The sequence below is a fragment of the Synchiropus splendidus genome, chromosome 9 (genome assembly GCF_027744825.2).
Source record: "Synchiropus splendidus isolate RoL2022-P1 chromosome 9, RoL_Sspl_1.0, whole genome shotgun sequence".
Lineage (NCBI taxonomy): Eukaryota > Metazoa > Chordata > Actinopteri > Syngnathiformes > Callionymidae > Synchiropus > Synchiropus splendidus.
This window is the reverse complement of record NC_071342.1, coordinates 838,485-910,573: the sequence shown is the minus strand read 5'-3', so window position 1 is coordinate 910,573 and position 72,089 is coordinate 838,485. Positions and strand designations below refer to the sequence as shown.

At 47.2% G+C, this 72,089-nt stretch overlaps 1 protein-coding gene and 1 pseudogene across 1 annotated transcript; both read right to left on the bottom strand.

Moving 5' to 3' along the window:
• Nucleotides 1–37,808: 37,808 nt before the first annotated feature.
• Nucleotides 37,809–42,577, bottom strand: LOC128765169 (uncharacterized). Its single transcript, XM_053875650.1, has 4 exons — nt 42,550–42,577; nt 39,415–39,523; nt 39,189–39,328; nt 37,809–38,917 (listed from the first exon to the last, which is right to left on the bottom strand). The coding sequence occupies exons 1-4, from the start codon at nt 42,571–42,573 to the stop codon at nt 38,645–38,647; spliced, it is 546 nt and encodes a 181-aa protein (XP_053731625.1). The 5' UTR covers nt 42,574–42,577; the 3' UTR covers nt 37,809–38,644.
• A 12,234-nt stretch (nt 42,578–54,811) lies between these two features.
• LOC128765338 (uncharacterized) lies at nt 54,812–57,502 on the bottom strand (annotated as a pseudogene).
• Nucleotides 57,503–72,089: the final 14,587 nt, after the last annotated feature.

Sequence of the window (72,089 nt, the reverse complement as noted above, 5' to 3'; positions counted from 1 at the left end):
ATCCGTGCCGTGCAGCCAAAAGACGAAAAGAAAAACAAGAGGAAGAGTTCTTGAAAAAGGCTCTTCGAGATGTCAAAGAAGACATAAAGAAAAGGAAACAAGAAAAATGGAAAAAAGTCAATGGACAAAGGGTATAGCGAGGTTTGAATTAGGAACCCTGCTTGTGTCTTACGGATATAAGGATTAAGGTACTGGTTACAAAAGTACCTGAGGGGGAAGTGAATAAGGAAAATCTCAGGGTAAAAATCATGATTTTAACATGAGTGTTAGCCACCATTTTAATAATATTTGTATTACTTAACTTTAAAATTACCCAGTTCTCCTACGGAGAAGATTGGTGTCAGAAGACGAACATTACACTCTGTAAATCCATAGTTACTTAGAGTTCTCTTAAAACTCTCCTGGGGTGGAGAGAGAGGGGTCGAAACTACCACCGTAATAACAGAAAAATACATCTTAATCAGTACCAAAGCTTTGGTTTACGATATCACCTCGGGACTGACTAAATGACAAAATGATACAACCCTGCAGAGCAATGTATTACGCTCCATGGCTTATTACCCACGTTACATTAAACACCCAATAGTGTTTGAACACTGCACAGAGCAAGGAACTAGTTTGGTCTATCTTCTGGATGACACTGACATGGGCATATATTGGAACAGATGTACTGACGTTTCGTCTTCGTCAACAGGAGACTCAAGGTAATCCTGATGATATGGATTCTGTTTAAAAAATTAGCTCGAGGAGCTTCCTTGTATGTCTCTGTGTTTTATATAGGTTATCTGATGCGGACTTGTTACCCCATGAAGATATGGAAAACTTCGAACAGCATAAGATTGTATGAAATGGCGTCTACTGTTTGTAGACCTTCTCAAAATTAACATTTTGTAATGTTTCTACAGGGCTCAATTGTGGTTACGGACGGGAACGACAAAGCAGATCAATGGGATCCATGGCACACACAAAAAACGAGAGTCCTGTTAGCCCGAGATGTGATCATGGAGCCCCTTGATCCCGAAACCAAAGTCCGCCCTGTAGACAGAGGAAGACGTAGGATTTTTAGTTGGGGACCCTCAATTCTACCAAAATGGTTGAATACTGGAGGGATGAGCCCCGCATGAGATTTACAGCAAAGGTATCACCCGGTGTAGTTAGACAAGATCACAGAAAGAAGGTCCAAAAGCTATGGATACACATGAAATCAAAGCGAGGGAACAGGTCGTGTGGTCATTCGAAAAAGAGACCCCGTTCATCCTCCAGGCATCGCCACGTTTTGTGGTAATGTGCCAGGAGAATGAGCGATTGAACCATTGGCTCCCAGTTGTATGTGCTGAACACTGGGAGTTCACGTTCCCAGGGGATGATAAGCTGCCCCCATTGACCACGCACGCCTTTAGGGCGTACCATTGTAAAATAGGACCTCGGCAGACATCCTGGATTGAACATGGAGCATTCCATCCTCCATACATGTTGGAGGGAATAGTACTGAAAACCGAACAGGTGGGAGAAATATACAACAAAGACTTGGGAAATGTATGCCCTGCCAGACCTTGGGGGCCAGGAAAAATACAGCCAGGCTATCAACCTCCAGGGGATTTACCTCTATGACCCAAACTTACTGATGGTGACTCAATGGCAGAAAGACGTCGTGAGTGTGTATGAGGACCGGGAAGAGTGTGTTACTAGGGAACACGGTGACTTGTGGCATGGGGGGTTTGATATGCAACATTACCAAGGAGGATATTGTCCTTGTGGATACTATGAGTGGATCAAAAGGTTGTAGAAAGACAGACCAGTGGTGCCCACTACATTGGGTTGGCACATGCAAGGACCAGTCTCATGGGAAAATTTTGCCCGACTGGTGATGAGTGGAGATAAGGTAGAAGCAATGGCTGTGTTGGAGGGAGATCGCGACTGGAAGCGCCCTGCCATGCTCCAGCAGTACAAACGGCAACACTGGCGCAAATGGAGGCCCGCTCCCCGGAGACCAAACCAGGCGAGACGCTGGGTAAGGAGAGCTGCGACATCCAGTAGCACAGGGGTGACCTCTGGAAGGAGAACCAATTTTCCGCCCACTGAGGAAGCACCTGCTAACTCGGAGTCGGGAGCTACTCCAGCCCCAAGGGCACCCAAGTGTCGGAGGGCCTCCGTGATTGTAAACACGATGGCCATATCCTGGGAAATTGTCACCTGTGTGGGTTAAACATGAGAGGCACCAGATTTATCTTCCCAGATTCAGGACAGTTCGTAGAAGTCCCAGTTAACGTCACTCACATAGGGACAGACGACCCTGTGGGGATGAACACCTAGACATGCTAAACCCTGTACCCCCGAAACCACCGAGACGTCAGTCACCTACTCCGCTAGCTGAATACTCTGGTGGTCTAGGCCCCATAACTCCGAAATCTGGGAGCCACACGACTTCTGCTCCACGAGATGAACATTCACCCAGTACCCCCCAAGATGAGGTTCCAGGTCTCTCAGCGCCTGAGCACCGGAGCAGAGAAGATGGTGACCACACTGCCCCTTTGATGCCCGACCCTATAACGTCTGCCAGACCTAGATCGGCGTCAGCGCAGATGTGGATCAGCTACTACGTGAAAATGCTGAAGGAATTGGATGAGCTTGAGTCACAGCTGGGACAACAAGAAGACGAAGAAGGAGAATTCGAACCACTGAACCTTGGTGATTTAGACAAATGGTGAAGGAGGATATTTTCGGAGGGGGTTGTTGTATATACTGGAAAATCGAAAATATTATAATCAAAACTTGCTAACTGATATTTGATATTATTTGTGATTTTTATCATTGATTTTGATGTTTGAACTTTAGTGAACTTACATGCCTTTGAACGTGAACTTTTGAACTCATGAACAAGTGTGTGCTTTGAACTTAGATTGAACTTGTAAACAGGATGTGCTGACGTGTGCTGACGTGTGCTGACGCAGAAGAAACAGGATGTGCTGACCGGATGTGGTGAACCGCTAGGCACTGCTGACGCAAATGAAACTAGATGTGATTAACCGCCGGAACACGCGATCCATTTATGGGCATGTCATCAAAACCAGCTGTGTTGCTATAAAAACGCTCGGAAATGTGACACAGAGGTCCCTTTTTGCTTTTTGGCTTCATCCGTTTGCAGTATGGTCTTGTATCTTAACTTATGACGGTGCTCTTGCTATTGCTCTCAGACTATTTGATTTAATTAATTTTTATCGTTCTCTTATTATTTTTTTGATTTATTTCTTTTTATTGTATTTATTTTGATTATATGATTTTTGAAGTATATGTGTTAATACCAGCGTCTCGCGGTACTTTTGATGTTGGTGGGTATCAGCGTCTGGCAATACCCTTGAGTTTATGGAGTTTATTGTTCATTATTGATTTTATTGTTTTTATTATTCTTTTATCAATTTTTTGAAGAAATACTTTTGTAACAAAAACATAATAAAATTGAGTACGAATTATGTACTGAAAAGGCACAAGGGCGTTGATCCCTGACTGCTAAAGAATCAACTGGCTCCTGTACTACCATCAATTGGGTTGTAGGTGAGTTACTGTTTGATTTCCTCCTGTTGCACATGTAGTGAATGTCTCAAAAAGTAGCATTATTCCATCCTGAATTATTGTGTCAATGATAAGGTGGTAGTTTTAGACAGTTACGGGGAAATATGTTATTTAAAAGGAAAGGATTGAGGATCCCATCATGAGTCCCTAAACGAAGTTAAGTAAAGAGACTACGGTAAGAGGTGTAGCATTGTAAGGTCAAGAACCTGTTTCTTAACAGGTCGGGCTAATTAAATAACCCGCTCAGTGAAGCGCCGACACTACTCACTAATATAATAAGGTGAGGTTGATACCCTTATTATAGTCTTAGAACCGTGTCCGCAACAAGAGGCTGACTGAGTTGACCACCCGAGGGGCCCTTTCCCAGAGAGGCAAAGGGAGGTAGTGTGCTCGGAACTAGGGACGGCTTATGTTATAGCCAATCGCCTTGTACACAAAACCTTGAAAACCTAAACCCGGCGACAAACGCCAAATATAAAAATGTTGATAACTTTGGAAACACACTTCAGACAGGTTAGATATGAGGTGCAACTACGAGAAAGACCCTTGCTGCTATAGTGGGATATGAAAATTTCATGTTCTGAAGCTTCCCTGCCAAGTTATGGCACAATGCAGAAAAGACGTTTTCAGCCTGAGGTAAGGTCGATTCCCGAACGCCAAACATAAAAATGTTGATAACTTTGGATACACACTTCAGATAGCTTAGATTTGATGTGCAACTACTAGAATGACCCTTTCAGCTATAGTGGGAGGTGAAAATTTGATGTTCTGAAGCTTCCCTGCAAAGTTTTGGCACAATGCAGAAAACACGTTTTCAGCCGGAGATAAGGTGTGTTCCGGAACGCCAAACATAAAAATGTTGAAAACTTTGGAAAAACACTTCAGACAGCTTAGATTTGATGTGCAACTACTAGAAAGACCCTTTCTGCTATAGTTGGATTTGAAAATTTCATATTCTGAAGCTTCCCTGCAAAGTTATGGCACAATGCAGAAAACACGTTTTCAGCCCGAGGTAAGGTTGATTCCGGAACGCCAAAGATAAAAATGTTGATAACTTTGGAAAAACACTTCAGACAGCTTAGATTTGATGTGCAACTACTAGAAAGACCCTTTCTACTATAGTGGGGAGCGAAATTTTCATGTTCTGAAGATTCCTTGCAAAGTTATGGCACAATGCAGAAAAGGCGTTTTCAATAAGGTGCGATGCGGAACACCAAACATAAAAATGTTGATAACTTTCGAAAAACACTTCAGGCAGCTTAGATTTGATGAACAACTACTAGAAAGACCCTTTCTGCAAGAGTGGTAATTGAAAATTTAATGTTCTGAAGATTCCCTGAGAGGGTATCGCACAAAGCACAAAACGGGTTTTCAGCCTGAGATAAGGTGGGTTTCGGAACGCCAAACATAAAAATGTTGATAACTTTCGAAAACACTTCAGACAGCTTTGATTTAATGTGCAACTACTAGAAAGACCTTTTCTTCTATAGTGGGAGGTGAAAATGTCATGTTCTGAAGCTTCCCTGACAAGTTATGGCAAAGTGGGCGGTGCGTCACGCCACCAAATATGCTCATGAACAAAGTGGGCGGCACGTCACGGGCCCAAATATGGTAATGAGCAAAGTGGGCGGCGCGTTACGTGACCAAATATGGTAATGAGCAAAGATGGCGGCCCGTCACGCTACGAAATATGGCAATGTATAAAGTGGGCGACGGGTCACTTGTCCAAATATGGTGATGCGCAAAGTAGGCGACAAGGTGGTTCGCACGTCATGCGACCAAATATGGTAATGAGTAAAGTGGGCGGCAAAGTGGGCGGCAAAATGGGCGGCGCGTGACGCCACCAAATATAATGAGCAAAGTGGGCGGCCCGTCACGCGACGAAATATGGTAATGAACAAAGTGGGCGACGCGTCATGGGACTATATATGGTTATGAGAAAAGTGGCTGGCACGTTACACGCAAAAAAACGGTAAAAAAAAACGGGTGGGCGGAGCGTCACCTGAGCAAATATGGTAATGACCAAAGTGGGCGGCAGTCACGTGACCAAATATGGTAGTGAACAAAGTGGGCGTCGCCTCACGCAACCAGATATGGTTATGACCAAGTGAACGGTGCGTTGAACGACCAAATATGGTAATGGGCAAAGTGGGCGGCAAAGTGGGCGGCAAAGTGGCCGGCGCGTCACACAACCAAATGTGGCAATGAACAAAGTGGGTGGTGCGTCATGCGACCAAATATGGTAATGAGCAAAGTGGGCGGCACGTCACGAGACCGAATATGGTAATGAGCAAAGTGGGCGGCGTTTCACGCGACCAAATATCTTAATGAACAAAGTGGGACGTGCGTCATTTGACTAAATATGGATATGAGCAAAGTGGGCGGCAAAGTGGGCGATAAAGTGGGTGGCGCGTCACGCAACCAAAAACGGTAATGAGCAAAGTGGGCGGCACGTTGCATGACCAAATATGGTAATGAACAAAGTAGGCAGCGCATCACGCAACCAGATATGGTAATGAGCAAAGTGGGCCGCGCGTCACGCTATCAAATATTATAATGAGCAAAGTGGGCACCGTGTCACGCCACCAAATATGGCAATGAACAAAGTGAGCTTCGCCTCAAGCAACTAGATATGATTATGAACAAAGTGAACGGCGCGTTGAACGACCAAATATGGTAATGCACAAAGTGGGCGGCAAAGTGGGCGGCGCGTCACGTGACCAAATACGGTAATGAGGAAAGTGGGCAGCCCTTCACACGACCAAATATTGTAAGTAGCGAATTAGGCGGAGCGTCACACAACCAAATATGGTAATGAACAAAGGGGGCGGCGCGTCACACCAACAAATATGATGAAGATCAAAATCGGGCGGCGCCTCACGCAACCAGATATGGTTATGAACAAAGGGAACGGCGCGTAGAACGACCAAATATGGTCATGAACAACATGGGCAGCGCATGACGCCACCAAATATGGTAATGAGCAAAGTGGACGGCGTGTCACGCGACCACATATTGTAATGAGCAAAGTAGGAGGAACATTACACAACGAAATTTTGTAATGAACAACGAGGATGGCGCGTCACGCGACCAAATATGGTAATGAACAACATGGGCGACAGGTCACACGACCAAATATGGTAATGAGAAAAGTGGACGGCGCCTCATGCGACCAAATATGGTAATGAGCAAAGTGGGCGGCGCGTCACACAACCAAATATGGCAATGAACAAAGTGGGCGGCGCGTCACGGGGCCAATTATGGTAAAGAGCAAAGTGGGCGGTGAGTCAAGCGACCAATTATGGTAATGAACAACGCGGGCTGCCGTCACGTGACTAAATATGGTAAAGAACAAAGTGGGCGGTGCGTCACGTGATCAAATATGTCAATGAACAAAGTGGGCATCGCCTCACGCAATCAGATTTGGTTATGAGCAAAGTGAACGGTCCGTTGAACGACCAAATATGGTAATGCCCAAAGTTGGCGGCAAAGTGGGTCGCGTGTCACGTGACCAAATTTGGAAATGAACAAAGTGGGCGGCGCGTTACGGGACCAGATGTGACAATGAACAAAGTGGGCGGCCGTCACTTGACCAAATATGTTAATGAATAAAGTGGGCGGCGTGTCACGTGACCAAATATGGTAAAGAACAAAGCGGGCGTCGACTCACGCAACGAGATATGGTTATGACCAAGTGAACGGGGCGTTGAATGACCAAATATGGTAATGCACAAAGTGGGCGGCAAAGTGGGCGGCAAAGTGGGCGGCGCGTCACACAACCAAATATGGCAATGAACAAAGTGGGCGGTGCGTCATGCGACCAAATATGGTAATGACCAAAGTGGGCGGCACGTCACGTGACCGAATATGGTAATGAGCAAAGTGGGCGGCGTGTCACGCGACCAAATATCTTAATGAACAAAGTGGGTGGCGCGTCACTTGACTAAATATGGTAATTAGCAAAGTGGGCGGCAAAGTGGGCGGCAAAGTGGGTGGCGCGTCATGCGACCAAAAACGGTAATGAGCAAAGTGGACTACACGTTGCCTGACCAAATATGGTAATGAACAAAATAGGCGGCGCATCACGCAACCAGATATGGTAATGAGCAAAGTGGGCGGCGCTTCACGCTATAACATATTATAATGAGCAAAGTGGGCGGCGTGTCACGCGACCAAATATGGCAATGAACAAAGTGGGCGTCGCCTTAAGCAACCAGATATGATTATGAGCAAAGTGAACCGCCCGTTGAACGACCAAATATGGTATTACACAAAGTGGGCGGCAAAGTGGGCGGCAAAGTGGGCGGCGCGTCACGCGACCAAATATGGTAATGAGCAAAGTGTGCGGCGCGTCACGCGACCAAATATGGTAATGAGGAAAGTGTGGGGCGCGTTACGCAACCAAATATTGTAAGTAGCGAAGTAGTCGGAGCGTCACACAACCAAACATGGTAATGAACAAAGTGGGCGGCGCGTCACACGACCATATATGATGAAGATCAAAATCGGGTGGCGTGTCACCCAACCAGATATGGTTATGAGCAAAGGGAACGGCGCGTTGATCGACCAAATATTGTAATGCGCAAAGTGGGGGCCAAAGTGGTCGGCAAAGTGGCCGGCAAAGTGGGCGGCAAAGTGGGCGGCTCGTCACACAACCAAATATGGCAATGAACAAAGTGGGCGGTGAGTCATGCGACCAAATATGGTAATGAGCAAAGTGGGCGGCACGTCAAGCGACCGAAGATGATAATGAGGAAAGTGGGTGGCGCGTCACGTGACCAAATATGGTAAATAACAAAGTGGGCGTTGCCTCACGCAATCAGATATGGTTATGAGCAAAGTGAACGGCCCGTTGAACGACCAAATATGGTAATGCCCAGAGTGGGCGGCAAAGTGGGCGGCAAAGTGGTTCGCGCGTCACATGACCAAATTTGGTAATGAACAAAGAGGGCGGAAAATCACGCAACCAAATATAGTAATGATCAAAGTGGGTGGCGCATCACGCGACCAAATATGGTAATGACCAAAGTGGGCGGCCGTCACGTGACAAAATATGGTAATGAACAAAGTGGGCCGTGCGTCACGCGACCAAATATGGTAGTGAACAAAGTCGGCGGCCGTCACTTGTCCAAATATGATAATGAACAAAGTGGGCGTCGCCTCACGCAACCTGATATGGTTATGACCAAGTGAACGGTGTGCTGAATGACCAAATATGGTAATGGGCAAAGTGGGCGGCAGGTCACTTGACCAAAAATGGGAATGAGCAAATTGGACGGCAAAGTGGGGTGCGTGTCAAGCAACCAAATATTGTAATGAAAAAAGTGGGCGGCACATCACGCGACCAAATATGGTAATGAACAAAGTGTGCTGCCTGTCACGCGACCAAATATGGTCATGAACAAAGTGGGCGGCACGTCACGTGACCCAATATGGTCATGAACAACGTGGGCGGCTGCCACGTGACTAAATATGGCAATGAACAAAGTGGGTGGCACGTCACTTGACCAAATACGGTAAAGAACAAAGTGGTTAGCGCGTCCCGTTACCAAATATGTCAAAGAACAAAGTGGGCGTCTGCTGACGCAATCAGATATGGTTTTGAACAAAGTGAACGTCACGTTGATCGACCAAATATGGCAATGCGCAAAGTGTGCGGCAAAATGTGCGCCAAAATGTGCGGCAAAGTGGGCCGCGCGTCACGCAACCCAATATATTAATGACCAAAGTGGCCGGCGCGTCACTTGACTAAATATGGTAATGAGCAAAGTGGGCGGCGCATGACGCAACCAGATATGGTCATGGGCAAAGTGGGCGCCGCGTCACTCTATCAAAAATTATAATGAGCAAAGTGGGCGGCGTGTCACACGACCAAATATGGCAATGAACAAAGTGGGCGTCCCCTCAAGCAACCAGATAAGATGATGAGCAAAGTGTACGGCGCATTGAACGACCAAATATGGTAATGAGCAATGTGGGCGGCGGGTCACGCGACCAAATAACTTAATGAACAAAGTGGGCACCGAGTCACTTGACTAAATATGGTAATGAGCAAAGTGGGCGGCACATTGCGTGACCAAATATGGCAATGGACAAAGTAGGCAGCGCATGACGCAACCAGATATGATCATGGGCAAAGTGGGCGCCGCGTCACTCTATCAAAAATTATAATGAGCAAAGTGGGCGGCGTGTCACACGACCAAATATGGCAATGAACAAAGTGGGCGTCCCCTCAAGCAACCAGATAAGATGATGAGCAAAGTGTACGGCGCATTGAACGACCAAATATGGTCATGCACAAAGTGGGCGGCAAAGTGGGCGGCGCGTCACACGACAAAATATGGTAATGAGCAAAGTGGGCGGTGCGTCACGCGACCAAATATGGTAATATGGTAATGAGCAAAGTGGGTGGCGCGTCACGCGACCAAATACAGTAAGTAGCGAAGTAGGCGGAGCGTCACTCAACCAAATATGGTAATGATCAAAGTGGGCGGCGCGTCTCACGACCAAATATGATGAAGATCAAAATCGGGCGGCGGGTACCGTGGCCAAATATGGTAGCGAGAAAAGATGGCGGCAAAGTGGACGGAGCTTCACACAACCAAATATGGTAATGAGCAAAGTGGGCCGCGCGTCACGCCACCAAATATGATAATGAGAAAAGTGGGCGCCGCGTCAAGCGACCAAATATGGTAATGAACAACGTGGGTGGAGCGTCACGCGACCGCATATGGTGATAAACAAAGTGGGGGGCGCGTCACGCCTCCAAATATGGTTAAGAACAAAGTGGGCGGCGCATCACGCGACCAAATATGGTAATGAGCATAGTGGGCGGCGCGTCACGCGACCAAATATTGTGATGAGCAAAGTAGCCGGAGCGTCACACAACCAAATATGGTGATGGACAACGTGGGCGGCGTGTCAAACGAGCATATTTGGTAATGAACTTGGGCAGCGCGTCACACGACCAAATATGGTAATGAACAAAGAGGGCGGGGGGTCACTCGACCAAATATGGTAATGAGCAAAGTGGGCGGCGCATCACGTGACCACATATTGTAATGAGCAAAGTAAGCGTAGCGTCAAACAACCAAATATGGTAATGAACAAAGTGAGGGCCGCATCACGTGACCAAATATGGTCCTGAGAAAAGATGGTTGCAAAGTGGGCGGAGCTTCACACTACCAAATATGGCAATGAACAACGACGGTGGGGCGTCATGCGACCAAATATGGAAATGAGCAATGGGGGCGGAGCGTCACACAACCAAATATGGCAATGAACAAAGTGGGCGGCGCGTCACGCGACCAAATATGGTGATAAACAAAGTGGGCGGTGCGTCTCGCCACCAAATATGGTAAAGAACAAAGTGGACGGCGAGTCATGTGACCAAATATGGTTGTGAGAATAGATGGCGGCAAAGTGGGCGTCGCGTCATGCGACCAAAAATGGTTTTGAGCAAAGTGGGCAGCGTGTCACGTGGCCATATATTGTAATGAGCAAAGTAGGCGGAGCGTCACACAACCTAATATGGTAAGCAACAAAGTGGGCGGCGTGTCACGCGACCAAATATGGTCGTGAGAAAACATGGCCGCCTCGTGGGCAGAGCTTCACACGATGAAATATGGCAATGAACAAAGAGGGCGGGGCGACACGCGACGAAATATGGAAATGTGTAAAGGGGGCGGAGCGTCACATAACCAAATATGGCAATGAAAATAGTGGGCGGCGCGTCACGCGACCAAATATTGTGATAAACAAAGTGGATGGCGCGTCACGACACCAAATATGGTAAAGAACAAAGTGGGCGGCGAGTCACGCGAACAAATATGGTCGTGAGAATAGATGGCCGCAAAGTGGGTGGTGCGTCACGCGACCAGATATGTTAATGAGCATAGTGGGCGGCGCGTCACGCGACCAAATATTGTAATGAGCAAAGTAGGCAGTGCGTCACACAACCAAATATGGTAATGAACAACGTGGGCGGTGCGTCACACGACCAAATTTGGTAATGATAAACATGGGCGGCGAGTCAAACAACCAAATATATTAATGAACAAAGAGGGCGGCGCGTCACGTGACCAAATATGGTGATGAACAAAGTAGGTCCCGCATCACGCGACCAAATATGGTAATGAGCAAAGTGGTCGGAGCGTCACACAAACAAATATGATAATGAACAAAGTGGGCGGCGCGTCACGCGGCCAAATATGGTAATGAGCAAAGTGGGCAGAGCGTCACACAACCAAATGTGGTAACGAACAAAGTGGGCGGCGCGTCACGCAGCCAAATATGGTCGCGACAGAAGATGGCGGCAAAGTGGGCGGAGTTTCACACGACGAAGTATGGCAATGAACAAAGAGGGCGGGGCGTCACACGGCCAAATATGGAAATGAGTAAAGGGGGCGGAGAGTGACACAACGAAATATGGTAATGAACAACGTGGGCGGCGCGTCACACGACCAAATTTGGTAATGATCAACATGGGCGGCGCGTCACACAACCAAATATGGTATTGAACAAAATGGGCGGCGCGTCACGCGACCAAATATTGTAATGAGCAAAGTAGGCGGAGCGTCACACAACCAAATATGGTAATGAATAAAGTGGGCGGAGCATCACGCGACCAAATATGCAGTGAGAAAAGATGGCGGCAAAGTGGGCGGAGCTTTACCCGACCAAATATGGCAATGAACAAAGAGAGTGGGGCGTCACGCGACCAAATATGGAAATGAGCAAAGGGGGCGGAGCGTGACACAACCAAATATGACAATGAACACAGTGGGCGGTGCGTCACGCGACCAAATATGGTGATAAACAAAGTGGGCGGCGCGTCACGCCTCCAAATGTGGTAAAGAATAAAGTGGGCGGCGAATCACGCGACCAAATATGGTAGTGAGAATTCATGGCCGCAAGGTGGGCAGCGCGTCACGCGACCAAATATGGTAATGAGCATAGTGGGCGGCGCGTCACGCGACCAAATATTGTAATGAGTAAAGTAGGCAGAGCGTCACACAACCAAATATGGTAATGGACAACGTGGGTGGCGTGTCACACGACCAAATTTGGCAATGAACAACATGGGCGGCGCGTCAAACAACCAAATATGCTCGTGAGAAAAGATGGCGGCAAAGTGGGCGGAGCTTCACACGACAAAATATGGCAATGAACAAAGAGGGTGGGGCGTCATGCGGCCAAATATGGTCGAGTGAAAAGATGGCGACAAAGTGGGCGGAGCTTCACACGACGAAGTATGGCAATGAACAAAGAGGGTGGGGCGTCACATGGCCAAATATGGAAATGAGTAAAGGGGAAGGAGCGTGACACAAAGAAATATCGTAATGAACAACGTGGGCTGCGCGTCACACGACCAAATTTGGTAATGATCAACATGGGCGGCGCGTTACACAACCAAATATGCTATTGAACAAAATGGGCGGCGCGTCACGCGACCAAATATTGTAATGACTAAAGTAGGCGGAGCGTCACACAACCAAATATGGTAATGAACAACATGGGCGGCGCGTCACACGACCAAATTTGGTAAAGAACAACATGGGCGGCGAGTCACACAACCAAATATAGTAATGAACAAAGAGGGAGGCGCGTCACGTGACCAAATATTGTAATGAGCAAAGTAGGCGGAGCTTCACACAACCAAATATGGTCATGAATAAAGTGGGCGGAGCATCACGCGACCAAATATGTTCGTGAGAAAAGATGGCGGCAAAGTGGGCGGAGCTTTACACGACGAAATATGGCAATGAACAAAGAGGGTGGGGCGTCACGCGACCAAATATGGTGATAAACAAAGTGGGCGGCGCGTCACGCCTCCAAATGTGGTAAAGAATAAAGTGGGCGGCGAGTCACGCGACCAAATATGGTAGTGAGAATTCATGGCCGCAAAGTGGGCAGCGCGTCACGCGACCAAATATGGTAATGAGCATAGTGGGCGGCGCGTCACGCGACCAAATATTGTAATGAGTAAAGTAGGCAGAGCGTCACACAACCAAATATGGTAATGGACAACGTGGGTGGCGCGTCACACGACCAAATTTGGCAATGAACAACATGGGCGGCGAGTCAAACAACCAAATATGCTCGTGAGAAAAGAGAGAAAAAAGAAATATCGTAATGAACAACGTGGGCTGCGCGTCACACGACCAAATTTGGTAATGATCAACATGGGCGGCGCGTTACACAACCAAATATGGTATTGAACAAAATGGGCGGCGCGTCACGCGACCAAATTTGGTAAAGAACAACATGGGCGGCGAGTCACACAACCAAATATAGTAATGAACAAAGAGGGCGGCGCGTCACACGACCAAATTTGGTAAAGAACAACATGGGCGGCGAGTCACACAACCAAATATAGTAATGAACAAAGAGGGCGGCGCGTCACGTGACCAAATATTGTAATGAGCAAAGTAGGCGGAGCTTCACACAACCAAATATGGTAATGAATAAAGTGGGCGGAGCATCACGCGACCAAATATGTTCGTGAGAAAAGATGGCGGCAAAGTGGGCGGAGCTTTACACGACGAAATATGGCAATGAACAAAGAGGGTGGGGCGTCACGCGACCAAATATGGAAATGAGTAAAGGGGGCGGAGCGTGACACAACCAATTATGGCAATGAACACAGTGGGCGGTGCGTCACGCGACCAAATATGGTGATAAACAAAGTGGGCGGCGCGTCACGCCACCAAATATGGTAAATAACAAAGTGGGCGGCGAGTCACTCGACCAAATATGGTAGTGAGAAACGATGGCGGCAAAGTGGGCGGAGCTTCACACGACGAAATATGGCAATGAACAAAGAGGGTGGGGCGTCATGCGACCAAATATGGAAATGAATAAAGGGGGCGGAGCGTGACACAACCAAATATGCCAATGAACACAGTGGGCGGCACGTCACGCGACCAAATATGGTGATAAAGAAAGTGGGCGGCGCGTCACGCCACCAAATATGGTAATGAAAAAAGTCGGTCCCGCGTCACGCGACCAAATATGGTAATGAGCAAAGTGGGCGGCGCGTCACGCCAAAAAATATGGTAATGAGCAAAGTGGGCGGCGCGTCACGCGACCAAATATTGTAATGAGCAAAGTAGGCGGTGCGTCACAAAACCAGATATGGTATTGAACAACGTGGGCGGCGCGTCACACGACCAAATATGGTAATGATCAACATGGTCGGCGCGACACACAACCAAATATGGTAATGCACAAAGTGGGCGGCAAAGTGGGCGGCAAAGTGGGCGGCGCGTCACGCGACCAATTATGGTAATGAGCAAAGTGGGCGGCGCGTCACATGACCAAACATGGTAATGAGGAAAGTGTACGGCACGTCACGCGACCGAATATGGTAATAAGCAAGGCGGGCGGCGCGTCACACGACCAAATATCTTAATTAACAAAGTGGGCGGCGCATCACTTGACTAAATATGGTTATGAGCAAAGTGGGCGGCAAAGTGGGCGGCAAAGTGGGAGGCAAAGTGGGCGGCAAAGTGGGCGGCGTGTCACTCGACCAAAAACGGTAATGAGCAAAGAGGGCGGCAAAGTGGGCGGCAAAGTGGGCGGCAAAGTGGGCGGCAATATGGGCTGCAAAGTGGGCGGCGCGTCACACAACCAAATATGGCAATGAACAAAGTGCGTCGGTGCGTCATGAGACCAAATATGGTAATGAGCAAAGTGGACGGCACGTCACGCGACCGAATATGGTAATAAGCAAGGCGGGCGGCGCGTCACACGACCAAATATCTTAATTAACAAAGTGGGCAGCGCATCACTTGACTAAATATGGTTATGAGCAAAGTGGGCGGCAAAGTGGGCGGCAAAGTGGGCGGCAAAGTGGGCGGCAAAGTGGGCGGCGTGTCACTCGACCAAAAACGGTAATGAGCAAAGAGGGCGGCAAAGTGGGCTGCAAAGTGGGCGGCAAAGTGGGCGGCGTGTCACTCGACCAAAAACGGTAATGAGCAAAGAGGGCGGCACGTTGCGTGACCAAATATGGTAATGAACAAAGTAGGCGGCGCATCTCGCAACCAGATATGGTAATGAGCGAAGTGGGCGGCGCGTCACGCTATCAAATATTATAATGAGCAAAGTTGGCGCCGCGTCACTGGACCAAATGAACAAAGTCGGCGTCTGTTCAAGCAACGAGATATGATTATGAGCAAATTGAACGGCGCGAGGGCCGACGAAAAATGATAATGCACAAAGTGGGCCGAAGAGTGGGAGTCAAAGTGGGCGGCAAAGTGGGTGGCAAAGTGTTCGGCGCATCACCCGACCAAATATGGCAATGAACAAAGTAAGCGTCGCCTAAAGCAACCAGATATGATTTTGAGCAAAGTGAACGGCGCGTTGAACGACGAAAAATGGTCATGCACAAAGTGGGCGGAAGAGTGGGAGTCAAAGTGGGCGGCAAAGTGGGTGGCAAAGTGGGTGGCAAAGTGGGTGGCAAAGTGGGCGGTGCATCACGCGACCAAATATGGTAAAGAACAAAGTGGGCGGCGTCAATCGACCATATATGGTAATGGATAACGTGGGCGGCGCATCACGCGACCAAATATGATAAAGAACAAAGTGGGCGACCGTCACGTGACCAAATATCGTAATGAACAAAGTGGGCGGCGGGTCACACAACCAAATAAGGTAATAAGCAAAGTGGGCGGTCGTCACGTGACCAAATATGGTAATGAACAAAGAGGGCATCGGCTCACGCAACCAGTAATATGGTTATGAGCAAAGTGAACCGTCCGTTGAACAACCAAATATGGCTATGCGCTATATGGGCGGCAAAGTGGGCGGAAGAGTGGGCAGTGCGTCACGTGACCAAATATGGTAATGAACAAAGTGGGCGGCGCGCCACGCCACCAAATATGGAAATGTGCAAAGTGGGCGGCGCGTCATGTGACCAAATATTGTAATCAGCAAAGTAAGGGGAGCGTCAAAGAACCAAATATGGTAATGAACAAAGCGAGACGCCCGTCACGCAACCAAATAAGGTAATGAGCAAAGTGGGCGGCGCATCACGTGACGTAATATTGTAATGAACAAAGTGGACGGTGCGTCACGTGACCAAATATGGTAATGAGCTAAGTGGGCGGCGCGTCAGGCGACCAAATATTGTAATGAGCAAAGTGGGCGTCGCATTGCACGACCAAATATGGTCGTGAGAAAACATCGCTGCCTAGTGGGCAGAGCTTCACACGATGAAATATGGCAATGAACAAAGAGGGCGGGGCGTCACGCGACCAAATATGGAAATGAGTAAAGGGGGCGGAGCGTCACACAACCAAATATGGTAATGAACAACGTGGGCGCCGCGTCACACGATGAAATTTGGTAATGAACAACATGGGCGGCGAGTCACACAACCAAATATAGTAATGAACAAAGAGGGCGGCACGTCACGTCACCAAATGTTGTAATGAGCAAAGTAGGCGGAGCGTCACTCAACCAAATATGGTAATGAATAAAGTGGGCTGAGCATAACGCGACCAAATATGGTCGTGAGAAAAGATGTCGGCGAAGTGGTCGGAGCTTTACACGACGAAATATGGCAATGAACGAAGAGGGTGGGGCGTCCCGCGACCAAATATGGAAATGAGTAAAGGGGGCGGAGCGTGACTAAACCAAATATGGCAATGAAAACAGTGGGCGGCGCGTCACGCGACCAAATATTGTGATAAACAAAGTGGATGGCGCGTCACGACACCAAATATGGTAAAGAACAAAGTGGGCGGCGAGTCACGCGACCAAATATGGTCGTGAGAATAGATGGCCGCAAAGTGGGTGGTGCGTCACGCGACCAGATATCGTAATGAGCATAGTGGGCGGCGCGTCACGCGACCAAATATTGTAATGAGCAAAGTAGGCAGTGCGTCACACAACCAAATATGGTAATGAACAACGTGGGCGGCGCGTCACACGACCAAATTTGGTAATGATAAACATGGGCGGCGAGTCAAACAACCAAATATATTAATGAACAAAGAGGGCGGCGCGTCACGTGACCAAATATGGTGATGAACAAAGTAGGTCCCGGATCACGCGACCAAATATGGTAATGAGCAAAGTGGTCGGAGCGTCACACAAACAAATATGATAATGAACAAAGTGGGCGGCGCGTCACGCGGCCAAATATGGTGATGAGCAAAGTGGGCAGAGCGTCACACAACCAAATGTGGTAACGAACAAAGTGGGCGGCGCGTCACGCGGCCAAATATGGTCGCGACAGAAGATGGCGGCAAAGTGGGAGGAGCTTCACACGACGAAGTATGGCAATGAACAAAGAGGGCGGGGCATCACACGGCCAAATATGGAAATGAGTAAAGGAGGCGGAGAGTGACACAACGAAATATGGTAATGAACAACGTGGGCGGCGCGTCACACGACCAAATTTGGTAATGATCAACATGGGCGGCGCGTCACACAACCAAATATGGTATTGAACAAAATGGGCGGCGCGTCACGCGACCAAATATTGTAATGAGTAAAGTAGGCGGAGCGTCACACAACCAAATATGGTAATGAATAAAGTGGGCGGAGCATCACGCGACCAAATATGCAGTGAGAAAAGATGGCGGCAAAGTGGGCGGAGCTTTACCCGACGAAATATGGCAATGAACAAAGAGGGTGGGGCGTCACGCGACCAAATATGGAAATGAGTAAAGGGGGCGGAGCGTGACACAACCAAATATGACAATGAACACAGTGGGCGGTGCGTCACGCGACCAAATATGGTGATAAACTAAGTGGGCGGCGCGTCACGCCTCCAAATGTGGTAAAGAATAAAGTGGGCGGCGAGTGACGCGACCAAATATGGTAGTGAGAATTCATGGCCGCAAAGTGGGCAGCGCGTCACGCGACCAAATATGGTAATGAGCATAGTGGGCGGCGCGTCACGCGACCAAATATTGTAATGAGTAAAGTAGGCAGAGCGTCACACAACCAAATATGGTAATGGACAACGTGGGTGGCGCGTCACACGACCAAATTTGGCAATGAACAACATGGGCGGCGCGTCACACAACCAAATATGCTCGTGAGAAAAGATGGCGGCAAAGTGGGCGGAGCTTCACACGACAAAATATGGCAATGAACAAAGAGGGTGGGGCGTCATGCGGCCAAATATGGTCGTGTGAAAAGATGGCGGCAAAGTGGGCGGATCTTCACACGACGAAGTATGGCAATGAACAAAGAGGGTGGGGCGTCACATGGCCAAATATGGAAATGAGTAAAGGGGGCAGAGCGTGACACAAAGAAATATCGTAATGAACAACGTGGGCGGCGCGTCACACGACCAAATTTGGTAATGATCAACATGGGCGGCGCGTTACACAACCAAATATGGTATTGAACGAAATGGGCGGCGCGTCATGCGACCAAATATTGTAATGACTAAAGTAGGCGGAGCGTCACACAACCAAATATGGTAATGAACAACGGGGCGGCGCGTCACACGACCAAATTTGGTAAAGAACAACATGGGCGGCGAGTCACACAACCAAATATAGTAATGAACAAAGAGGGCGGCGCGTCACGTGACCAAATATTGTAATGAGCAAAGTAGGCGGAGCGTCACACAACCAAATATGGTAATGTATAAAGTGGGCGGAGCATCACGCGACCAAATATGTTTGTGAGAAAAGTTGGCGGCAAAGTGGGCGGAGCTTTACACGACGAAATATGGCAATGAACAAAGAGGGTGGGGCGTCACGCGACCAAATATGGAAATGACTAAAGGGGGCGGAGCGTGACACAACCAATTATGGCAATGAACACAGTGGGCGGTGCGTCACGCCACCAAATATGGTAAATAACAAAGTGGGCGGCGAGTCACTCGACCAAATATGGTAGTGAGAATAGATGCAGGCAAAGTGGTCGGCGGGTCACGCGACCAAATTTGGTAATGATCAACATGGGCGGTGAGTCACACAACCAAATATGCTCGTGAGAAACGATGGCGGCAAAGTGGGCGGAGCTTCACACGACGAAATATGGCAATGAACCAAGAGGGTGGGGCGTCATGTGACCAAATATGGAAATGAGTAAAGGGGGCGGAGCGTGACACAACCAAATATGCCAATGAACACAGTGGGCGGCACGTCACGCGACCAAATATGGTGATAAAGAAAGTGGGCGGCGCGTCACGCCACCAAATATGGTAATGAACAAAGTCGGTCCGGCGTCACGCGACCAAATATGGTAATGAGCAATGTGGGCGGCGCGTCACGCCAACAAATATGGTAATGAGCAAAGTGGGCGGCGCGTCACACGACCAAATATGGTAATGATCAACATGGTCGGCGCGACACACAACCAAATATGGTAATGCACAAAGTGGGCGGCAAAGTGGGCGGCAAAGTGGGCGGCGCGTCACGCGACCAATTATGGTAATGAGCAAAGTGGGCGGCGCGTCACATGACCAAACATGGTAATGAGGAAACTGGGCGGTGCGTCACGCGACCAAATATTGTAAGTAGAGAATAAGGCTGAGCGTCACACAACCAAATATGGTAATGAACAAAGTGGGCGGCGCGTCACACCAACAAATGTGATGAAGATCAAAATCGGGCGGCGCCTCACGCAACCAGATATGGTTATGAGCAAAGGGAATGGCGCGTTGAACGACCAAATAGGTTAATACGCAATATGGGCGGCAAAGTGGGCGGCGCCTCACGCAACCAGATATGGTTATGAGCAAAGGGAATGGCGCGTTGAACGACCAAATATGTTAATACGCAATATGGGCGGCAAAGTGGGCAGCGCGTCACACAACCAAATATGGCAATGAACAAAGTGCGTCGGTGCGTCATGAGACCAAATCTGGTAATGAGCAAAGTGGACGGCACGTCACGCGACCGAATATGGTAATAAGCAAGGCGGGCGGCGCGTCACACGACCAAATATCTTAATTAACAAAGTGGGCGGCGCATCACTTGACTAAATATGGTTATGAGCAAAGTTGGCGGCAAAGTGGGCGGCAAAGTGGGCGGCAAAGTGGGTGGCGTGTCACTCGACCAAAAACGGTAATGAGCAAAGAGGGCGGCAAAGTGGGCGGCAAAGTGGGCGGCAATATGGGCTGCAAAGTGGGCGGCGCGTCACACAACCAAATATGGCAATGAACAAAGTGCGTCGGTCCGTCATGAGACCAAATATGGTAATGAGCAAAGTGGACGGCACGTCACGCGACCGAATATGGTAATAAGCAAGGCGGGCGGCGCGTCACACGACCAAATATCTTAATTAACAAAGTGGGCGGCGCATCACTTGACTAAATATGGTTATGAGCAAAGTGGGCGGCAAAGTGGGCCGCAAAGTGGGCGGCAAAGTGGGCGGCAAAGTGGGCGGCAAAGTGGGCGGCGTGTCACTCGACCAAAAACGGTAATGAGCAAAGAGGGCGGCACGTTGCGTGACCAAATATGGTAATGAACAAAGTTGGCGTCGCATCTCGCAACCAGATATGGTAATGAGCGAAGTGGGCGGCGCGTCACGCTATCAAATATTATAATGAGCAAAGTTGGCGCCGCGTCACTGGACCAAATATGGCAATGAACAAAGTCGGCGTCGGTTCAAGCAACGAGATATGATTATGAGCAAAGTGAACGGCGCGTTGAACCACGAAAAATGATAATGCACAAAGTGGGCCGAAGAGTGGGAGTCAAAGTGGGCGGCAAAGTGGGTGGCAAAGTGGTCGGCGCATCACCCGACCAAATATGGCAATGAACAAAGTGGGCGACCGTCACGTGACCAAATATCGTAATGAACAAAGTGGGCGGCGGGTCACACAACCAAATAAGGTAATAAGCAAAGTGGGCGGTCGTCACGTGACCAAATATGGTAATGAACAAAGAGGGCGTCGGCTCACGCAACCAGTAATATGGTTATGAGCAAAGTGAACCGTCCGTTGAACAACCAAATATGGCTAAGCGCTATGTGGGCGGCAAAGTGGGCGGAAGAGTGGGCAGCGCGTCACGTGACCAAATATGGTAATGAACAAAGTGGGCGGCGCGCCACGCCACCAAATATTGTAATCAGCAAAGTAAGCGGAGCGTCAAACAACCAAATATGGTAATGAACAAAGCGAGACGCCCGTCACGCAACCAAATAAGGTAATGAGCAAAGTGGGCGGCGCATCACGTGACGTAATATTGTAATGAACAAAGTGGACGGTGCGTCACGTGACCAAATATGGTAATGAGCTAAGTGGGCGGCGCGTCAGGCGACCAAATATTGTAATGAGCAAAGTGGGCGTCGCATTGCACGAGCAAATATGGTCGTCAGAAAACATGGCGGCCTAGTGGGCAGAGCTTCACACGATGAAATATGGCAATGAACAAAGAGGGCGGAGCGTCACGCGACCAAATATGGAAATGAGTAAAGGGGGCGGAGCGTCACACAACCAAATATGGTAATGAACAACGAGGGCGCCGCGTCACACGATCAAATTTGGTAATGAACAACATGGGCGGCGAGTCACACAACCAAATATAGTAATGAACAAAGAGGGCGGCACGTCACGTGACCAAATGTTGTAATGAGCAAAGTAGGCGGAGCGTCACTCAACCAAATATGGTAATGAATAAAGTGGGCTGAGCATAACGCGACCAAATATGGACGTGAGAAAAGATGGCGGCGAAGTGGTTGGAGCTTTACACGACGAAATATGGCAATGAACGAACAGGGTGGGGCGTCCCGCGACCAAATATGGAAATGAGTAAAGGGGGCGGAGCGTGACTAAACCAAATATGGCAATGAACACAGTGGGCGGGGCGTCACGTGACCAAATATGGTGACAAACCAAGTGGGCGGCGCGTCACGCCACTAAATATGGTAAAGAACAAAGTGGGCGCCGAGTCACGCGACCAAATATGGTAGTGAGAATAGATGGCGGCAAAGTGGCCGGCGCGTCACGCGACCAAATATGGTAATGAGCATAGTGGGCGGCGCGTCACGCGACCAAATATTGTAATGAGTAAAGCTGGCGGAGCGTCACACAACCAAATATGGTAATGGACAACGTGGGTGGCGCGTCACACGACCAAATTTGGCAATGAACAACATGGGCGGCGCGTCAAACAACCAAATATGGTAAAGAACAAAGTGGGCGGCGCGTCATGCGACCAAATATTGTAATGAGCAAAGTAGGCGGTGCGTCACACAACCAAATATGGTAATGAACAACGTGGGCGGTGCGTCACACGACCAAATTTGGTAATGATCAACATGGTCGGCGCGTCACACAACCAAATAGGGTAATGAACAAAGTGGGCCACGCGTCACGCGACCAAATATGGTAATGAACAAAGTGGGTCGCGCGTCACACGACCAAATTTGGTAATGATCAACATGGGCGGTGAGTCATACAACCAAATTTGCTGGTGAGAAAAGATGGCGGCAAAGTGGGCGGAGCTTCACACGACGAAATATGGCAATGTACAAAGAGGGTGGGGCGTCATGCGACCAAATATGGAAATGAGAAAAGGGGGCGGAGCGTGACAACCAAATATTGTAATGAGCAAAGTAGGCAGTGCGTCACTCAACCAAATATGGTAATGAACAACGTGTGCGGCACGTCACACGACCAAATTTGGTAATGAACAACATGGGCGGCGAGTCACACAACCAAATATAGTCATGAACAAAGAGGGCGGCGCGTCACATGATCAAATATGGTGATGTACAAAGTGTGTCGCGCGTCACGTGACCTAATATTGTAATGAGTAAAGTGGGCGGAGCGTCACACAACCAAATATGGTGTTGAACAACGTGGGCACCGCGTCACACGACCAAATTTGGTAATGAACATGGGCGGCGCGTCACACAACCAAATATAGTTATGATCAAAGAGGGCGACGCGTCATGTGACCAAATATGGTAATGAACAAAGTGGGTTGCGCGTCACGCGACCAAATATGGTAGTGAGAATAGATGGCGGCAAAGTGGGTGTCGCGTCACGCGACCAAATATGGTAATGGGCATAGTGGGCGGCGCGTCACGCAACCAATTATTGTAATGAGCAAAGTAGGCGGAGCGTCACACAACCAAATATGGTAATGGACAACGTGGACGGCGCGTCACACGACCAAATTTTGTAATGAATAACATGGGAGGCGCGTCACACAACCAAATATGGTATTGAACAAAGTGGGTGGCGCGTCACGCGACCCAATATGGTAATGAGCAAAGTGGGCGGCGCGTCACACCAACAAATATGGTAATGAGCAAAGTTGGTGGCGCGTCACCCGACCAAATATTGTAATGAACAAAGTAGGCGGTGCGTCACACGACCAAATTTGGTAATGATCAACATGGGCGGCGCGTCACACAACCAAATAGGGTAATGAACAAAGTGGGCCACGCGTCACGCCACCAAATATGGTAATGAGCAAAGTGGGCGGAGCGTCACGCCACCAAATATGGTAATGAGAAAAGTGGGCGGTGCGTCACACAACCAAATATGGTAATGGACAACGTGGACGGCGCGTCACACCACCGAATTTGGTAATAAATAACATGGGAGGCGCGTCACACAACCAAATATGGTATTGAACAAAGTGGGTGGCGCGTCACGCGACCCAATATGGTAATGAGCAAAGTGGGCGGCGCGTCACACCAACAAATATGGTAATGAGCAAAGTTGGTGGCGCGTCACGCGACCAAATATTGTAATGAACAAAGTAGGCGGTGCGTCACTCGACCAAATTTGGTAATGATCAACATGGGCGGCGCGTCACACAACCAAATAGGGTAATGAACAAAGTGGGCCGCGCGTCACGCCACCAAATATGGTAATGAGCAAAGTGGGCGGAGCGTCACGCCACCAAATATGGTAATGAGAAAAGTGGGCGGTGCGTCACGCGACCAAATATTGTAATGAGCAAATTAGGCAGAGCGTCACACAACCAAATATGGTAATGAACAAAGTGGACGCCGCGTCACGCGACCAAATATGGTAATGAACAAAGTCGGAGTCGCCTCACGCAACCAGATATGGTTATGAGCAAAGTGAACGGTGCGTTGAACGACCAATTAAGGTTATTCGCAAAGTGGGCGGCGCGTCACGCCACCAAATATGATAAAGAACAAAGTGGGCGGTGCGTCACACAACCAAATATAGTAATGAACTAAGAGGGCGGCGCGTCACGTGACCAAATATGGTGATGTACAAAGTGGGCGGCGCGTCACACGACCAAATTTGGTAATGAATAACATGGGTGGCGCGTCACACAACCAAATATGATATTGAACAAAGTGGGTGGCGCGTCACGCGACCAAATATTGTAATGAGCAAAGTGGGCGGCGCGTCACACCAACAAATATGGTAATGAGCAAAGTTGGTAGCGCGTCACGCGACCAAATATTGTAATGAACAAAGTAGGCGGTGCGTCACACAACCAAATATGGTAATGAACAACGTGGGTGGTGCGTCACACGACCAAATTTGGTCATGATCAACATGGCCGGCGCGTCACACAACCAAATAGGGTAATGAACAAAGTGGGCCGCGCGTCACGCCACCAAATATGGTAATGAGCAAAGTGGGCGGAGCGTCACGCCACCAAATATGGTAATGAGAAAAGTGGGCGGTGCGTCACACAACCAAATATGGTAATGGCCAACGTGGACGGCGCGTCACACCACCGAATTTGGTAATAAATAACATGGGAGACGCGTCACACAACCAAATAAGGTAATGAACAAAGTGGGCGGCGCGTCACGCCAACAAATATGGTTATGAACAAAGTGGGCGGCGCGTCACGCGACCAAATGTTGTAATGAGCAAAGTAGGCGGTGCGTCACACAACCAAATATGATAATGAACAAAGTGGGCCGCGCGTCACACCAACAAATATGGTAATGAGCAAAGTTGGTAGCGCGTCACGCGACCAAATATTGTAATGAACAAAGTAGGTGGTGCGTCACACAACCAAATATGGTAATGAACGACATGGGTGGTGCGTCACACGACCAAATTTGGTAATGATGAACATGGCCGGCGCGTCACACAACCAAATAGGGTAATGAACAAAGTGGGCCGCGCGTCACGCCACCAAATATGGTAATGAGCAAAGTGGGTGGACCGTCACGCCACCAAATATGGTAATGAGAAAAGTGGGCGGTGCGTCACACAACCAAATATGGGAATGGACAACGTGGACGGCGCGTCACACCACCGAATTTGGTAATAAATAACATGGGAGACGCGTCACACAACCAAATAAGGTAATGAGCAAAGTGGGCGGCGCGTCACGCCAACAAATATGGTTATGAGCAAAGTGGGCGGCGCGTCACGCGACCAAATGTTGTAATGAGCAAAGTAGGCGGTGCCTCACACAACCAAATATGATAATGAACAAAGTGGGCCGCGCGTCACACCAACAAATATGGTAATGAGCAAAGTTGGTAGCGCGTCACGCGACCAAATATTGTAATGAACAAAGTAGGTGGTTCGTCACACAACCAAATATGGTAATGAACAACGTGGGTGGTGCGTCACACGACCAAATTTGGTAATGAGGAACATGGCCGGCGCGTCACACAACCAAATAGGGTAATGAACAAAGTGGGCCGCGCGTCACGCCACCAAATATGGTAATGAGCAAAGTGGGCGGAGCGCCACGCCACCAAATATGGTAATGAGAAAAGTGGGCGGTGCGTCACACAACCAAATATGGGAATGGACAACGTGGACGGCGCGTCACACCACCGAATTTGGTAATAAATAACATGGGAGGCGCGTCACACAACCAAATAAGGTAATGAGCAAAGTGGGCGGCGCGTCACGCCAACAAATATGGTTATGAGCAAAGTGGGCGGCGCGTCACGCAACCAAATGTTGTAATGAGCAAAGTAGGCGGTGCGTCACACAACCAAATATGATAATGAACAAAGTGGGCCGCGCGTCACACCAACAAATATGGTAATGAGCAAAGTTGGTAGCGCGTCACGCGACCAAATATTGTAATGAACAAAGTAGGCGGTGCGTCACACAACAAAATATGGTAATGAACAACATGGGTGGTGCGTCACACGACCAAATTTGGTAATGATGAACATGGCCGGCGCGTCACACAACCAAATAGGGTAATGAACAAAGTGGGCCGCGCGTCACGCCACCAAATATGGTAATGAGCAAAGTGGGCGGAGCGCCACGCCACCAAATATGGTAATGAGAAAAGTGGGCGGTGCGTCACACAACCAAATATGGGAATGGACAACGTGGACGGCGCGTCACACCACCGAATTTGGTAATAAATAACATGGGAGGCGCGTCACACAACCAAATAAGGTAATGAGCAAAGTGGGCGGCGCGTCACGCCAAAAAATATGGTTATGAGCAAAGTGGGCGGCGCGTCACGCGACCAAATGTTGTAATGAGCAAAGTAGGCGGTGCGTCACACAACCAAATATGATAATGAACAAAGTGGGCCGCGCGTCACGCCACCAAATATGGTAATGAGCAAAGTGGGCGGAGCGTCACGCCACCAAATATGGTAATGAGAAAAGTGGGCGGTGCGTCACGCGACCAAATATTGTAATGAGCAAATTAGGCAGAGCGTCACACAACCAAATATGGTAATGAACAAAGCGGACGCCGCGTCACGCGACCAAATATGTTAATGAACAAAGTGGGAGGCGTGTCACGTGACCAAATATGATGAAGAACAAAGTCGGCGGCGCGTCACATGATCAAATATGGTAATGAACAAAGTGGGAGTCGCCTCACGCAACCAGATATGGTTATGAGCAAAGTGAACGGTGCGTTGAACGACCAAATAAGGTTATTCGCAAAGTGGGCGGCGCGTCACGCCACCAAATATGGTAAAGAACAAAGTGGGAGGCGCGTCACACACCCAAATATAGTAATGAACAAAGAGGGCGGCGCGTCATGCGACCAAATATGGTAATGAACAAAGTGGGTCACGCGTCACGCCACCAAATATGGTAATTAGCTAAGTGCGCAGTGCGTCATTGGACCAAATATTGTAATGATCAAAGTGGGCTGCGCGTTGCGCGACCAAAAATGGTAATGCCCAAAGTGAGGGCCGCATCACGTGACCAAATAAAGTAATAAGCAAAGTGGGTGTCCCGTCACGCAACCAGATATGGTTATAAGCAATGTGTGCGGCGCGTTACACGACCAAATATGGTAATGCACATAGTAAGTGCCGCATCACGTGACCAAATATTTTAATAAGCAAAGTGGGCGTCGCTTGACGCAACCAGATATGGTCATGAGCAAAGTGAGCGTCAAAGTGGCCGGCAAAGTGGGCGGCGTGTCACGCGACCATATATGTTACTGAACAAAGATGGCGGGGCGTTACACGACTAAATATGGTAATGAGCAAAGATGGCGGGGCGTCATGCGACCAAATATGGTAATGAACTAAGTGGGCGGCGTGTCACGCGACCAAATATGGTGTTGAGCAAAGTTGGTTGCCAAGTAGGCGTCAAAGTGGGCGCAGCATCACATGACAAATATGGTAATGAGCAAAGTGGGCTGGCACATCACGTGACCTAATATGGTAATGATGCAATTCTCACTACAAACACCACACCTTGCTTACTTTTGCAGAACCCATTGTATAATTTGGTGAAGCAAGACGAAACACTTATGATATGTTTTTTGAATGATAATGCTGTTCATGAATGTGCCTTGATGTTTTGTAAAACATTTAAATGCACACTTTTTGCTCTTTCAGAATACAGTCAGATGGTTGGACAAGGTGGTTATCAGCCAGTCACAACAGTTAATACCAAGAGTCCAAGGGTCCTGTTTTGTCATTACGTCATGTGGATATTTAATGCAAATATACACCTTCACTGTGGATGTGTTTAGTCGATTTTATCATATTGCAATTGGGAAAGCAACAATGCGTAACATTTAGACATAAATACATTATTTTCATGTTTTCTGAGAAGACAGGTTTCAGTATGAACGGTCACAAATCCCGGAGTCAGACTCTCCAACTCTCTGTTAAACAATCCCTACGACTGTGTAAATTCTCTGGGCGAGCCGCCCAGATGCGTATTCTGAGAGTGGTGTCACTGCCCCAACTCCAACCCGACCGCTACACTTTAAGGCAGAAGGGTAGAGCAACCTCGAAAGCGAACTGTCATTCATTGTCTGCTAGTCAGAATATTGCAGACGGCAAAATCTCTCCACTTTTAACACTCTGATCAAGTGCCTTCTCCTCAGAATAATAGGTATGTATGTATGCTCCTTATTGAAACACGCTGAGTCATGATGTAATAAAGCTAGACAGGAAAAAAGCTTGGTTCTTATTCATTCTCCGGTTTTTGTTCCCCTGTGCTCTCTGTTATGTTTCCCGACAAATTCACAGAGAAAAACCAGCGCAGAATCATAATATGGAAATGCATTTTTTTGGTTTAAATTAGTCTGAATCAGTTTAGTGAATGTGCCACATTTTCGTGGAATTAAATGAAACATATTCACCGTGCATGCATGCGGGCGCACGAACGTACGGTCAACAAATTTTTAAACAGGCATTGTCATCCGCTACTATGCTGTCTATTAGACTGTCACTGCCTGATGCGGTCAGCTGGAAATTCTGGGACTGGAACCGGAAATTGCGCATGTTTTACCAACTGACGTTTACTGGTAAGCGCATCCATCCATGGTTATATCACGTACAGCTGATGAAAGTTTCTTTTTTAACTACTTAAAATTTTTACTTCTACAGTCTAGATTAAGGGTTCTGGTTAGGTTTAGGTCTGTGCAGTCCGACGCCCTCAAAGAGAACCAGAGGGGACATTTTGCATTCGCTTTTGTAGCGAACAGATCTGTAATCCGAACCGGCACCAAACAGATGTTATAATTCGAGGCGACAGCTCCCACTCCTGCATCAGGGCACCCCCTCGGGACATACCGTCTGCTCCCACATTGAGCAACACCGGGACGTGACGTGCTCTCAGTGACAGCAGATGACTGTCCGCCTATTCTAAGATGGATGCTGCCACCTTGTGGAGAGCGGGTGACCTGACACCCCCTTGTCTGTTCAGGTACGCTACAGCAGTCGAGTTGTCCGACCTGATCATGACATGGTGCCTTTCCACGCGAGGAGCAAAGTGGCGAAGAACTAGGTCCACCGCCATCAACTCTAAAACATTTATGTGGCGGACCTGACCAGACTCCACCCACGCTGTCTCCGTCCAGCGCCCTGCCCCAGCCCGACAGGGACGCGTCTGTGAACATGTGAAGATATCGAGGGACACAACTGATCGGCATGCCCCTTATCAGACGTGCACGAGAGTCCCAGAACATCAGATCCCGACGTGCCTGTCCGGACAGCACCAGACAGCGATTCTTGTCCTTCACTGGGTCCAGCTTCAAGCGGCTGAACTGGGTGCGCTGCAGACATGAGCCGCGACATGACATTGCAGGCTCTCACACGGGCGTTGTCTCTGGCTGTCGCTACCTCATCATCAAAAAAACCCATCTCCGTGTCTTCCTGATCCACTCTCGCCCCTTTTTTTTTAATAAAGACGAGACTTCCTGGTCGAGACATTCTCTCTCCTGCACTGTGCAGGGTGGAGAGACAAAATGCCCGAACCTCCCGCGTGAGCCACACTCGTCCGCTAGGGGTCGCACAAAATGGTCGGTCGTCATCTTCCCCACATCAGAACCGGTGGTCCGTGAAGATGGTGACGTCCTAACTCCTACTCGGAAAACGCGTCGACAAGCAGGAACCGTTGTATTAGGCCACAGGGGTCAAGCCAGGACTGCAGAACCACTTGCAAGTACATGAATTACCAGGCAGAGAATACTTTTGGGATTTTTCATTGAATCTGAAGTCAGATGAAGGAGTCTTTCGTCTCCTCCCTCCACAGAGCACCGCTGCTGGAAGGGCCTGGTCTCGGCTAGCTCACCTCCTGTTCATGGGTCCGTGATGGTTGCCGCCTCCGGTCCTCACTGCTCTCCTCCTGGCGTGGACCCCTTCGGTCCTCCCTGCAATCGGACTGGGAACTAGGCCGCTTGCACGGGGGAGGCGCCTGCCTCTTCTCCGTGCCCACTTTCAGCATGCCAGAAAGCGGGGCCGCCGTCTTCCGTGAGCTCTCCAGCTTCTCCAAATGTTCGGTGATCCCCTCACCTTGTAGGAAGGCCGCCATCGTTACCTGGGCCTCCTGTAGCTCCTCCCTAGTCAGGTCCTCTTTGCTGTACAGCATCCTGTCCATCGAGCAGGCCAAGAGCGACATGTTGATGGCCATGCCGTGAAAACCCTCTATACTACTATTTCATCAAGACCCACAAAAGAGTCTGGGTCGAAACAGAAAAATCTAAGCATCATATACATTAACCGATCAGGTAACACAAAGGCAAAGAATATAGCATGATGTGATCAAAACATAACAAAAGCTTTTCATTATTTTTAAATCTTGCAATGTACTGTGGAATAACAGGTAACATGTGCAAACGTCATAATACTATTTCAATGACACCCACAAAAGAATTTGGGCCAAAACAAAAAAAAAAAAAAAAAAAGAAACAAGTGTCATATACATAAACCGAGTGGGTAGTATGACAATAAAGAATAAATTGTCCCTAGAAATGTGAGCAAAACTCTATAGACACTTTTATTATTATAAAAATAGCAATTTACATAAGAATTGCACGCGAGATGAGCAAACGTCACAATACAAGTAGTTCATCGAGACCCACACTAAAAAAATAAAATGAAAAATAGAACGGATGTTCGCCATATTTTGTGTTCAGACAGCGGAGAAACCTGAAAGCTATTGAGAAGTAAAATATACCAAGGTGACGTTTTTTGAAACATTTCTGTCAAATGGATTGACAAACTTCATTATTGCATGTTTTTCAGTGAGACTGGGTTGTCAGAGACGTGACCTTCCCAACCCGACCCTTTGAGGACCAGTTTTCCCACCACAGGGTTAATGCCTTTGGTTCAAGAACAACGATCAGTTTGGGATGTGATTTGAAACTTTGAGTTATCACAGTTCATCTCAACAATGCTCACTACTACCTGTCATGTTCCGTTCATCAGTGCGTTCATTAAAAAATACTTGAACTGTTCATGGCACTCGATGGTTCGGTGTCTTTCATGCCATCATTTGAAAAAAAGGCTTGTCATGTATCTGCAGTGTGGTGGTTAACACATCTGCCCAACGTGTGGAAGGTCCTCGGCTTGAAACCAAGCACAAACCACTTTGGCTTCTTACAGAGGGGAACCCTGACAACTTGCCTGTGATTTCCACCGTATTATCCACCCCTCTGGAACTCGGATTGAAACCTCTGATAAAAAGTGCCGAACAAACGAAAAAGTCTCACAAACCCTTGATGACAATGTCTTGAGTTGATGTGTGGTTCAAAATCTGAATCAAATCAGTTTTTAATTGAGTTATGGTGGTCCTACACTCTCTGCAACAGCAGAAGTGAAGTTCTGCCAAGGCTTCATGAAATACTGCCATTATTTTCACAGCTCAGTAGGTGGCACTCTAAAAATTGACATGAGGCTTCACTGACATGTTTGTTCAAATCAGAAGAAGTGTGCCATCTGAAAATTAAGGCTGGTATGTTGAGCTGGTTCTCTTCTTTGAGATGATATATCCAGTTGCTGAGAACAGGCGTTCATTTGCCTTCCACCAAGAAAGGAGACTCTCAGTCTTCAGAAGAGGCTGCCCTACAAAGTATATCGGCACCTGTAACGGTATAACAAATGAAAACAAATATTTTGACAACATTGGGATAACAAATGTTAAAAAAAAACACTTATTCATATAAATACAACTTCCCTCATTTGCCATTGCATGATTTTGAGCATCCAGTGAGTGATAGAGTGAATAATGGCAGACATGAGATACAGTACGACTGTGCTTTCCTGTTGTCCATATATATGTGAAAGGATATAACTTAATGGCGACGAGGCATGGCTTCACGTTGTGCTTAACCGGTGTAGAGTTGGCGTTAGGGTTAGCCTAACCTAACCCTCATCACTAGCAAGGCGTGTTAAGGCAAGAACGCGAAGCACACTGGTAAGCTGATTGTTGTGACATGAATAAAGACACTGGCATCACGCATGCCTGCAATCTACATATACCCATCCCGCCTTTTCACAACAAAAAAAAGTGTGTGTATTTGTGCAGTTACGGTAGCGACACCGAAAGCTCCAGTGAAGTGTTGAATGTGTCGAAATGTTTGTTGTGTTTTCTGAGATGACCGATAACAATGTGCTGTGTACTGAAATAAATAGACTTTATGTATTGTAAGAATATGGCTTCAACGTCTTTTACAAATAAATACACACATTGTCATATAATAACATGCATATTTTAAAAAATATATAAAAAGTACCACAAGGGGTTAGTGGAATCTTTCATTGGATTCACATTCAGGATGCCTGGCTAATATACATGTTTTTTTGTTTTGTTTTTTTAATAGAATTCTGAAGTAAAGTGGTGGGATTCGATTAAAAAAATTGAGTTAATGACAGAATTTGTGATGAATTAATCTCAATTAATCACTGCTTAATGGTATAAGAATATTTGCCACAAGAAGCCACATTTTTCAATTTGGATGAATTTGGTATATTACTGAAACGAATGATGGAGCCATACATACATTTAAACAACAAAATATTGTTTATTTTCAGTTTGACAATAGCACAATAAATCATGATGGTGTCAATAAGTTTTTATATCACCTTTTTGAAAAAAAAAGCTCTTTTAATGTCTTGAAAATATTTGTAGTGTAGTAGTGGAAACCCTGGCCATTGTGTAGTGAAAAACCTCCCTGAACAAAAGCAAACACATGCTTTTGTTTGCTTTTGTTCAGGGATTCCTCCATGTTTGTTGTTGTTGTTGTTGTTGTTGTTATCATCCTAGCTGCCACGTGTCTTGTGCATCAATGTGATCAGTGGACCAGGAACTCCTGCACTTACAAAGGTTCCCTGTTGTCTGGAGAGCAAACTGTTAAATTAAAAAAAATAAATAAATAAAGTTGTAATTAATTGTAATGATGTTGTAATTAATTAATCGTAATTGATTCGTCAAAGTCCCACCATTTATATATATATATATATATATATATATATATATATATATATATATATATATATATATATATATATTGTCTTCGCCATGGAGGAGCCTGAATGTCTAGCCTTAATGGTAAAAGTATTTCTAGATTTGTTTATTATCTAGATTTTATGTTTATGTAGATGTATGTTTCCCCAAATTCATATGGCATTGGTGGAAATTAAATTATTCATAATTATATTTATAGGGTAATGACATGGAACCTCTGACCACATCATCAGATCCCAGTGATAAAGAACCATATTTCATATGTCAAATGCCACGTCTGCCCCGTTTTTTTGTTTTTTTTTTTTGTCAACAAAAAGGAATGGCTTGACTTAAGGAAAACTCAAAAAGGACGAGGCTTTACTGGGCTGCAATGGACTGATGTCGTTTCGAAAGGAATTATAACAGTCCATCCACACTGCAGCTTTACATTTAAACAGCACTCATCAAAAACATTACATTCCCCTAAAACCAGTTCACTTTTTAAATGCTTTGGTTATTGCCGATTTGAGGATTTCCGAGGATTGCCCTGTCACCTTCACCATCGACATAAAAGATGAGCACACCCTGAAAGCTGATGTGGTGAGGTGTGCCATATTTCCTGCAGGCATTCCAAACAGTTTTCCTAAGGCTGTATGTAACTCAAGCAGTGAGGAGGCCTGTCATGTTCATTTGTGATGGCTCTCTTGTTTCACTGTATTCCATCTCATTCATCTCCTGTGGGATGGCATTACAAGAACTTTTACAAAAGTACTATGAAGTGGACGCTGGCCAATTCCAAAGTGAAAACTCACTAGCATAATAATCAAGAGCATCCTTTCACTAACCCCTTGTGGTATTTTTAATATATATATATATATATATATATAATCATTTCCAAGCCTTGTCTCCTTCCATTCTAATTCAAATGAATTTCAAGGTATAATTTAATTGAGAAAATTTAAAAACATTGGAAAAATGATTTCATTGTATACAGTAGTTCACCAAATCAGTGTCAATTCAGTCTGTCAGGTAGGTGGCTGCAGGGATTTTTTTTATGTCCAGCAGATGTTGGCATTCAGTGACAGTATCAACACAGTGTGTCATTGTGTGGAAACGCTTGATGCGTTTCCACACAATGATCACTACACCTTGTGTGTTTGTTCGCTGGTGAGTGTACCTAAAATTCTGTGCTTAGAGTAAAGTTACATATCGGTTATAGCTGTACAATTAGTCATTTGTGATTTCCTAAACGTATTTAGAGTGAGCTAAAGGTGCAATGGCAGTGCGAGTGTCACGGCTCAGACAATGTGCAGAAGCCAAGCGCAGGAAGTATAGAAAGGCTGATACCAATATGCCCACAAAGAGTCCAAGACAAGAGCCAACACAAATGGGGCCTGGCCCGAGTCCAAACAAATAACTAAGAGGAACTCCAACGGAGCAAGCTCAACCGAAATCCAGGGAGCATCAAAAGAGTCCAGAAACACACTGACAACAGGTCGGGCACGAGTGACAAGGAACTAAGAAACAAGAAAACATCAAATAGAATAAACTTACAAAAATTCTCAGGCACAAAGGCAAAAAAAAAAAAGTCAATCCAGGAAGAAAAAAAATATGTGGAAGTAAAAGGCCAAAATGTTCAGAACAGGAGTCCAAAAGCAAACCACCGTGTAGAAACATTCACAATGTGGAGCTGCATCAACCTCCAGCTTCTCCTTTAGAGGTGGAGGTTCATCAGTGAGAAATTGATTGCAGCTGCTGATCGCGCCCGACACTGTCAAGAGAGTTAAAGACACACACACAGGAGCAGGAAGTAGCTGACAAAATAAAAGCATGGTGTGAGGGGCCATGACAGTGAGAGCAGCTGAATGAATGACAATATTGAAACTTTTGATAGTCATATTTATTGTAATTATTTAGAGTATAACCTATACTTTTAGCAGTGAAAACAAAAATCAAGTCTTTTACAGAACAAACAGCAGCAAGAACAAACAATAGTGCAAATAGTGCAATGCTGAGAATCATAAAACAGAAACACAACTATACCAAACTGGGAAATTAACTGCAGTGACAATGGTTTGGTAACACAAATATTTTCAGCCACACAAACAAAATAAATCATTTTCGTAACTCTAGATATTATGATAAATAAAATAACAAATTAAATAAAAAATGCTGCATAAAGTGCTTCAGTAGTGGTAGTAAGACATTTAGGAATTTCACTCATCAACATTGCTATCCCACAAACCAATGACTGTACCTCATGTGGAGAAGCTTCTCAAACTTGAGCTCTGACGGCGTGTTTCTCTTTGGAGGGAGAATCAGTTCTCCCAAGGCTAAATAGACCTTATACTGGGGCAACGGAGGGAGTGGCTGCATTAAGTTTGAGAGACATTTTTTTATCAATGGAAATTGATTCAGAATGCCTCAACCTGTTTCTTCTTTGATTTGAGGTATGAAGCTTCTTTGTTCTCTGCAAAGCCAAAGAACTCCTCCTCTCTGCTGGTAGACAGTTGCTGTGTGGTGGTGGTGGCAGCAGACTTGCCTTCACCAGATCCCTCCGCTTCGGATCATGCAGCCAACGAAGCTTGAATTTTGGTAGCGTCACAGCACCAGGACAGAATCCTCACTTCCGAGGACACGTGCAAACCTTGTTTTGATGGCCTACAATGACACATGACAAGAAAAAGTAACTATTCAATATTCCATGAGACAGTAGGCATTGTTTAAAAATGCACTAAACATCAGCAGCATGCCATAATTTTATACAGAATCTATTTTAATTAGGCGTGGGACTTTAACGAGTTAATTACAATTAATTAATTACAACTTATTATTATGATTAACTAATTACAACAAAAACATAATTAAATTGAATTGAATTGAACAGTTTGCTCTCCAGACAACAGGGAACCAAAAGCAAACAAAAGCATCTGATTGCTTTTGTTGAGGAATGTTTTTCTCTAACAATGGCCAGGGTTTCCACTACTCTGGATGTACTTGAAATTCTTATAAAATTGAAATTTTTATACAAATATTTTCATGACATTAAAAGAGCTTTAGTTTAAATAAGGTGGTATAAAAACTTGAATGTCGCCACCATCGTGATTTATTGTGCTATTGTCAAACTGATGTAAAATAAACAATATTTTGTTGTTTAAATGTATGTATCGGTCCATATGGGTCCAATTGAAGGATGTGGCTTCTTGTGGCAAATATTCTTGTATGATTAAACTGCGATTAATTGGGACTAATTAATCAGAAATTATCCAAATAATAAGATTCTTTTTTAAATCGAATCCCACCCAAAATTATTTTATAATATCCACATCACAGACACTGGCATCTGTGATACAGTATTTTCCGATTTTCACTTCTTCCATTTGTTTCAGTTTGCCAAACACCAACCTCCCTCTACCTTTAACCAGGACACTGTTCCTGAACTCCTGCTTCTGCTATCAACTTTGGAACACAGACCTGACTTTACTTGAGCTTTTTGTCATGTCCATGTTCAGCACTTTTATTTTGTTGTTCCCCAGTTGTGTGTTTTTCTGTTTCCTCTCCTGCTTTCCTGCAGCTTCACAGCTACACAGCTGGGACCAATTTTGCAATCAAACCTCGCTGATTTCAACACCTTGGCTCCAGACTGTGTTGGCAGAAGGTCACTTCACATCCACAGGTAATGATCTTCCTCTTGTGCCATTGCTTTCCTATGTGATTGATAGATTTGGCTTGTGTCAGTTGATCAGTCGAGGCCTCATTTAATAGCTCATTGCTGACATCTGCTGGTCATTGGATGTAACCCAGATGTTATGTGGTTAACTGTCCGTTGATTTGTCAGTTGTATGTTCAGTTACTTGATGTGCTTGTGTAACTTGGACATATTCAATCATTTTCACTGTGTTGGGGCTCAGTCGATTCCTTTTTTCGGATATGATTTCCCATGCCTTTGAGAAAATCTTCTCGCAGGGAGAGAAGCAGGCGTGCAAAGGAACCAAATTGCCAACTGGTAAAGGTGTGGATATGTGGTTTTGTGGTCCTTCCAAAACAACAGTGGGTCCTCATTTCTTGAAATGTATTTTTGGATGAGGTACCGTTGCACTTCCACAATAGCCTCAGCTTCAGCATTGGACACGCCCCGACTCTCATTTACCGACGTGTCAAATAGACTCCACAGGTTCCCACCACCTAAAAAAAAGACAGCACTTCATGATAGTATTATAGTAAACATGAAAACAGATATAAAATGTTGATTGTGCTGCCGCATTTTCATCCTTCACTTGAGGCCTTTGTGGAGGAATTGATGGCAGAGAGATTATGTTGGCGCACTCCGTTTTCAGTCTTTCTACGGCCTCATTTGCTCTCAACTCACTGTGGAATCCAAGTACTTTCAACCGTGGATCCAGCAGTGTTGCCAGTGTCATTACACTGGCAGTCTCTAGTTTGGCCAGATGATCCCTCAGCCTTACTTTTAAAATGTCTGTCAACATTTTTGGTGTTTCTGTGGTCACATTAGAAGCTTCGCAGTTCACTGCATGCAGAAGCATTTTCATCTGTGGTATCACTTTAGACCCGACACCCGTTTCTCCTCTAACAGCTTAACAGTGGCCTGGTGGAATGGGCCAAGCACTTTAATGATTTCTTCAATTGTTTTGAAGTCACTGGATGTGAGTTGTGACAGTAAAGCAAGGGCAGCCCCCATGGCTTCCCGCTGCTCAAAGACACGCTGGAGCATAAGCAGTGTGCTGTTCCAGCGTGTTTCTACCTCCATTAGCAACTTATGTTTTGGTCTTCCCATGGACTCTTGCATGTGGCCAAGGCGTTCTTTAGCAGTTGTGGAGGTCCGGAAGTAGGCCACAATTTTTCTGGTTTTTGCTCTTATTTCAGACAATATGGGGACCTGGTCAAATGACTTTCGCACAATCAAATTAAGGGAATGTGCAACACATATGCTTTGCCTTACACCAAGAGTGTGTGCACAGGCTATCATATTGGATGCCGCATCTGTGACCAGGCATTTGACCTAATCTTTTATTCCCCATTCTGCCATAATTTTTGTCTTTGCCTGGGCTAAGTTCTCTGCTGTGTGGCTCTGTGGAAAGTGTTCCACTCCCAGCAGGATGGTGTTCAGAGTGTCCTCCTCAGTAATAAAGTGACACGTCACACCAAGATAGGCCTCCATGTCCATAGAGGTCCACATGTCTGCAGTCAGACTGCAAGCTTTAGCTTTCTGGACCTCTTCTTTTGCCTTCTGCATTTCGGCATGGAATCTCTCCTCGACCATTGCCTTTAGAGCCTGGAAAATAAAATAAACAATAATGCCTCAGATTTATATAGCGCTTTTCATGACACTCAAAGCACCTCAGAGTTCATTCACACGAGGCGAGGGAGATTAGGTCTAACCCAATGACACTATGAAAGCAACTTGGTGGGAGCGGGATTTGAACCGCCAACCCTGCAGTCATTGGACAACCTGCTCAACCACCTGATCTACTGCTGCCCACTACTATGGCACCTGTCATTTACCATACAACAAACAGCATAAATTATGGATATACAATACTCACCTGTCTAGTTGGAATAATATAGGTAGGCTCGAGGAGATCCAGGAGGCTCCTAAATCCCTGATCTTCCACCAGTGTGAAAGGCTGGGAATCCTTCACAACCATGGCAACCGAAGCCTGATCCACAGCATGTTTCCTGGTACCTACACAGACACATTACATTCGATCATGTTGTTATGTTTCGGCCACAGTGAGGGACATGGCATTTTAAATGATTGTGGGTTATTACTTGGCGCGGGTTGTGCACGTTCATTTTCATTCAAGGCTCGGTACTGCCTCAACATGCATGTGGTGTTGTTTGTGTAACTCAGCTCCTTCGAGAAGAGCAAGCACTTCACCTGAAACCAAAAGATTGTTTGAAGAATGAGTGTTGGGATGTGGGGGTTAAAATTTCTATCTACATATATGTTATAATGTATTATTATTATTATATCATGTGTCACAAACATAGTGTACAGAAGGCTCCCTTTAAGATGACGTCACACGTTGCGTGGCAGTTTTGACATGCGCAGTAGTGGTTGAAGTTCGCTCTGAGAGTAGTTGGCTGCCGCTCGTCCTCCTGGGTTTTTTGTCTTAAGTTCCAAGTACATGACCAAAGTAAGTGTTTGTTTTCACCATAGTTGCCTTTCAGTGTTTGGTTAGTCCGTAGTTGTGTGCGTTGCCTTGTGTGCATTTGATATAGTAGTAGTAGTCCGTCGTCGACGAAGGACGCTCCAGCAATTAGCCACCGCCCTTTGCGGCGTGTTAAGTGGTCACGTGATCCAATGGACCGTGTGCGGGTAGTGGCGTTTGTCCACCACACGATGGTGCCCGTTCCCACGGAATGAGAATCGGTTTCTTTGACATGTTTTGTCCATTAAGGTGTGACCATTGTATTGTAATTTGTATAATTTTGTATAATTGTCTTCTGTGTGTTATTTCACAGAAACTATATATATATATACATATATATATATATATATATCAAGAACTTGGACAAATAAACCACACAGTTTACACATCTCTTGAACTCCTGTGCTCTGACCGGCCAACCATCGTGGATTCTTTATCAGTTATCCGAACCAGCATCATCATCGTCCTTCCTCCTCAACATTAAGTGGTCCTTCGAGCCGGATAAAGAATCTACGATGGACCCTAGAGAGATGTACCCGGACGTGCGGCCAAAGCGAAGACCACAACGTCCAGCGAGATTCCAGGACTTCCAAGTGGACTACATTGGCAGTCGGCAAGAAGACCGTCCTCCACCAGGCAAGCCTACACCTCAATCATGGGAGACCCCAACCCAGAGGAGACAAGTATCACCGCCTTACTACGGACGCTACCATGAGGATGCGGCTCATTATGAGATGCCTCCGCTTGCTTCAGTTCGCTTCCAGGACAGTGAGCTTTACAGCGATTTGTCAGCTTCTCCAGGACCTCCAGACTGGGACCCACATTACGAAGGAAGAAGTAGCTATGACGAGAGCTCCCGACTATATCATACCCAAAGAGCCTTCGAATCAGGTCTGAAGGAGCTACATGAGACACAAAAGGAGATGAAAGAACTACTGGATGTAACCCGTTCCTTGCATGCCGTTATGGGTCAACCTGGAAAGCATGCAGGGAAGAGTAACAGCTTTGAACTATCAGTAGAGGAGGATGAAGGAGACTGGCCTGAACCTCCACCCTGGCCTGAAACCAACTGTAGACCTTCGTCACAGCATGCAAAACCTGAATATTGATGCACATCAGATTCGGCCCCTCCCAGCTCCACCCGCAAATGACTGTGCATCCAGCACCTATGTTCAACACCAGTCTCAGCAGCCCGTCCACAGTTTTGCCCCTCCTCCTCCAGTAGATCAGGTCTACAGAGGACCCCCCCCCCAACAATTCCAAAATTCATCCAACCAGACCCCAGTGAGTTCTCTCGACTACATATTGCTCTGGAGAACCTACTTCCTCCAACAGCCTCTGAGCTCTTCAACTATCAAGTTCTGCTCGACCATCTGAAGCTGGAAGAAGCCAAGCTGATTGCGGACGCCTACTTGAATTCCCCAAACCCCTACACTGAGATCATGGCAGCTCTCCATGACAAGTTTGGACAACCTCACCAGCTGGCACTTCGGACAATAGCCACAGTTCTTGAAGCTCCAGAAGTCAGGTGTGGAGATAGCACAGCCTTTCAGAAGTTTTCCCTCCAGATTCAGTCCTTGGTGGGTCTTCTACAGACACTAGGTTCAGAAGGGGAAGTTGAACTCAAGTGTGGTTCTCACGTTGCTAGGCTGTTGAGTAAGCTTCCCCCAGAACTGCGGGCAGACTTTCGCCGCCACCATTACAATTCCATAACTAGTCACACCTTGACTGACTTAGCTGAGTGGCTTCGGTATGAATCCTGGTGTCAGGGATATGATAGTCATGTCGCTGTGCGTAGTGGTAAGGAGAGGTTCACCACCAAAGGGGAGGGTCGTGCAGGAAGGCAGACAGTAACTGTTTTACACGAAAAGGACAATGAAAGGACAATGCTGCTCGCAGAAGCAGCAAAATGTCTGAACATGAACGGCAGTCCAGAAAACCTCCCTCTCCGAACAGTTCGCCACGATGTCCAGGTATTGCATGGACAAACTGTGTCATTCCAAGTTTCCTCAGTGGATCGTCCATCCATACAGCTAACAACCTCAGCCTTGCCCCATACACCTATCCAATGGAACGTCTCCAACGGAAGTTTAAGCACATGCATGGTCTTCCGATCCCGGCCTTTAAGAATGCTACCCCCTTCCTGCTGATTGGTTCTGATCAACCTCACCTTATAACACCGGTTGAGCCAGTCAGGCTGGGCCCCCCCGGGGGGCCAGCTGCTGTACATACAAGGCTGGGCTGGACTCTTGAAGGTCCCGTTCGAGATACGGGGGGGCTATCTCACAGTACGCAGTGCCTCTTGACCACCTCCCCACCACACCTGGATGAGATTTTCCAGCATGTTGAGAGACTCTGGAAACTGGATGTCGTACCCCAACACCCTGAGAGAGAAGTGACTCGCTCCAAGCTTGATAATCATACTGTTGCACTGCTTAAGTCCAGAACTGCCAGGGTAGAGGTGGATGGTATTTTCAGATATGCAACTCCATTACTGCGTCATGAGAAAATGCCACTGCTACATGCCCCAAAGGAGTCCGTCATGCCATTGTTGCGCAGTACGGAACGTCGGCTCCTCAGAGAACCTCAGAAAGCCAAAGATTACTGTGCAGAAATGCAGAAGCTCATCACGTCTGGCGCCGTGCAAGAAGTGAAAGAAGCGAAACCGCCAGAGGAGTGCTGGTACATTCCCCACCACCTTGTGCACCATAATGGGAACAATCGTTTGGTCTTCAACTGCTCCCATTCCTACCTCGGACAGACGCTGAACCAACATCTGCTGTCTGGTCCAACCCTTGGTGCTTCGCTCCTTGGGGTTTCACTGAGGTTCCGAGAGCACCCTGTGGCCATCAGCGGGGACAAGAAAGGGATGTTCCACCAAGTGCGCTTGCTCAACAACAGACAACAGAGTGAACTCCTTTCTTCTGGGGGCTTTGAACTCCTCCTTTGAACTTCCTGCAGAACTCCTACAAGAGTGGTGTAGCTGGGAAGCGGAACTGGACCTACTGTGCCACATCACCTTTCCTAGGCCATACCTTCCGAAGGATGTCAGTCACAAGGGTGTGACATATGAAGTCCATATATTCGCTGACGCTTCTGATCGAGCCTATGGCGCTGTGGCGTATTTGAGAACTGAGGATAGCCAAGGCCAACGGCACCTGTCCTTCATCCTAGCCTGCTCACGCGTGGCCCCAAAGCGCCTTCAGTCCATCCCGCGCTTGGAGCTTTGTGCAGCACTTGTAGCGGCTCAACTAGCCAGTGTCCTGAAGAATGAGCTATATATCAAGAACTTGGACAAATAAACCACACAGTTTACACATCTCTTGAACTCCTGTGCTCTGACCGGCCAACCATCGTGGATTCTTTATCAGTTATCCGAACCAGCATCATAATCTTCCTTCCTCCTCACCACATAGAGACCTGTGCTTCATTATACCTGTCTGTTATACCTTTGTGGGAGATATGTTCTTCGCTTCTTGGGTGGCTCCATCGTCACTCTCTGTCAGTCGAAGTAGCACAGCAATGATCAAAGACTCTTCCTGGTTTTTCTGTGCCTATTTAAGGAGCGCGAATCATGACGCGAGCCAGTTACGTGATCGCTGAAAATGGGGCCTCATTTGCCTTCGGTCTTGTGATATGAGGAAAAAACGAGACGGGCCTCGATACGGGCTCCATTTAATCATCAGCGGAATGGGTCCCAGCTGTGTGTCGCCATTAAGCTGAAGAAGGACAGATGAAGACGCGGAAGCGGGGAGACAGGAAGTAAAACAATAAAAGCACAAACGAACACGAAACCTAACAGTACACCCCCTTCGAGGAGGGCCTCTAGGCACTTTTCCAGCCTTGTCTGGGTGGGTGCCGTGAAACTTGAGATTAAGTCTTGGTCGAGGATGAGGGAGCGGGAGATCCAGTATTGCTCCTCAGGGCCAGTCAATCGCGTATCGCTTTGATGGCGGCGCCTTGTCAGGCAGCGGCTACTGAGGCTCCCGGTAACAAAGCCAAATGTATGTATAATACAATGAAAATGAAACAATCAACGAACGAACGAACAAACAGTGGAAACGGCGCAATGCGTTTATTAGGATATGACCGGCAAACGATCATTAATCTGAGGGATTTCAACGGCTTTTATCCCGTTAGGGCGGAGACACGGACGACCCTACACGACCTCGGTCTGTTCCACCGGTCGGATCCAAGGATCTACAGCATAGCGAAGCCCCGCCAGTGAGATTCAGAGTCCTACAGCACAGCGAAGCCCCTCCCCAGCAGCAGGGATCATCATCACGGGGGACATCGGAGGCGGTGCGAGAGGAAGCAGAAGCGCGGTTGCCGCGGCGGAATTAAGGCTAAGATAAATGCTAACCCGTTCCGCTCGCCGCTCCCGTCGGTCCTGCTCTCTAATGTGCGCTCGCGAGAAAACAAACTGGACTATTTGAAACTGGACTTGAACACCCGAAGGGAGACACGGAACTGTTGCGTGCTGATCCTCACGGAGACGTGGCTCAACTCTTCTGTCCCGGACACCGCCATTAGCCTGGAAGGGCTAACAGCGTTCAGGGCGGACAGGAACAACGTGCTCACAGGTAAAACCCGGGGAGGGGGTGTCTGCATCTACATCAACAACAACTGGTGTATCAACACAACTCCGGTCTCCAGTCACTGCTGTGTGGACATAGAGTTTCTGATTGTGAAATGTAGACCCTTCTACTTGCCACGTGAGTTCACCAGCGTCACAGTGGTGGCCCTGTACATCCCTCCAAGCGCTGACTGCAAACAGGCCCTGAGTGTCCTCCATCAAGCCATCAGCGACGTGCAGTCCACACACCCAGAGAGTGTCTTCATTGTGGCAGGGGACTTTAACCAGGCCAATATGAAGACTGTGCTTCCAGCCTTTCACCAGCATGTGGACTTCGCTACTCGTGGGGAGAACACCCTGGACCTGGTCTACACCAACATCAAGAAGGCGTACAGAGCTGTCCCTCGTCCTCACCTCGGCTCCTCAGATCATCTCTCTGTGTTGCTGGTCCCTGCATACCAGCCCCTGCTCATGAGAGAGAAACCAGCAGTGAGGACAGTGAGAGTGTGGCCAGAGGGAGCCATATCAGCCCTTCAGGACTGTTTCGAGCGTACTGACTGGAGCATGTTCAAGGATGCTGCTACGGACTGCAATCAGCAAACAGACGTGGGGGAGTATGCGACCATCGTCACTCGGGCCAATCAGAAGCCTTGGATGACGAAAGAGGTGCGTGATAGACTGAGGGAGCGAAATGCTGCGTTCAAATCTGGAGATGGAACGGCACTCAGATCAGCCAGGGCGAATCTGAACCGTGAAATCCGGGCAGCGAAGCGCACCCACAGTCGGAAGGTCCAAGGCTTCTTTCAGAATGCCAGCAACACCAGACAACTGTGGCAGGGCATCCAGACGGTCACAGGCTATAAAGCCTCTCCCCCTCCTTGCCGTGACGACATCAGCTTCCTCAATGAGCTGAATAACTTCTTTGGAAGGTTTGAAGCTCTCAATACCAACCCTGCGAGGAAAGCTGCCCCCCACTCTGACGAACAGACGCTCAGACTGGACACCGCTACGGTGCAGAGAACTCTGAGGAAGGTGAACGCAAGTAAAGCTGCAGGCCCTGACAACATTCCTGGACGACTGATTAAGGAATGTGCTGACCAGCTGTCCCAAGTGCTCACGGACATCTTCAACACCTCTCTGACCCAGGCGGTCGTCCCTCCATGTTTCAAGTCGGCCATAATTATTCCTGTGCCCAAGAAACCGACCACCACGTGTCTGAACGACTTTCGCCCCGTTGCACTAACATCCACCATCATGAAGTGCTTCAAGAGGGTGGTTGAGGACCACATCGTCTCCATACTCCCCGCATCATTCGACCCGTTCCAGTTTGCGTACCAGCCGAACCGCTCCACGGAGGACGCCATCTCCACTGCTCTCCACCTGAGCCTGGAGCACCTAGAGAAGAAGAACACTCTGGTTCGGATGCTGTTCCTGGACTTCAGCTCAGCTTTTAATACAATCATCCCACAGGACCTGGTACATAAATTGGAGCAACTAGGAGTGGAGACCTCCATGTGCAACTGGCTGCTGGACTTTCTCACCAACAGAACCCAGTCTGTCCGAGTAGGAGGTAACACGTCAAGTGTTATCTCCCAGAACATCGGCTCCCCTCAGGGATGTGTCCTCAGCCCACTGCTGTTCACTCTGCTGACCCACGACTGTCGCCCCAAGTATAGCAGCAACCACATCCTGAAGTACGCGGACGACACAATGGTTGTGGGTCTCATCCAGGACAATGATGAACTGGCCTACAGGGAGGAGGTGCAACATCTGGTGGACTGGTGTGAGACGAACAATCTGGCCCTCATGCAAACTATGCACTGTTCTCCCTCCTGCCATCTGGCAGACGGTTCCGCAGCATCCGATGCAGAACCACCAGATTCAGGAACAAGGGAAACAAAGTGTGCCATCTTAGAAAATCTATCCACAATGGTCATAACCGTTGTCATACCTGCAGACGGGGGCAAGCGCTTGACAAAATCGACGGCAATGTGTGACCAAGGTCGGCCAGGAAGAGGCAGAGGCAGAGGTTGTAAGAGACCAGCTGGAGGACGATGTGAGGATTTGGAACGATCCAACGATACAGGTCTCAGGAACAATGGTCTCCATTTTCTCTTGGGAGAGAGGATTCTCATGGAGTCTGGACAGAGCATCGGGTTTAGCATTCTGGCTGCCTGGGCGGTAGGTTATGGAAAACCTAAATCTTCCCAGAAAAAGAGCCCAACGAGCCTGACGAGAGTTGAGCCGTCTGGCGGACTGGAGGTACAGAAGGTTTTTATGGTCTGTGAATACCAAAAAAGGGGTTTGAGCCCCCTCTAACCAGTGCCTCCACTCCTGTAGTGCAGCCACAACGGCCAAGAGCTCAGGGTTGCCAATATCATAATTTCTTTCCGCACTTGACAATCCTCGGGAAAAGAAAGCACATGGGTGTACCTTTTGGTCAGACGGATCCCTTTGTGACAGGATAGCGCCGATTCCTGAATCTGAAGCGTCTACCTCCAGGATAAACTGCCGGGAAGGGTAAGAATGACGCAGGATCGGAGCAGAGGAAAACAGAGTCCGGAGCTTGTTGAAAGACTCCTCAGCCTCAGGAGTCCAGACGAAAATCATCTCACTGGAGGTGAGCGCCGTCAGTAGAGCAGCAACCTTGCTGTAATCTCGGATGATGCGTCTGTAAAAGTTAGCGAAGCCCAAGAACTGTTGGAGTTGCTTACGGTTGTTCGGTGTCTTCCAGATTACCACAGCTTCGATTTTTGCAGGATCAGGAAGAAGGCGTCCCTCTCCCAATATGAATCCCCGGAAGCTGACCTGTTTCATGTGAAACTCAGACTTCTCGGCTTTGCAATAGAGTCTATTTTCCAGAAGTCTTTGTAGGACCAGCCGCACATGCTCCTTGTGTTCCTCCTCCACCCTTGAGAAGATCAGTATGTCGTCCAAGTAGACGTATAGAAAATGATTAATCATATCTCTGAGGATGTCATTTACAAGTGCTTGGAATACGGCAGGAGCGTTAGTTAACCCGAATGGCATGACACAATATTCGAAATGACCCAGAGGCATCTTAAAAGCGGTCTTCCACTCGTCTCCCTCTCTGATGCGAACTAGATGAAAAGCATTGTGTAAGTCAAGTTTCGAAAAAATAGTTGCCTGGTTTAGGGGCTCTAAAGCAGGGTCGATGAGCAGAAGTGGGTATTTATTTTTAACATGGATCTGGTTCAAGCCGCGATAGTCAATGCATGGACGAAGAGAGTTGTCCTTTTTGCTGACAAAGAAAAACCCCGCACCCAGAGGGGAGGAGGAAGGGCGAATCAAACCAGCTGCTAGGGACTCATTTATATATCTTTCCATTGACTCTCTCTCTGGGCAGACATTATATAGTCTACTCGAGGGGAAAGGAGCCACAGGAATTAGATCGATGGCGCAATCATAAGGGCGGTGAGGGGGAAAAGAGAGAGCTTGGTCCTTATTAAATACCTCCCCAAGATCGTGGTAACAGGTAGGAACCTTTGAGAGATCCGGAGGTGAGGGTGGGGAGGAAGGGGTGGTCTGAAGGGAACCAGGAGCAGACCTAAGGCAATGAGCATGACAGTGGGTGCTCCAGCCAGCAATCTTGGACCGTCTCCAGTCTATCTGCAGATTGTGTGTGGAGAGCCAGGGAAAACCGAGAACGAGTGGAGAAGAAGAAGCAGGGAGAACCAGAAACGAGATCACCTCAGAGTGGTTTCCAGACAGTGTGAGGGTCAGGAGGGAGGTGCGGTGGGTGACTTGTGGGAGCAGACTGCCGTCAATTGCCGAAAGAGAGCGAGGGGAGTCCAACCTGACAAGAGGAACGGATAATGAGTCAGCAAAAGAGGCGTCGATAAAGTTATCATGAGCACCTGAATCTATGAACACCTCGACCGGAGAGTTCGTCTCTCCCTTGCGCAGGGAGGCAGAAAAAATTATTCTTCCCACTCTAATAGGTGTTTTACTGACCTTATTTTGGGAGACGAGTGGAAGACGGCAGCCTCTAGGACGGACCGGACAAACACGGATGATGTGACCCGGTTGACCACAATATAAACAAAGGCCCCGAGAGATCCGGAGTTGGCGTTCTTCCAGTGTCAGTCTCATTCTCCCCACCTGCATGGGCTCAGAGTCTTCAAGTCAGGAGGAGACTTCGGGCTGAGGGTTAGTTGTAGGTGGAGAAAACGGAACCGGCAACACCATGTGGTGAGTGGGACGTTTCTCTCTGGAATGCTCTCTGATCCTGTTATCTATTCCAATAGCTAGGAGGATGAGCTCCTCCAGAGAGTTGGGTTCGTCGCAGAGAGAGAGTTGGTCCTGTATGTTGGAGGCTAGCCCATTAATAAATATGGACATGAGTGCTGGTTCATTCCATCCAGTCTGGGCTGCTAGGATCCTGAAGCGGATCGAATATTCGGATACCGATTCCTTAGGGATGTCTTGAGTGACAGATACTAAGTGCTTGGAAGCGCAAGAGCCACTTTTGAAGGGAGCATCAAAAACTCGACGCCTCTCTGAGGAGAATGTGTGGAAATCATTCAGAATGGGAGAGTCTTGACTCGCAAAGAGAAGCTGCCCACTGGCTGGCCTTGTCGCGGAGAAGGTTTATACAGTATACAATCCGGGCTCTGTCTGTCTGGAAAAGTGAGGGTTGAGAGTCAAAGACAGGCGAATATTGAAAAAAGAAGTTCTTACAGAAGCCTGGTTTACCTGCATAAACCTCTGGCGTAGGAATGGTCAGCTCTCGAACATTGAATAGTTGTTGTACTGGGGCAGGAGCAGAAGCAGCGACTGGAGCAGGTAAGGTTGAGTCTGCTCCAGTAGGAGGAGGCGAAGATCGCTCACAATGGGCTGAAATATTCTGCAGCTGCTCCAGGAAACCCTGAGTCACTCTCTCTAAATTAGAGATTCTAGTGCCCTGGGAGCCTACAGCCTTCTGCAAATTCAAAACCATTGCTGAGTCAGTTCAGTGGCTAGACGGTTCTGTCATAGTGTAGTTGTAAGGTGACTCAATTCATATGGTTTTAAATTCGCAGATGACTTGAGACAAGCAAGGTTTCTGTTAATCAAGAAGTTTAATACAAAAATAATACACGAACAAAAAAAATGAACTGAGGGCGGCGACACCAAAGTGGAGCGCGGTGGACACAACACCAACGGTGGGGGAATAACCTACAACAGAAAACAGGCGTGAGTTACACTGCACTGTAAAACGGGGACAGCAGAAAACTATGCGCTCGGTAAATACACTCACGAGGCTGAATATAACAAAGGACGCTTGGCAGAAGCGAAAAACAAACACTCTAGGCAAGGAAAAACTAGCAGAAAAGCTCACAGAAAGAGTAAACAAACACTCAAAGAAGCAAATGCGGAGCTGAGGAAAGAGCAAACAGACAGTGGTATAGATGAAGAGAAACAAGAGAGACGCGGAGCAAGAACAAGGAAAGACAAACCAGGGACAAGAGAATCAGAGTAGCAACAAGAGATCATACCACGTATCAGCAGCAGACCATCTAGCGACAACACAGTGGGCAGAAGGGTAGATATCATCGGCGGAATGGGTCCCAGCTGTTTGTCACCATTAAGCTGGAGCAGGACAGACGAAGACACGGAAGCGGGGAGACAGGAAGTACAACAGTAAAAGCACAAACGAACACGAAACCTGACATTTTTGTTACTTTAGCACAGAGATTAAAAACATGGAAAAGCATTGTTTTCTTTGTCTCAGAGGATGCATTATTCACGTGTCAGCATTATGTGCTAAATAAGTGTATTATAGATACTGTCATACAAATTCAATCAGTGTTTAACTGATTTTAACACTGGATGTCAAGGGGGACGTGAACTTGCTGCTTTAAATAGCAGCTTCTCGCTTATCATGACAGGTAAACATACTTGGGGTCTCAAGGACACTGTCTCAAGGTGTTGCAATGACTGAAAGGGGTCCCAGGACTTAAACCCAAAATAGCACTTAATAAGTGCTGGTGGACAGAGAGATGGCAGGATGAACACTGACGATCAACTCCTTCATAGGGTTCATAAAGTTAAGGGGTGTGGTGTCCAAGACCTGGACCATCATCTTCCTTGCCAAGACTGTCTTGGGTGGATGTTTGGACGTTTGAGCTGATGCACGGGAGAGAGTCGCCGAGGCTCTTGGAACTCCAGATCTCCGGCGAGTGTTTCTTTGGGTCTCCCATGTGCACATGAAAAACAACACCTGATTCAAGGTCCAGCTGGGAGATATGGAAGCCCGGACCATTGACCAGCACAGACCGGTGAGCCAGGGGTAGTTACTGCAGTTGCCCGGCTCCCTCTCTCGCCGCTCCCTCCTTCAACTTGTGGTTCATAAGATATATAGAAAATATCTTGTTTTTCTCTTTCTGTGTCCTCGGTTGTTGCTTGTGTTAACATCTTGAATACTAAGCGTATGGTCGGCCACCTATTTTTTATATTAAATGATTTACTGAAAGATTTGTCAAGCAAAACATGCAGTCGTTAATTAAAAACAGAATTTTTGCTGAATGTGGGATTTGAACATTAACAATAAAATCACTTATGGAGGCAGCAACTAGTTCCCAGGATGTAGACACGCTGTATTTAATGAATAATGGTCACACGTGGTGACTTAGCTAATTTATTGGTGAAGCGCTTTGTGGGTGTGAGCTGCATTTTTTTGAATAAAGTTATAGTGTAATTGGTGGTTTGGATTGTTAGATGTCGTTTTTACATTGGCTCACACAGTACCCCAATTTATCTCTTTGTTGTTAATCTAGCTAGGTCTCGACACCATGCAGCACCACTGAGTGACCCCACTCCTCCGGTGAGCTATGCTGGTTATATGGTTTATGGTTTATATGGTTTATAGATAGTATGTGTTCGGAGGGGTTTGGTCCATGGTATGCCACATGCACACATTGTGGGAAGTTGGGGTGTCCAGAATCGCTCTGTTGGGCTCCGACGTCATCACCACCAAATCTCGAGAGAGAGCCCCGAGAACAGGGGTGGGATCCAGGCACCCCGCAGTTGCTTCTGAACCACTGCGCCAGTGTGACTTCCGCCTGGAAGTGCATTGGAAAGCAATTGCAAAATTCCCATGGAATGTCAGCTTGAGTTCTAGTTTAAATGACAGTTTGAAGTTTGAAATACAATTTGACCTCTGCCATTTGCTTAGAAACACATTAAAAAGGTGAGACATTTCAAGTTGCGCTGCTGCCTGAAGCTGCTGTTTCATTGGATCATTGCAGAGTATTAATCAGCAATTAAAACCATTTGTTAGAAAAAGAAACTACAATAATGAACTTCATTTGCTTGAGGTTTTCCATAGCATGTTGGTTTTACACCAGGCAGGTGTGCAGCGTGTGCGTATTGACTAGCTATATAAGGAACTGACCAAACCTGGGTTATTTTGATTACACGTGATGGAGAAGGTCACTATTGGTGATGCTGTGTCCAGATGCAGGTCTGGACACAGGAGACTGCTGAAAGACTGAAGATGGCAAGGTAAAACATGGACTATGGAATACCATGTTGCACATTTACTGAGTAGAAGTGCATAAATGTGCAACAGATAATTCTAGACATGTACAAGAAGTTGTGAATCATGTTTGGTCATAAAGTAGTCGACATGCATGAAAGAGAATGGAATACAGCTGTTACAATAATTTAGACTCTTTCACGAAGTAAAGATGAAGAACAGCCTTAGAGCTGGACACATGTTCATCTTCATGTGTTTCTGCACTGACAATAATTTGGCCTCTGGGGTTTTGGCACATATCAGAGATGCACGTCGTCATTTAGGTGAAGTACATTCAATAGCGGACAATATCAGTGTATAGTGTGCTTTGGATGACACGTTCTCCATAGTGCCCCCAGGTCCCAGTGTCATGGAGCTGACTCCTCAGTCACCTGAAGAGACCTCAGCTCATGAAGGTCCTCTTGACCTCACTCAGGTCCCCTCCACTTCCACCTCATCAAAATAGAAACGTAGAGTTACTGTTTGAATCAGAGTTATAGGGGATGACACACTGTAATTCTGAACAACATTCATGTTACAGAGTCCACACATGATGCCACCTTTCTGCTGCGGGACTTCACACGCAGTCTCCTTGGTCTCCACCACAAAAACAAGTTGGCTTTATATAAAGAAATGCAAGGTCCAAAAAAGCTAGGAAACCTGATGACCACCTACAAACGGGCAAAGGACAGGTCGAAACGAGGGGAAAGAGGAAATGACAGGCAATAAAGTCAAACAGAAAACTTCTGTCACCGACCTCCACTTGTTCTCTTCTTAGTCTGAAATGGCTCTTGAAGTCTGACGGACTGAATAAGGAGACTACATCCTCCTCAAAAGAAATTACTTTATCAACTGACCTGGGAAAATTATGGAGAGTCCGTTACAACCTACGGATTGTTTCATGGCGACAAATATATATATATAAACAGTGTTATTTTTAGAATGAAGGAAATGTCATCACATTCAAAATGTTATGGTAATTTGACTTGATGCTGGCAGTTTCTTGCCTTTTCTTGATTCGACAAAACTACTTACCTTCTCTGAGCGCATTCTGATAAAGAAGTGTTCCCCCGCCTCCAATTCATCAGCCAATAAATCGAAAAAAAGTGATTCTCTCCATCACGTTCTTCGTACCAAGTACAATCCGACTACAACAATCCGAGATTTCCCGATGTATCCGCCCCCTTCGTCATCATCTGGGAAGCACCCCGCGCAGCCGCCGCCTGGTCTCACAAGCCCATTGGTGCTGCTGCTGCCTGGCTGTTCCTGAAAAAGCGTTTCGACACAGTGACACACTGTGCTGATACTGTGTTGATACTGTGTCACTGAATAGTGACATCTGCTGGACATTAAGAATCCCTGCAGGCAACCGAGTTCTACATTTACACTGATTTGATGACCTACTATATATATTAATATCAAATAATTCTTTGCATTCATTATTATTCCATATTTTTAAATAATGTGAAAATGTGCCATCATGTGAAAAATCCAACGTTTTTAAATTTCCTAAATTAAATGATACCTTGTAAAATCATTTGAATTAGAATGGAACAAGACAAGTCGGAAACCTGAGACAAACACACAGATCGAAATAACTACATTATTCTCCAACAGGAGATCAAAATGGTCCTACACGGCAGACAGCTTGCGTTTCCCTTGGAGCTGCCCCCTAGATCCACAAAGACATTCACAAAGAACTGTGAGATTCAACTGTTTCACCAGTTACATCCTGTTGACAGGTGCACTTCCTTAGAAAATGATGGTTAGTCTATTCTATGAATATGTGCGTAGCCCTCTAACGGCCTTCGCTATTGGTTAATCCACATCGAGGCACTGGCCTCGGCCTGAGACTTTGATTGATTGGCTCTCCGCCCAGGAAGGCACCACCCACTATGTATAACTCTCCCCTGCGCCCGCCGTTCTGCTCCCTTTGGAACTCAGCGGAAACAGGCCTGCTGGGCAGCCAGTTAGAGTGCTACGCACATATTGATAGAACCTGGGTTACGTGAGTAACCATCATTTCTATGTCATATGTGCTCCGCCCTCTAACGGCCTTCGCTATTGGTTAAAAACCCCGGTGAAGGCTGTAGGGATTAGTTCACTCCCAGCATGGCCTTACAGAAGACCAGAGAGAAAAGAACCAAATCAACGACCAGAGGGTCCAGCCATGGACGACGATCCCTGAACAGACAACACAGTGTGAGCTACTGAAGTGTCCGTCATGTCTCTCAGATTGTTCTGTGCAAAGGACGAAGCAGAAGACCAAGAAGCAGCTTGACAGATGTCTTCCATAGAAGCACCTCCGAAAAGCGCAGCAGATGAGGAGATGGCCGTAGTTGAATGAGCCCTGAGGCCCTCTGGGGCCACAGAGCCTTCAGCTTTGTATGCAGCAGACATGGCCATACACACCCAGTGGGCAAGGGGCTGCGATGTGACAGCTTTGCCTCCCAGGTTCCCTCCATAGCAGACAAACAGACTATCGGTCAGACGAAAGTCCTTTGTCCTGTCCACGTAGCAAGCTAGGGCCCGCACTGGGCACAACCGGTGCATCCTAGCCTCCTGATCAGACTGATGAGGTGGGGAATAAAAGGCCCTCAACATCATGATTTGAGACCGATACGAAGCCGTGATGACCTTCGGTCTAAAAGCCGGGTTTGGATGAAGGGTCACAGAGGTCAAACCCTCACCAAAAGACATACACCGTGGGCTCACAGACAAGGCTTTCAGATCGCCCACTCTCTTAGCTGAAGCTAAGGCCAGAAGAAGAGCCATCTTCAAGGACAAAATGTCCAGCGAAGCGGCAGCCAGTGGTTCGAACGGAGGTCTCCAGAGCCCTTCTAGAACCACCTGCAAACTCCAGGGCGGAATTAGGTTCCTCACAGGAGGCCTAATGCGCCGAGCGCCAAGCAGAAATCTCTAAATGACCGGGTGACTCCTCACGGAGACCCGGTCAAAACCTTGGTGCCCAGCCGAAATGGCGGCCGCAAACACATTGAGTGTAGACGCCGCCCGGCCCTTGTCCAACAGCTCCTGCATGAAGGACAAGATCTCCGCCACAGAGCAAGCAGACGGCGAAAGCTGTCTCGCTGCGCACCAGCTAGCAAACACCCGCCACTTGGAAGTGTAAAGTTTGTTAGTCGCTGGCGCTCTGCACCATCTGGATGACTGCGTCCGACAGCCCAATGTCCAGCAGTCTCACCCTTTCAGCAACCAGACCTTGAGAGGTCGACCCAGGACAGGACGGAACCAAAGCCGGCCCTGATCCTGCACCAGAAAACCGTGAGAGTCTGGAATCGTCCAGGGTGGACCCGCCACCAAGCTGACCAGGTCTGGAAACCACCTGGTGCCGGGACTGTCGGGGACCACCGTGATCACCGTCAACTTCTGCGTCCTCACACGAAGAAGGCACGGCATCAACAGTCTCAGTGGAGGAAACGCATACAGAAGTCCCTGCGGCCACGTCGCGTGCGCCAGAGCATCCACCCCCAGGGTGGGGTTGTCCGACGCCCTGAAGGAGAACCACAGAGGGCCTTTGTAGTTCATCCTTGATGCGAACAAGTCCGCGACCGGAGCCGCAAAGCGAGCCCAGACCGCCTCTGTCATGTGTGGCGCGAGACCCCACTCTTCCGCTGACACGCCTCCTCTGGACATTCTGTCTGTGTCCACGTTCAGCACACCTGGAACGTGACGCGCTCTCAGAGATAAAAGATGAGAGGCCGCCCACAGAAGAATGTAAGCTGCCACTCTGTGCAAAGAGGGAGCTCTCACTCCCCCCTGGCGGTTGATGTAGGTAACCGTCCTTGGAGTTGTCTGACCTGACCATCACGTGATGACCTTCCAGACGCGGCGCAAAGTGTTCCAGCACTTTCTCCATCGCTAACAACTCCAACAGGTTTATGTACAGCGTGGAGACGACTGCTGGAGGCCGAAAAGATCAGATCCAGATGAACTTGGGCCGGAAGGACCACAAACTTCGATCTGTCCCTGACTGGGTCGAGCCTGAGACGCGCGAACCAACGTTGAAGGCGTCTCATGTGCAAAAGACCCAGTTTGACTACCGAGTGAGCCGCCGACATGAGACCTAATAAGGTCATCACCTCGCTCACTCTCAGTCTCTGGCACTTCTCGCCACCGTCACAGCATGGAGAAGTCTCGACAACCTCTCATCTGACAGCCGCGCTATCATGGACCGAGAGTCGAGAAGCAACCCCAGATACTGAGTGCAAGTGCTGGGCTGCAGCACACTCTTCTGGAGGTTGACCGCAAAGCCCAGACGTGTGATGTGCCGCAGCACCATCTCCGTGTGACGTCGTGCTTTGTTCTCCGAAGCCGCTAGAATGAGGCAGTCATCCAGATATGTCAGGATTCTTATTTCCACAGATCTGAGCGGCTCCAACGCAGCATCCACCACCTTCAAAGAAGAGCCGTGGAGTACCCGAAGGGCAGCTGGTCGAACTGGTAACAGTTGTCCCCCACTGTAAACCTCAGGTAGCGCCTGTGGCGCTGTAGGATGGGATCGTGGAAGTACGCATCCATCAGATCCACGGAGGTCATCCAGTCCCCTGGCCTGACACACTCGAGCAGTTGCTTTATTGTCGGCATCCTGAACGAGCGCGAGGAGATGAAGGCATTCAGCCGTCGCAGATGCAGAATTGGTCTGAGACCTCCCGATCTCTTGGGGACCAGAAAGTACACAGAGTAGAACCCTCTCTCGCGGTCCTCCTGAGGCACCAGAGAGAGCTCGTTTCCGAAGGAGCGACTCCACCTCCTGCTCCAGACACAGACGCTCTGCTGGGGAGCGAGGAGACGTGAGACGGACTCCCGTGAACTCGGGGGGACGGCGACAGAACTGGAGTGCGTAGCCCCTGCTTAATGATCTGTTTAACCAAGGGGCGAGGGGGCCGCACAAATCCACCCACACAGTGTGAAAGTCTGTAAGGGGTTGAGCCAGAGACAGAAAATGCCCGCCCACCTCATCTGGTATGTGCGGGGGGCACCCTCCGAAAGGGCCGGGTGCCGCCGTCCGGGTTCGCTGAAGACACCGTGGGTCGTGAATTTCGTCATCAGCATGGGAACCGGGAGATGTAGTCCACTGCTCGACACGGTGACGCTCGGTGCAGCCGCACTGGGTTCATTTGACTCAGACGAAGCAAAATGGCCTCCAGTGACGACACTCACCCAAGCGCTTGGAGAACATCGACGGAACCTCCCAGAGGCAGGCGGTGCAACATTGCTGCCAGAGACGACAGCTTCAGAGGCCGCTGGGAAACTAAGTCCCTTAAGCCGGCCAGCACTCACCTGTGCGTTTGAAGAGTTCGAACCAGGCCGACTTGACACGGGCGGTGAACGATGGCCGGTGGCCGAGGAAGCTAGTGTTAGCCTAGCCTTTTTAGCTAGCGAACACGAACCTTGGCCGACGACTTCTGCGTCTCCATCAGCTCCATGAGACCCGAGACGTTGCACGAGACGCGGCATCTTCTGAAAGGCCGCCGTAGAGGCCTGGATCCTCCGGAGCTCGTCCCCTGAAATGGATTCCTTCTTGAACAACAGCCTGTCCATGGAAGCTGCCACGAAGGCCATGTCGTTCGCCAGGGTCCCAACGTGCATACCGCATGCATAAGCTCGGTCCAGGAAGGTGGCGGTAGTACGGTCTTTCTCCTCTGGGTGCCATTGCTTACCGCCAGTCCAGAGAGAAGAGTTGGGTGCCAGACAAAACCCAAGCGTGTCCCCCAGAGGTGGCAGCCCCCTGGTGGGATCGACGCCTTCCACAGTGAATACACGGCATATCCCCTAGGCGGCGCCATTGACGATCAAGGCGGTGTTTAGCCGAGTGGGCCCAAAGCCTGGTCATTTTAGGGACCGTGGCTGAGAGTCTGGATGCCTTCTTCACAACCTTTGCGTACAAAGGTACTGAGAAGTCCTCTTCTTCTGGTTCCGCCTGGACAGGGAGGGACACTCCTAGTGTCTCCGCTGCCTCACGGAATAATTGGGGCATTTCGTCCATCGGGTACCTGCTCTGGCTAGGCCCCGCTGGAGTACTCTCGCCCTCATCCACCACCCCCAAGTCGTCGTCGTCGTTGGGCAAAATCTTGAGGTGGACCTCCTCCTCTTAAAAAGGACACTCACCCTCCTCTGTAACGTCCGCCCAAACCATCTTCGCTGGAGGTGGTTTAGGAGCGGACTGAGGAGGCTGAGTAGCTGGAAGAGAGGCCGACTCCTGGTCGACTCCCTTCCAGCATGCTAGACCCGCCCGCCTGTGCCGCTCCTCTCCTGGAAGAGCCACGCAGGCGGGACACGAGTCCAGCAGTCTCAGGTGTTCAGGCCCCAAGCAGACGACGCAGGAGTCATGCTTGTCGGACTCACCGAGAGAATCAGCGCAGGACGAACAGGAACGCTCCATGTTAACCCGATGGTTGTAGTCACAGGCTGAGTTCCAAAAGGATCAGAGTGGCGGGAGCAGGGGAGAGTAATACATGGTGGGTTTTGCCTTCCTGGGCGGAGAGCCAATCAATCGAAGTCTCAGGCCGAGGCCATTGCCTCGATGTGGATTAACCAATAGCGAAGTCCGTTAGAGGGCGGAGCACATATGAAATAGAACTACATTATTTTCCGACAGGAGATCAAAATGGTCGTGCACGGCAGACAGCTTGCGTTTCCCTTGGAGCTGCCCCGTAGATCCACAAAGACAATCACATAGAACTGTGAGATTCGACTGTTTCAGCAGTTACATCCTGTTGACAGGTGCGCTTCCTTAGAAACACAGTTCCGAGTCGGCACAGTCACGTGACGGTCTCAGATCTGTGAGCTCGGCACACACGCCGACGCATCGCTGTCTCAGGACCCGTCACTTCCCATTGCCGCTGGTTGTGTTGCACAGTGCTGCTCTACTCACAAAGCGAGTGTAAGTGAAGAGTTTTGATGAACAGTACTACTTGCTGAAGCAGCGTTTCATTATATCTCACTGAGGGGTAAGTTATGACATCAAATGACTAAACGAAGATCAGAACACGACGCACCCGGTAGCCGTTAGCAGCTCACGCTAGTTAACCTTAGCTCCAGTCGTTACCAGGCTCTATATACAGCGCTAAACTGCAAAACACTCAGTTCAGAGAAGACTTTTAAATGATTTGATCTTGAATTTAAGCCGTGTCAGCATCAACAAAGAAAATCCACTTGATTTGAAACGTGATTTGCATCGCCTGTTTTCGGTCAGTAACAAGTGTTCACGACCTGGTCCAGTCATCAGATGGTACATTAGGGATGGTCCGATTTTAATTTCGGAACACAATAACGCCTTGAAATAGCGCCTTGTGATTATGGAGATGTTTCTGCATCAGTCGTTGAAGCATCTCGGTTGGACTGACTTCTGTGAGTGAGCGAATTTACTTTGACATACTTTTATACAGCAATAATTTTGTTATATGTTGATGTTACAGGTCCCAGGACGGTCAACCGTAGCAAATACTGCGTGCAGACGAAAGAAGACAACACAATATCAACAGGTGTCTAGTCTGGAGTCCAAGTGGCGTCTGATGAAACGTGTTCCCAGAGCTCTGTTACACTTTGTGTCCCCCTCGCAACTCCGACCCCAGACAATAGTTCCGCCTCACCTCACATCAGTAATAAAAAAAAAAAAAACACTCACAAAACTCCAAAAGAACACTAAACAGCCAAATGATCAACATTAATAACATATAACATTTTTGGCTAATTGTGGTCATCCATTTAGGGGTGCCACACACGCCCCAACAACAAAAGTGGCTCCCGACACAAACAATATCTAAACTTCAGGGAAACACTGGACTCAACACAAGACACAAACTACAATAACTGTATTTTAGGCATCCCTTAACTCAGCAAAGGGACTATGGAAAGTAAGAATATAGTGTATGTGGTGTGCAAGGGAATGATGTATGGTATGACAGTGGGAATCTGGGATCACAGTATGGGCTGAGATGAGCACTAACAGCATTTACAGAGGGGTAAGGCTGATACATCGGTGTGCCAAGCGAGGGATTAGGTGAATGTCTCAGCCGGCCTTTTCTCTCTAGTGGACCTTCGCAGTGAGTTGTCAGTTGTCTAAAGTACCACCACTTTCTTGTGGGCATGACACTTCTAACTCCTTTCCAACCACATTCCCAATGTTTTCCCCTTCCAACTCGTTTTGACCATTGCCTCGCCCAACATTTTCATCAAACTCCATTTGCTCAGACTCTCCAAGATCTAACTCTGACTGTATTTCAACTGGTAATAGTCTCGCTTTCGGAGCATCTGGATTGAAATAGGATTGTCTGGCTTGGTGTTGTACCCCTACAGCGGCTCCTAAACTTGGACAGGATCTTTCCTCCACTTGGCCTATCCTGCCTGCTTGATGTCGCTGTTGATTCAATCCATTTGAAGTCTGGAATAACACAGGGGTTATAGAAGTAGGTACACTTATTGACCTCTTTAACCAATATCCCCTTGGTCTCTCATCATTTGACTCAGATGTGTCAGCGTTATCCACTTGCGTTATGACAGAGTCTGTTTCTCTGTCACCATGTTTTCGCTTGTGATGTCTTTGCTGTGTCGGTGGCTGAACTGCAATTGGAAGATCATTCACTAGTAAAAGCAAGTTCCTGTGCAGCGTCTTGGTTTTTCCTGAGGCATTATTCTCTGGTTGTATCACATATACTGGGTTATCTGTCAGTTTTCTCTTCACCATATAAATTGTCTTTTCCCAATAAGAGCGCAGTTTTCCAGGCCCTCCACGTTCTCCGACATTCTTAACTAAAACTCTGTCACCTGGTTTTAGTACAACCCCTCTCATTTTCTGATCATAATAGGACTTTCCCTTAGCACTCGAAGCAAAACTGTTTTTGCTAGCAATATGGTATGCTTCAGTCATTCTTCTCTTCCATTTTTCAACATACCCGTTTTGAGTCTCATTTTCTGTCTTTTCTGATAATTGAAACAATAGATCCAAATGATATAAGAGAAAATGTGGAGAGTAACCTGTGGCTTCGTGGCGCGTACAGTTATATGCATGTACTACCTTTGCAAGGTGTTCTTTCCATGATTCTTTCTCTTTGTCTGTCAATGTACGAAGCATCTGAATAAGCGTTCGGTTCAATCGCTCAGCAGGGTTCCCTTGTGGGTGGTAGGGAGATGTTCGGGAATGTCCCACTCCAGTCAGCTGTCCCAGGGTCCTAAACAGCTCGTTTTCAAACTCCTGCCCCTGATCATGATGGAGTTTGTTAGGGAATCCAAAATGGGGAATTTTTGTATATCCTTTCCGCTGCAGTGCGACCAGCCTTATTTTTCGTCGGGTACGCTTGTGCAAATCTTGTGAAATGATCGACTATGACTAATATGTACTCATAACCCCCCTTGCTCTTCTCAAGGTGTAGGTAATCTATATAAATTAGTTCCAATGGTGAGTTGCTCATGGGGGCACGTATATGGGTCAACACAGCTTTTCTTTGAATCAGTTTAGCAACTGCTCTGCGCTTGGCACAAATTGACATGTCAGGCTGTTCATAGCTTTTGGTTTGCTTCTCAACAAAGGAGTCAGTTAGCGGAGGAGGTGATTGACATCCTGGTTGATGGTGATCCGTCTGGGGCATTCCTTGACTTCCGATCACTGGTTCCCCTGTTGCAGTGTCCGGCTCTCGTTTCCCTGGTTCTTTTGCCTTTTGAGACAACCAACGGCTCTGTGACCCTCCTCTCCACACACAAAGCAGTGATTACAGTCCCGTCTGTTCGAGTCGACCTCTCTCTCTCTTGGCTGTGTTACTGCGAGAAGACCCTATTCTCCTCTGTCGTTCACTTTCTTCACTGGTGATCTGTGTTACTAGGCGCAAAATTGCCTCATCACTGACATCACAGTTTGTCAGGAGGGGTTTCAACTCAGAATGTAGGCTGCTGTGTTTCGCTCCTAGACCCTGATAAACCGTGTGTAGGAACACATCCTGAACTGTGGCAGCGGTGTATTTAATGCCTGCATCTGACAACTTGGACGTAAATAAGACCCTCTGTTTCAACCCAATGACTGTATAGAGAAATTGTTGAGGCGCTTCACCATCTTCTTGTTTAGCACACATTAACTCTTGAAATAATTCAGTACTGTTTTCCTCCCTCAGGTGTGCTTGCAGGAACCCCTTCAGCTCCACTACAGTCAAGTCATCCTTATCAATAAGCATGTCTTTGAAAATCCCTGGTTTCACTATTCGCAGTACCCCGCGAACGTTTCTCTGTATCAGAAAACCCTTCTTTTACTCCTTCCTCAATCTGTTTACAAATGTTATTGTAACTAATATCAGAGGAATGGTCTCCAAATTGACCACCTTGAATCTTGAACTCTTTTCTTTGAAAGTATGCCATGTCTCGAAGGGAGAAGCTTCCCTCACACCCTGGTTGAGGAGCAGATGGGGTTTGTGGCCCATTAAAGCCAGGCTCACAAGTCTGTGCTGATGACATAATAGTCTCTCTCAACCTCTGTCCCAGTTGCTCATAATTATTTATCATGTTCACCAACTCGTACCATCAGGCACACCCACTGTGACAGGACTAGCTCCGGCAACACCACTGTGAATGCTGGACATGGTCAAGCTAGTTGGTATAGTATTGTCTGTAGCCAGCATCATATGAGATTCCTTCGCATTTACATTTACAATAACATTTCCTTGGTTCTGAGTAAGAGTCACACAAGATGTCTCAGAATCATTCCTTCCACTCTTAAGGGCATCAATAGTATCATTGAGTATCAACAATTTGACCATCCCGCTATCTTCTAAGTCAAGTAATTGCTTACTGTGCAAATATGAACTGATGAAGTCCAAACACCCTTCATGATCAGTCGACGAGAGTTCGGGTTGGTCCTGTCCCACCTCCGTACTGACGTCCTTGGCAATATGGAACAGCTCCTGTGCCGAGAGGGTGAGAAGACTTTTCCCAATGTCCCACAATAGGCTCTTCCTCTCGTTCTGCGACATCATAGCAACTCTTCCACTCTTGAAATGGGTCACAGCTTCAGCAATGACAACTCAACAGCCCACAACAGCTCACCGCTCCAACCACAGCAATTTTCTGGCAGTGTCTTGTCTTGCTCCCAGGTATGATGAATGGATCCGCAATACCGCCTCTGGTTAGGAGATGGCGCTAGATTCCGGACGAGCCCCCAAGATTTGTTACGGGTCCCAGGACGGTCAACCGTCGCAAATACTGTGTGCAGATGAAAGAAGACAACACGATATAAACAGGTGTCTCGTATGGAGTCCAAGTAGCGTCTGATGAAACGTGTTCCCAGAGCGCAGTAACACTTTGTGTCCCCCTCGCAACTCCGACCCCAGATAATAGTTCCGCTTCACCGTCTTATATCAGTAATTAAAAAAAAAAACACTCGCAAAACTCCAAGAGAACACAATAGCCAAATGATCAACATAAATAACATATTACATTTTTGGCAGATTGTGGTCATCCATTTAGGGATGCCACATTGACGGGATACATTGTACGACTGAACAATTTATATCCCACTAGTACGCATTATTGTTAATTATGGGGGTATTGTGAGTTGTATTTGTTGGCAATATAGGAATATTGCAGTTGCATAACATTTTGTGAAAAAAGAAATGATCGTGAATACTTTCCAGATCTTTCATTCATCATCATCATAGTTTTTTTGGAATTGCAGTTATGAACATGATGGCAGCTGACGTGTGTAGCCACGTCAAGGTGGTGGTACGAGTAAGGCCTGCCACTGAAAATGAGAAACGCCGGAACGTGATCCAGGTCGTCGATAACCACATGCTCGTATTTGACCCCAAAGAAGAGTACCAGTCATGCTTTGGCACACAAAGAGTCCGAAACAGGAATATTAACAAGAGGGCTAACAAAGACCTCAAGTTTGTTTTTGACAATATTTTTGATGAGTACTCGACACAACAAGATCATTTTGAGAATACTGCCAAAGGTGTTCTAGATGGTGTGATGAACGGCTTCAACTGCACAGGTAGTTAAATGACTCTTAGTCAACCGTGGTACTCTGATGGATTTTGTCTTCCATTGACATATAGCTTTAAGTATATGTTGATACATATTCATTGTGGAAGATTTTTTTAGTAATTTCAAAATAGGTTAAATATCTTCGTTTATCATATGAATCCAGCTGTGCATTAAATGGTTTTAAAACACAAATACACTGTGCTGTTTCCATGAGAGCTGCTCATCTATACTGAAATTTCACCTCTGACCCTCGATCTGATCTCTTTCCATGAATTGTCAAGGACAAGTTAGCATCCATTTCAATAGAAAACACCATTGGATTTTTTTATTTTCAACATTTATTTTAAGTAATATATTATATGTATAATCTTAATACATTATGATGGCGGAAATGGGATTGAATAAGTATAACGCTGGTTAATAGCCGACCATTCTGACTGAAAAGTTTCAGTTGGAATTTTTCTTCAAACTAACAAGTGAAACATCAGTTTCTTACTCGATATCAGGAAACGATGGCTCGCGAGCCGGATGTGGCTCTTTTGACAACCGCATCCAACTTGTAAATGGGAATAGCACGAGGTGTCATCACTCTAAAGCTCAGTGAGAACTTCCTATGATGTTGTTTTTCTTGAAAAAATCTCCAGGGTAGAATATCCTGGAATAAAAGGCCAAGTTGTGTTGTCAAGGAAGGCGGCCCTAGGCAAGGCCCTATTTCAGGGTTTCTTGGACATTTAAGTTTTCTAGGCGTGTTTGGGACGTTTAGGATGAGGAGAGTGACGCCACGTGAAGACATGCTGTTGTCTGGCGTGCTCGGCAGTAAGTCGAGCGGAAGTAACATCACGCCATACCTCTGGGCGACGGAGTGCTGTTGCTACATGACCTTTTCTTTGCTTTGCCATTTGCACCTATGGACAGTGGATTAGCAAAACAAAAACACAACACCAAAATGTCCAAATAAGTGCACAGTCACTGCAGGGCAAATTCTCGTGGTCCATGAGACGAGAAAAAGATAGGAGCGGTGCCAGATCCATGACACTCCCACCTCCTCTACTGTCATCCAAGTTCCTTGGTCTGTCACATGTCATGTCAGCATCCCGTTCCTCCCACTGGTCGGCGCCAGCCACCTCTGTCATGTGCAGGACCATTTTCTTCAGCTCCTGGTGCTCCAGCTCCTCCACTGCTCTCAGGGACCCGGCATCATGCTCTGATGTGAATCGCTGAGTGTAAGTATGCAGCAAGATGTTGACCATTCTTGTGGGGCAAAGGGCGGTTCGTTGAATCAAACACACACACACACACACACACACACACACACACACACACACACACACACACACACACACACACACACACACACACACACACACACACACACACACACACACACACACACACACACACACACGACCGCACAGCAGAATGTGAAATCCTCAAGGCAACACACTTTTGCTTGCGCTTGTTCTCCTGGTCCTGCAGCGTGGTGGGTCGGATCGTGGATGGGTCGGGAAACTGAAACTCACTGACTGCCCAAAATTAATCCATGGTTCAATTCAAAGGCTCAATATAAAGAATATAAATAGTATCTTATTGTGAGCCAATCAGAGGAAAGTCATGTGTCATTAAAAAGTAGAATTCTGTTCTTTTTGGATAATGGAAAATGTGTTAACTGCCTTTCCAGTATTTTCGTTGGCACACAAATATTGGATGTGCATTCTGTCGTCCTCGCAGTAGCGCTGGCACAGCTCCGTCTCCTTCAGCTGTCTCTCTAGTTGCAGATGCTCTCTCCTGATTTGGGCACGGCATGAGAATATTTCATGCAGAGCCTCTGCAGCGGTAACATCACACGGTTAATATCCAAAAAGGATATGACGGCAAAACTGAGACAAACAAAATGCGTTTAACAACTGACCACTAGAGAACACGAGCCATGTTTCACTTGCTGGTGGTGGTGGTGGGGATGGCGTAGCTTTCAGTCAGATTCTGTGCAACCTGACTCTGTTTTAAAATCATTGTTAAATATGCATTCAGAGACAAGACATTTGCACTTAACATTGCTATTGGTAGCTTGAAAGGACTTGTGATGTCATTTCCTCAAAGCAAATCAAACTGATCCTGCATTTGAGGACTAAAATCAGGACAGCGCAAAGGTGAGCGGAGCCTGAAGCAACACACTTGCGTCATCACAATCCACACCACCACTCATACTGTATTAGGGCTGCAACTGGGGACCATTTGGATAGTTATTTGGAGCAACCGCCAAGATCTAAAAAAAGCAAGCTATTCACACGTCTACTGACTTCTGGTACGTCTCACCGTTTTATCTCTGCTTGTTGCTGAGATGGGAGGGTGTTGGCGGTGCAAGGCACAGTTCCCCTCTCTTCATACTGTTTAAGTTTCTGCTTTAATTGCACAATCTGGAAGACCAAATTCAAAGTTAAAAGAATAGACATGCGAGACATTTGTGACAAATGCATCTGTGAGTTTCACTAGATAAAGAGAGTAATAAAACATTTTTGAACCGTATTAATACGTGAAACTATTAACACTCGTGAAAAATTACAGAGAAGTAGCCCAGTAAAAGCTTGGGAAACAACATCAGGAATTAGCACAAGAAATCACTTTAAAAAAATAAAAATAAAATCGAGATTTTGACATCACGCCATTTACCTCTTGCCACTGCTTCTCACATATCACTGCGCACTGGCCGATGTGACTGTCCAGACTCGTAACATTCCTCTTAAGCTGCTGGATGAAAGGGTGACGAGAGAGAGAGAAGAAGGAAACTCCAAAATGTCAAACCTGTATTGATTTATGGCCCCCTGGAGGTAATAAAACCCCCTCCCCTTCCGGAGGTAATAAAACCCCCTTGCCCCCTTTTTTATGTGAACAAGGAATTAAAATAATAACCCTCCCCTTTTTTTTATATCAACAGGAAATTAAAATAATAACCATCCCCCTTGTTTTATGATAGGAAGGGAAATAATTAACCTTATCCTCCCTTGTTTTATAACAGGAAGGAAAATAACGAAGGGAGGGGTTCGGATAGCTGTATAAACATCACCCTGTGTGTATATATATGTACCCTTCAGACTGTTGCAAGCAGCAAGGAACCGTCGAACACAAGCAACTTGCAATGTTTGTCCCGACACTGAAGCGTGGATCACCAGTGATCAGCGACACGGCTGTGACTGTTATCAAGGACCCGTGGATGGGTGCTGGGGCTCCCTGTAAATCTATAATGTACCTACGGCGTACGCAGGCACCACCCGGGGAATCATTGCAGAATGAGTGGTCTCTAGAGCCTTACAGACGCCGAGGGAGATGGGGGTACACGTTCAAGTATGAAACAGCTGAAATGTACATTTATCAGTTGGGCGATGACGAAACCTTGAATGCCTATACGGAGATGGCTGTTATCGTCTAACGACTGGGGTGTGCTGAGCCGGAAAATCTTCCAATGGCTGAAGAACAACAACAACAACAACGTCAGAAGCCTGGAGCTGTGACTAACAAACCTGATCGAATGGAGAGCAAGCCGTCCTTCATGGCTATATGGCTGGCTAAAATCTCAGGATCAGGATGATGGTCCTTCAGGGCCATCCATAAAGTATCAACAGGAGTCACGGGTGAAGAAGAAGATTTCGTCCTGGAGTATTTTAATTCTGATTGCGGTGTATTTCGTACTCCGTTAGCAACACCGATGGATGCTTGGAGTAATAAAATTCAGGAGATTTCTCCGAAAATCGACGGCCTCTTCGACCATAGCCGCTTATGGAATGATGCCCTTGTGCTGAAAAAAGCACTGACCTTTTAGTCCTGCCCCCTTTGGACCGCCTACTCGCTGATGGCTGCTATAAAGAGGATTTTTTCCAGAGCGACACCCTGCAGATGTACCCTTTGGAACAAGCACGTCCAAGACAACAATGAGGACAGAAGGTATTATGAGACGTATCGCCAATATCTTCCTCGGAGCTGCTACAGGCGGCACTGGGTACGGAATGAACAACTCCTCGACGACCCCTCTATTTACTGTGGAACACGTTACGGGTGATGGTCATGAGTACGTCGGTTCTAACAACGACACGACAGCCGGAGCCTGACCTTCGTTGACCATCAAAGACGACACAGACGACTCTGATGCAACTGAAATGGATGAAGTGGGTGATGAGGAGGAACCTGTAGGGAGAGCAACAACCTCCTACCCCAAGAACGAAACTGTCGGCGTGTATCCGCCTGCTTCATCCTCAGCTTCTCAAGACCAAGAACCAGCAGCTCATGATGAAACGGATGGCTGGAAAAGCGGTTTCTTCCTGAAAGCTGTAAAGACAGTTGTATTTCATCTACTAGGTAAAACCATGCGCAGGTATTGGAGGGAGATCTGCTGCGGTTGCCAAGTAGATCATCCCAGCCAACTACAACACAGCTGTCTTGAAGAGGTGGAGGATGTTTTCTACAGTCTTAACTTCCACCCGTTGATGAAGAGACTCTGTAACAAGAACTTTCTGCCTGCTATACAACACTACTTGACCCTGAATGACATACAACCGGAGAAAATGAGAACCAAGGCTACGGCTGAGACAGTCATGCTCGAAATGAGGTCTCCAAAGTCAAGTGTCTGGAATGAATACATCAAACATGAGCCAGAGGATCCTCTAATTGAACGTCTGGAATCAACAAGTAGAATCTGGAATAGAACGCCGGTCCTGGTCCATGTCACAAACACGAGATTCCCTCGTATGTGATACTTTTTTTTTTTCTCTTTGTATAACATTACGTTTGAATCCTGACATAACCTGTTTAATAAAAAACATTAAGAGGCATATTCGGATCTCAGCTCTTTCATTTCTCGTTTAACATGTCGGTGAAACACATCATTAAAGAGTTTCTTACAATCCTCTTCACCCCGGGAGCTATGGAGGTGTGGATCGCCTTCGTGGAGGGGTGCAGGTTGAGACTGGAAAACCAGTCAGTTCTAAATCTATTAAAGTTTTTTATCAAAACAGGATGCTTTGCATAACACCTTGCATAAACCAGCGAGAGTAAACTTTCCGAGAAACAGAGTATTTGTTCACAGGCCTCTTCAACAATTCCAGGCCGACCTATGCGACATGCAGGCATTGGCTAGATATAACGTCGATCAAAATTACTTCGATTGAGATTGAGACAGTGAAGGCGTTTGAATCAGTGCTGGAGGAGAGCTGGACGCCTGCAAAGCTACAGAGGATGACGGGAAATAATTTTTCAACAAGAGTTTCCGGGCTTTGATGGAAAGGATGGGTATTAATCATTTTTCAACAGCGAGTGACGTTACGGCCTCTGTGGTTGAGAGATTTAACCGCACTCTAAAAAATCGGATGTGGAGATATTTTACAGTTAAAAACACCCTACGTTACATCAAGGTTTTACAGGATATAGCAAAGAGTTATAATCACAGCTATCACAGTAGTATAAAAATGACACCGATGGAAGTAACTAAAGAAAATACTCTGTTTGACAATCTTTACAAGCCAAAATTTAAGGAGGGCGATCATGTTAGGATATCAAAACTACAAGGTGTATTTGACAAAAAGTATGAGCAGATTTTTACAGACGAGATATTTACGATAACTGAACATATTCACTGCAACCCGCCTGTGTATAAATTGAAAGATTTCGATCACAAACCCATCCAAGTATTTCACGTTGAAAAGATTCTCAAGGAACCCGTCGTTAAAGGAGGTGACAGAACTGGCCTGAAAAATTCAACAGCTGGGTAAAAGCTTCAGATATAAAAAAATATATAAGACGATCGTTCTTTACACCAGGCATCATATCATTATGTACGGCTCAAAGAACGCTGGCTTCTATGTGACTTTACCATCAAACGCCAGTGCAAGAGTTTTTAAAGACAACTCGATTGGTACTTTCCGTGTTGATTTAGCATAACATATCGATTTAAACGGAAAATGGGAGGTTGCTTTGACGGAGATTACATGCCCTCACACATGGCATAATATTCCAGAGGATGCGGCGTCATTTTACTGGACACCGAACCCTGGAGGACCTGATTCCAACACAAACACGGTTCCCACGAGAGGTTCAGATTTAGATGCTAACACGTCGCGGTGGCATAAAGATGAATTTCATACAGCCATGGCGAGACTTAGGGCTCCGGATCCTGACGCCAGCGCCTCAGCTCAGAGGAAAAAAGACAAATCGCGAGGGGTTGATTGACATTTCAAAACTGCGGGAACAGATATTTCCAAACTGAAGTTCAAGGGTGGATATTACAGCTCGGTCAGAACCTAGTGCTTTTTAACTCTCCTTTGGCTTACATGCTAGGTGTAGAGCCTGGTAACTGGATCCATTTTTGCGAGTTCAGAGCGCCCCGTCCAGTTGATTTAAAAGCGGGGTTTTACCATCTCTTCTGTTACAGCGACGTTGTAAAGAGACGCCCTCCAGGACGACGTGTAACACAGAGCTCTAATAAACGTACAAACAAAAAAAGAAAGAAGTCAGTTGACAGAAGCAAACGGGCCAAGAGGAAGTCCAGAGGGAGCTCTGATATATTTTAAAAAACCTTATATACAGTAACATGGCACTCATACACCAGAAATCTGCTGAATGCACATTGGCAGAACTGGATTTATTCACGCCGCCGGTGACGCAGCTTTCCATCGAGGACAAAGTTTACACTGAAATTTCTCCAGTAGCCGCTATCAGCGATGGAGGACCGATTGAGTTTTTTATATCGGGAGACGGCGAAAAGTATCTAGACCTAAATGACACCCTTCTGCACGTGCGTGCAAGATTTACTAACGCCGATGGCACACCGCTGGCTAATGACGCAGCAGTCAGTCTCATCAATTACCCTCTAAACACAATCTTTGAGCAGTGCGAATGATTTCGCAGTCCAGTTCCACTCACTCATACAGAGCTATGATCGAAACACTCAACTTTTCAGGCGATACTCTTAAAACACAGTTTAGCGCCGGTCTTTTTTACCAAGACACACTTGGGTCAGTTGACTTGATCATCACTGTAAACGGTCCCAACACTGGCCTTAATAAAGGGCCAGAATTCACGAGAAGATCCAGAGAAGTACATCTTCTCGGTCCTCTCCACAGCGACATATTTTTCTGTGAGAGACTGTTATTAAACTCGGTCGATTTAAGAATTAAACTCACCAGGGCGAATGATGCCTTCTGCCTGACCGGACCCCGCGATTCCAACTTTCTTCTGAAAATCCTCGGCGCCTCTCTGTTTGTGAAGAAAGTCACTGTTTCACCAGCTGTGGGAATAGGTCATGCAGCGGGTTTGTTAAAAGGAAATGCTCTCTACCTTCTCTCACGAGTCAATGTAAAAACATACTCCATTCCAGAAAACTCAAGAATATGCACCCAGGAGAATTTATTTCTGGGTTCAATACCTAAATACATGGTTTTAGGGATGGTGCATCATGAGGCATTTAACGGTAGGAAGATCTCTCCCCGTTTTTCATCATTACGATACTGAATATCTAGCACTCTGTCAGGATGGCCGACTGATCCCCGCAAAAGCTTTTCAACCTCAGTTTAATAACAGTATAGCGGTCAGAGAGTTTTATAACATGATTGTAGCTACAGGAAGAAATTTGAAGGATCTACCCTTAAGCATTGACCGCGAAGGTTTTAACGGTGGTTATTCACTGTTTGCATTTAATCTCAATCCAGCCGACGGCAACGACGCTCTCTCCCCTGTGTCAAATGGGAATTTAATACTGGAGATGAGATTCAGAGTACCCTTACCAAACACCCTAACACAAAATGTGTACGCTTGTTATGATTCCATTCTGGAGATTGATGCGAAAAGACAAGTGCTGGTGGACTACTATTAAAAAATTATGGATAGTCTCCAGTTACAGAGGCTGCTGAGAGGTCTTTTGGGCGACACATTTTATGGTGTATGACCGTCGGATAAGTTGCCTCAATTGACACACCCCCTCAGACTGCCTGCATATTTCATTGTCAACACACATCCGGCACATAAACCAGGAGAGCAGTGGCTGGCTTTAAGTCTCGAAGAAGACGGTAGAACAACTTTCTTTGACTCATTTGGAATGGGACCCTACTTTGCACATTACCCTGAAAATATTTTAAAGTTTCTCAAGAAACATTCAGGCGACATCAAGTACAACAATGGTCAACTACAGCACCCTCTATCGTTTGTATGTGGTCATCATTGCGTCTTC

Excerpts from the sequence above, each read along its gene's own strand:
- LOC128765169 (XM_053875650.1), bottom strand. The coding sequence starts at position 42,573 with ATGTTGGTTCAGCGTCTGTCCGAG. Across the intron at positions 39,524-42,549 it reads TGGTTCAGCGTCTGTCCGAG|GTGAAGTGCTTGCTCTTCTC; the intron begins GTAGGAATGGGA and ends TTTTGGTTTCAG. Across the intron at positions 38,918-39,188 it reads ATATTATTCCAACTAGACAG|GCTCTAAAGGCAATGGTCGA; the intron begins GTGAGTATTGTA and ends TTTATTTTCCAG.